At 35.9% G+C, this 72,089-nt stretch overlaps 4 protein-coding genes and 3 pseudogenes across 4 annotated transcripts; 3 read left to right on the forward strand and 4 right to left on the reverse strand.

Moving 5' to 3' along the window:
• Positions 1–236: 236 nt before the first annotated feature.
• On the forward strand, positions 237–13,262 carry LOC132602732 (aspartic proteinase nepenthesin-1-like). Its single transcript, XM_060315511.1, has 2 exons — positions 237–435; positions 12,694–13,262. The coding sequence occupies exons 1-2, from the start codon at positions 237–239 to the stop codon at positions 13,260–13,262; spliced, it is 768 nt and encodes a 255-aa protein (XP_060171494.1).
• A 1,214-nt stretch (positions 13,263–14,476) lies between these two features.
• Positions 14,477–17,612, forward strand: LOC132602036 (probably inactive leucine-rich repeat receptor-like protein kinase At5g48380; annotated as a pseudogene).
• Positions 17,613–17,842: 230 nt separating this feature from the next.
• On the reverse strand, positions 17,843–20,305 carry LOC132602037 (probably inactive leucine-rich repeat receptor-like protein kinase At5g48380; annotated as a pseudogene).
• A 17,583-nt stretch (positions 20,306–37,888) lies between these two features.
• On the forward strand, positions 37,889–40,372 carry LOC132602733 (probably inactive leucine-rich repeat receptor-like protein kinase At5g48380; annotated as a pseudogene).
• A 10,098-nt stretch (positions 40,373–50,470) lies between these two features.
• LOC132602734 (aspartic proteinase nepenthesin-1-like) lies at positions 50,471–51,937 on the reverse strand. Its single transcript, XM_060315512.1, has one exon. The coding sequence runs from the start codon at positions 51,935–51,937 to the stop codon at positions 50,471–50,473; it is 1,467 nt and encodes a 488-aa protein (XP_060171495.1).
• A 9,494-nt stretch (positions 51,938–61,431) lies between these two features.
• On the reverse strand, positions 61,432–62,886 carry LOC132602736 (protein ASPARTIC PROTEASE IN GUARD CELL 1-like). The gene has a single exon (XM_060315513.1). The coding sequence runs from the start codon at positions 62,884–62,886 to the stop codon at positions 61,432–61,434; it is 1,455 nt and encodes a 484-aa protein (XP_060171496.1).
• Positions 62,887–66,913: 4,027 nt separating this feature from the next.
• On the reverse strand, positions 66,914–68,218 carry LOC132602737 (protein ASPARTIC PROTEASE IN GUARD CELL 1-like). Its single transcript, XM_060315514.1, has one exon. The coding sequence runs from the start codon at positions 68,216–68,218 to the stop codon at positions 66,914–66,916; it is 1,305 nt and encodes a 434-aa protein (XP_060171497.1).
• Between the last annotated feature and the right edge of the window lie 3,871 nt (positions 68,219–72,089).

Here is a 72,089-nt window from a genome sequence, read left to right on the forward strand (position 1 = left end):
CCATGGTTCGGGGCGTGACAAAGCTTGGTATCAGAGCCTAGGTTCAAGATCTTTAGGGAGTCTATGAAACCGTGTCCAGTGGGGTCTCTTTTATATGTGTGAGGGCCCCACACATATAAACAGTTGACCACCAAGATATTCAGGATTGTCTCATTTCTTTCATAATCTAGATCGTGCAGTTAGAGCTGTATTTTTAGGATGACTTCCTAATTCGTGTGTGTACGTGTTTTCAGAAAATGCCTTACAAAAGAACTTACAAGAAGAAACACACAGCCACCAGGCAAAGGGCTGCCGCCGAAGTAGCTCACGAAGATACTGTTCCGACTCAGGCAACAGCTCCAACCGCCTCTACTGTTACACCTCCTAATGCTTCAGATAGGGATGTTAGGAGTGCTATCAACATGCTCACCCAGCTGGTAGAAGCTCAGGCCCAACGTCAGGAATATGGGTCAAGTTCAGGAGGTAATGGAGAGTCTTCTAAGGCGAAGGATTTTCTCAGAATGAATCCCTCAGTATTCACGGGGACGAAGAAAGATGAAGACCCTCAGGACTACATTGATGCTCTCCAAAAGATCTTCAGGATTATGACAGTTACCGAAACCGAAGCAGCTACTTTTGGAGCTCATCAGCTACAGAGTATTGCTAACACGTGGTATGAATCTTGGGAATTGTCCCGAGGTGAGAATGCGCCTGATGCTACTTGGGATGAAGTTGCTAGTGCATTCCTAGACCACTTTATGCCAGTAGAGCTCAGAGAGGCTAAGGCTGAACAGTTCCTAAAGCTCAAGCAAAATGGCAGGCCAGTTCAAGAATACTATTTGGAGTTCGTTAGCCTGGCGAAGCATGCCCCACACATGGTACCTGATATGAGGGCAAGAGTGAGAAGATTCGTTGGAGGCCTTGATTCCCATTTGTATGATGGAGCCAATATTGTTGCACAAAATGGGACCATGACTATTTCCAAGATGGTTGCTTTTGTGCAGGGCATGGAAACAAGGCTAAAGGAGGAAGAAACCTTACAAAAAGAGAAAGACAAGGAGTTCAACAAAAGGGTCAAGTCTACCGGACAGTTCAGCGGGAATCGAAACAGGAAATTCTTTAAGAACAGGTCAGCAGTACCTGCTCTGTCCACAGCAAGTGCCCCACTTCCTAAGTTCCGCAATGATAAGAAGCCGAATTTCAGGCCATCAACCTCGTACTCTCAAGCTAGTGGGGGTCAGTCGACTTATACTTATCCGATATGCGGCAAGTGTAATAAGAGACACTCAGGTGAGTGTCGCATGGGCATGAATATATGTTATGGTTGTGGCCAGAGAGGCCATTTTCAGAAAGATTGTCCGTCAGCTAAGCAAGGTACCGGAGGTAACGTGGCGCAGCCCACAAATCCAGCAGTCCCTCGTAATATTCAGGCCCAGCGGGGGGACAATGCAGCTAGGTCTGGAAACACTAGCGGTGGGCGAAACCGCATGTATGCATTGACAGGCCGCCAGGATACAGAAGCTCGAGCAGATGTTGTTACAGGTACTTTAACAGTTTTCACTTTCGATGTATATGCCCTTATTGACCCAGGATCCACCCTATCTTATGTAACCCCTTTTGTTGCTAAGAAATTTGGTGTTGAACTTGAAAAATTGTATGAACCCTTTGAGGTGTCCACCCCCGTTGGGGAATCACTCACAGTTAGACATATGTATAGGGGTTGCCCAGTTTTAGTCTACCACCGCAGAACCATAGTTGATTTAGCAGAATTGGAAATGGTAGATTTCGATGTGATCATGGGTATGGATTGGTTAGCTTCATGTTATGCCACAGTATGTTGTAGAACTAAAGTGGTAAGATTCGAGTTTCCTAATGAGCCAGTCATAGAATGGAAGGGTAATTCAGTAGTACCCAGGGGTAGGTTCATTTCTTACTTAAAGGCCAGAAAAATGATTTCCAAAGGTTATATCTACCACCTAGTTCGAGTCAAAGATTCAGATGCTCAGACTCCAACTCTTCAATCAGTACCAGTTGTAAACGAATTTCCGGAATTTTTCCCAGAAGATCTTCCAGGAGTCCCTCCTGACAGGGAGATTGAGTTTGGAATTGATTTACTTCCCGATACTCAGCCGATATCTATTCCGCCATACAGAATGTCTCCAGCGGAGTTAAAAAAGTTAAAAGCCCAGTTGAAAGATTTGCTTGATAAGGGGTTTATTAGGCCTAGTGCCTCGCCTTGGGGTGCACCAGTCTTATTTGTCCGAAAGAAGGATGGTTCTTTACGCATGTGTATAGATTACCGTCAGCTGAACAAGGTCACCATTAAGAACAGGTATCCTCTTCCCAGAATCGATGACTTATTTGATCAACTGCAAGGCGCCCAATGTTATTCCAAGATTGACCTTAGAACCGGCTATCATCAGTTGAAGGTTAAGGAAGCTGATATTCCAAAGACAGCTTTCAGGACCCGTTATGGCCATTTTGAATTTCTTGTTATGTCATTTGGGTTGACAAATGCGCCAGCTGCTTTCATGGATCTTATGAACAGGGTCTTCAAGCCTTATCTCGATTTATTCGTCATTGTCTTCATTGACGATATTTTGGTGTATTCCCGTAATGAGGCTGTTACACCTCGGAAAAATTTTCGTTCATGCACAGTGAATTGACTTACGAAGGGCATGATGCATACGATGTTTTGATAAGTAAGAAATAATATTGAATGATTCTAAATGAGATTTCAAAGACATTGGAGGTAGGAGACGAAAGTTGTTAAGGAAAGCAAGGTATATGTTGTGTATCGGGAAATAATTTCGAGTATCGAATTAATGATAGCTTAATGAAATTTTGGAGAAGGGTTATAATGTCCCTTATAATGGTAATGACGTGTTAAGTAAGTGTCAAGAAGGACCCATAAGCCAAATATGGGCATAAGCCATCCAAAAGGGCGAGTTAAGGAAAACATTTTCGGATGATCTGGTTTGGAGGGGCCAAAACGCTATTATAAAGTTGGAATGTGGGAAAAACACCACAGGCATAAAGTTGTAGATAATGGAAAGAGCTTTCCAACCATAGATCGTGGGACCTCACAGCATATCGGGATCAAAGGTTATGGGCATTCTACGACAGACTGTCTGAGCAGAGAAGTTCTACGGACCATTTGACGGCCCGTAGAAATATTTGACGAACCGTAAAACATTTTTACGGTCCGTAAAATGGACCCAGACCAGCGTAAAACGGTCACAGAAACTCATATTTTGCTGGGCATTTTTACGGTCCGTCAAACAGTTTGACGGTCCGTAAAAATGGGCGTAGAATTGCCCGAAGGATCAGATTTCAAGCCATTAAAAAGAGGACCCAAGTTCATAAATTCATTTCATTTTCCACACCACTTCTCTCTAAGAACCCTCTAGAACCCACTACAATATTCATCCACAAGAAAAATCAAAGGGAAATCAAGATCAACAACACAAAATTCATGGAACAAGGGGTATAAAACTTGATTGAAAGTTCATCTCTTTCAAGAAATCCCAAGGAAGGTGAAGAAGGGTTTTGGTGCAAAAGGAGGAATTCTACTCAAGGCTTGTTCATACACCATCTAAGGTAAGTTTTATGACTTTCTCATGATGATTAAAGTATTTATACGTTGAAACACTTGGATTATAGGAGAGTGTAGAAAATGGGTTACAAATATGGGAATAGTAACGTTTTTGAGTTGTAGCTTAATATGAATCATGATTCTTCGTATGTTACGAGTATAGCTATGTTATAAATGATATCAAGAACATAGGAGAAACATTATATGGGGATGAAGGTAAGGTTGTAGTATGATTATGACTATGGATGACCATGAGAGTAAATTGTTGGAATTGAATAATGACGATGATATTATGAATGCTATTATTGATGTTTGGGAGTTGAAATATGGCATGGGGAGAGTAGTATAAACAAAGGAAATGCTGCCCAAATTTTCCTAGAAATAGTAAGCACGTTTAAGTAATCGATTGACTAATGTTAATACGACTTCTCTTGAAGGTAGAAACGTGAGCATCAAAGGAGAACAAGCAAGCGATAGAATAGTTAAATATAAAAGGTATGTGAGGCTAGTCCTTTCTTTCTATGGCATGAATCCGATGGTGTGATTCTCCTTTCTCTACATGAATTCTCTATATATACCCCAGAAAGTCAAGAGTCTATGATCATGAATAGCTATATGAGATAAGAGATATGTTATGAGTACAATGATGATAAGCTTGAGTCTAAAGACTCTAGAGTTCGTGTTATGACGTTCCTATAATGATAATGATGTCGTATGTAGTATACACTCACCTCATAATTGTTACCTCCGAGGTGAGGCAGAATACCATTAAGTTAAGTATGTCATGTATTGTATACACTCACCTTATGTATTGTCCCTTCAAGGTGAGGTAAAACATTATTAAGTTACAGATATCTGTTATGGCATACACTCACCTTATACACTACTTCCTTCATGGTGAGGCAGAATACTTGTAGATGTCCATAATAAAGTCGGGGGATCACGCCCCTACGTCACCCCGACAAAGTATAGTTGTCCATGAGTTCTTACGCATGTATTATGATGAGTATATAATGATGATCATATTATGAAGATGATATTACACCACTCCTATATGGACGGGCAGACATACACACCACTATAGTGGGCTGCTTATACCCCGGACGCGGGAGTCCTGGACGCAGGCTATGATTATCACACCGATCCGATATGGACTGGCAGCTTATACATTATCACACCGTACCTATATGGACGGGCAGCTTATACATTATTGCATATATGAGATGATGATGATTATGAGTAAGTCAGCATGTGCTATTTCTTCTATAAGTTACAGTCATATATAGTTGCTCCGTATTGATGCTTCATTTATCTCATTGACGTATTTTCATTGTTATGCCTTACATACTCAGTACAATATTCGTACTGATGTCCGTTTTCTTTGGACGCTGTGTTCATGCCCACAGGTAGACAAGGAGGTGAGCTCGATCCAGACTCATAGGAGCTAGCAGCTGATTTGAGAGCACTCCATTATTCGGAGGTGGTTATGATTACCCTTTTGTGTACATGTATATTTTGGGCATGACGGGGTCTTGTCCCATCCTTATGTCTAGCACTCCAGTAGAGGCTCGTAGATACGCAGTGTGGGTTAGATGGTCTCACGAGATGCTATTTAGTATAAATGTTATTTTGATGGCCAAGAGGTATATATATAAGTATTTATGTTTCATATGGAATATGATTTTCCTACGATTTGAGTATAAAAGTGATAAAAGAGCATTAAATGAGTATGATGAGACATAGAACGATTGGTGCTCGGTAGTTAGCCCCGGGTACCTGTCGCGGCCCCTAGTCGGGTCGTGACAGAGGCCGAACATCTCAGAATAGTGTTGCAGACTCTTAAGGATCGTGAGCTTTTTGCAAAATTCTCAAAGTGTGAGTTTTGTCTTAAATCAGTAGCATTCTTAGGCCATGTGATCTCGGGTGAAGGAGTTAAAGTTGATTCTCAAAAGATTGACGCCGTAAAGAGTTGTCCCAGACCCATCTCAGTTTCTGATATAAGAAGTTTCTTGGGTCTGGCAGGCTATTATCGACGCTTTGTAGAAGAATTTTCTTCTATCTCTGCTCCATTGACTAAGTTGACATGGAAGAAAGTTAAGTTCCAATGGTCAGATGCTTGTGAGAGAAGCTTTGAAGAGTTGAAGAAAAAATTGACTTTTGCTCCAGTTTTGACCTTGCCAGAGGAAACTGAAGGATTCGTGGTTTATTGTGATGCTTCGGGAGTTGGTCTCGGATGTGTCTTAATGCAGCATGGTAAGGTTGTAGCTTATGCATCTCGTCAGCTCAAGGTTCACGAAAAGAATTATCCGACTCATGACTTAGAGTTGGTAGCTGTAGTTTTTGCACTTAAGATATGGCGTCATTATTTGTATGGAGTGCATGTTGATATTTTCACAGATCATAAAAGTCTGCAGTATATCTTCAAGCAAAGGGAGCTAAATCTTAGACAGAGGAGATGGCTCGAATTGCTTAAGGATTATGATGTGGATATTCTTTATCATCTGGGAAAAGTGAATGTTGTAGCTGATGCTCTTAGTCGGCATTCCATGGGGAGTTTAGCCCACGTGGACGTGGATAAGAGAATTATGACAAAGAAAGTTCACCGTTTGGCCAATCTTGGAGTTCGACTTTTGGAATCTGAGGATGGTGGTGTGGTTGTTCAGAATAGTGCTCTTTCCTCTTTAGTCGTAGAAGTCAAGGAGAAGCAATTTAGTGATCCCTATTTATTGCAGCTGAAGGAGTGGATTCACAAGCATAAGACAACGACTTTTGAACAAGGGAGAGATGATGGTACCTCAAGGTACCAAGGCAGATTATGTGTCCCAGATGTAGATGGGCTCAGAGAGAGAATCATGTCAGAAGCTCACAATTCCAGGTATTCCATTCACCCAGGTTCCACTAAGATGTATCATGATCTCAAGGAGATTTACTGGTGGAACGATATGAAGAAGAATGTGGCAGATTTTGTGGCTAAGTGCCTGAACTGTCAGCAGGTGAAAGCCGAACACCAAAGGCCTGGTGGCTTGGCTCAGAATATTGATATTCCTGTCTGGAAATGGGAAATGATCAATATGGATTTTGTATCAGGTTTACCTCGTTCAGCTAAGAGACATGACTCTATTTGGGTGATCGTTGACTGGCTTACTAAGTCAGCACACTTTTTGCCAGTCAAGACCACATATTCAGCAGAAGATTATGCCAAACTGTATGTTAAGGAGATTGTCAAATTGCATGGGACACCAGTGTACATTATTTCAGATCGTGGTGTTCAGTTTACAGCAAATTTCTGGAAATCCTTTCAGAAAGGATTGGGTACCAAGGTGAACCTCAACACAGCTTTTCATCCACAAACGGATGGCCAGGCAGAGCGTACTATTCAGACTCTGGAGGATATGTTGAGAGCATGCGTCTTGGATTTCAAAGGTAATTGGGATGATCACTTGCCTCTCATTGAGTTTTCTTATAATAACAGTTATCATACTAGTATTGGGATGGCACCATTTGAAGTTCTGTATGGGCGAAGGTGTAGATCACCAATTGGTTGGTTCGAAGTTGGTGAAGCAGGGTTGTTAGGACCAGATTTGGTTTATCAGGCTATGGAGAAAGTCAAGTTAATACAGGAGCGTTTGAAAACAGCTCAGAGTCGCCAGAAGTCTTATACATATGTGAGACGAAGGGATTTAGAATTTTCAGTTGATGATTGGGTGTTCCTTAAAGTCTCACCCATGAAAGGTGTTATGAGATTTGGCAAGAAAGGGAAGCTTAGTCCCAGATATATTGGACCTTACAGAATTCTACGAAAGGTTGGTCTAGTAGCTTATGAACTTGAGTTGCCACAAGATTTGGCTGCTGTTCACCCAGTGTTTCATGTATCCATGTTGATAAAGTGTGTAGGAGACCCATCGTTGGTTATTCCTGCTAATACTATAACAGTTAAGGATGGCCTCACCTATGAGGAGATTCCCGTAGCCATTCTTGAGCATCAAGTTTGCAAGTTGAGAACTAAGGAAGTAGCCTCAGTGAAAGTCCTGTTGAGGAGCCAGAAAGTTGAGGAAGCTACATGGGAAGCCGAGGAGGATATGAAATCCAGGTACCCACATTTGTTTCAGCCCGCAGAAGAGATTTATGATGAAGCGCCAAGATTTTGAGGTATGTAAGCTTTCTTTTCATGTTTTTGGTCGTGTGTGGCCAATTTAAAATGCTATTGTGATGTAGCCCTATGAGGCAATGATATTATGGGTTGTTGTGACAGGTTGGTAGTGCCTTATTACAGGGGAAACTCTGGCAAAATTTTTGTAGAATCCCGAATGGTTATCATTCGAGGACGAATGATCCCAAGGGGGAGATATTGTAACACCTCGTAACTTCGGACGAAAGTTTGACTCATAAGATGATAATATAATGGAACCAAGATGAGGGTTATAAGAAGTGTTTTGAAAACCAATTAAGTCATAAGAAATGTCTTTGGGCAAAGAAAAGTTGGAAGGCACTCTACGGGGTGTGTTTTCAAGCGAGTTTATGGAAGGTCTTACTTCCAACGACCATAACCCCTCTATTAATTTGGAATTTGGGAAAACTTCCTTGATTAAAGTTGTATCCCCTTGAAATAGATTTCCAACGGTATATTACGGGCCTCAATCGGACATCTGTGTAAAACGTTATGCCCATTATACGACAGACTGTCCGAGCAGGAGAATTTTGACGGACCATTTGACGGTCCGTAGAACACTTTGACGGTCCGTAAAACATTTATACGGTCCGTCAAATGGTCACAGAGAATCATATTTTGTTGTTCCGTTTTACGGTTCATTTTTACGGTCCGTATAACATTTTGACGGTCCGTAAAACAATTATACGGTCCGTAAAATGGTCACAGAAGACCATGTTTTGCTGGGCAGTTTTACGGTTCATTTTGACGGTCCGTAAAACAATTATACGGTCCGTCAAATTGACTCAAGACAGCGTAAAATGGTCACAGAAACTCAATTTTTGCTGGGTGGTTTTACGGACCATTTTGACTGTCCGTCAAACAGTTTGATGGTCCGTAAAAATGGGCGTAGAATTGCCCGATGAGTCAGATTTTAAGATGTTAATAAGAGACCCAAACCCATTTTTTTCATTCCCATTTCTCCTACACGACTCAAGGTTCTCTAGAGCCATCCAAACACTTCATATGCAAGAATCCAAGTGAAACAAAAGATCCACTTCATCAATCCACAAAAACTAAGTGTGAGAAACACATCAAATCCATTCAAGTCAAGAAATTCCATAGGAGGTCGAACTAGGGTTTTGTTCAAGTGAAGCATTTCAACTCAAGGCTTATTCCTACAATAACTAAGGTAAGTTTTATGATGTTTCATGATGATTAAAGTGTTGATAAGTTCTTGGGAGAATAGTAAATGGGTTTGACAAAGAGAATTATACGAACTATGCTAGGGTTTTTGGATTGTTGACTTGGGATTGTTGTATTCATATGGGTGATGAAGAATGATGTCAATTACATCTAATTGAGATTGTAGAATCAACTAGAAGTAATAGAATGGGGATTGGGGGAAGAAAACACCATTAATGAAGGTTGTGGAGCTTCATGCCCACCAAGTGTTTGATAAAATGCTTAGATGAACAAAACATGGATATTGTTGCTAATATAGAGTCCCTATGTCCTGTATTGCTATAGATTAAAGTTGAAGGGATTGAAGGACATTGTGATACGCTCAAAAGCGGAAGTTAAGGTATGTAGAACTTCCATCCACATGTGGGAATCTCTACGTTCTTCCCCATGATCCGTTTTCGTAAAATCTATGAAGTTCAAATCCTAGGGCATTAAACCCAACATATTGGTAGCCCGTAATTATGTATGTATGTACATGAATTTCGTATCTATGTTCGTTATTGTATTCCTAATCTTCCATTACGGACATTAGGATTCCTAGCTTAATCCATGAATCATGAATTCTTCCTCATGTGTTCTCATTATATTCATATGAAATTGTAAATTTTATTTTTACAAATTACAAGCATGTTTTCAAGTCAATTACAAATATATGATTATGAACTATTGTATTTCTCATGATCAAGTACATGTTTACAAGTTATTTCATGAAAACATGGTTACAAGTTATTTAGTGAAATCATGATTTTAAGACAAGCACAAGTAAATTCACGAAAGTCATGGGCTTCTTAGCCAACTATATTATTTTCATGTTCGGGAGTTGTATTAATACCGAGAAGGCTCAGATAGCCTGGAACTACGTATGCCAACGTAGGATAAGGATCGCTCCGCCCAGATAGGACGATTTCTTCATATTTTCCCCATTGAGGGATTTGGATCCATTCATGTCAGATTCATGTCTCGTGCCCCGGCAAGGTATGAGACAGCTTAGCTGATCGGGCAGAGATCAGACTCCACGTTTATCCCCGTGGTGGATCATGTCGGTATTACAGATTATCTCATGCTTACAGTACCCATGTTTATGTTCAGTTCCAGTACTCAGTTTCAGTTTAAATTTCATGTTATGTACTCATGCTCATGTTCAGGTCCAGGTTTTCAGCTTCAGTTCTTAACATGTTATTTCATGTCCCATGATATTTCATTCAGTTGTTTTACATACCAGTACATTCAATGTGCTGACGTTCCCTTTTATTGCCCGGGGGCCTGTATTTCACGATGCAGGTACGAATTTACAGGACGACGCTTCTGATCCTTAGGATTTGCTCGTACCAGCTTATTGGTGAGCCCCATCTCATTCGGGGTTTAGACATTGTATTACTTTATTTAGTCTTGCATTTAAAGGTATGTTGGGGGCCTTGTCCCAGTAAGTATGTTTTCTAGTCAAACTCATGATAGAGGTTTCATAGACTAGACTAGTCAGTTATGTCAAGTCAAACATTTGGAGTCGTATAGCCATTTTGGCTCACTCATGTTTAAACAAGTACTTTATTAAGTATTATGACTCATTATGTTTTATAAAGGCTCATCATGCATTCACGTTATAGTCCGCTTATATTATGCATCATGATGATTTAGCAAGTCATGTGGTTCGCTCGGTCACATGCAGTCAGGCACCGAGTGCCGTGTTACGTCCAGGCCATGGTTCGGGGCGTGACAGCCACATAGGATTGTTTATGCCTAGCTTTATATTATATGTAGATTAGTTAATAGTTAATTTATCCGCGCTTCGCGCAGTCATAAAGAAAAAAGTAAATTTACGATATGATCTTACTGTAAATGTAGTCACGTTTAGAAAAGACTTTTTTTTTTCCGTCCCTGGTACCCTTGGTTATATCTCATGTATTTGCATACATATAAGCATTGATCATAAAATCATGTCATTACTTGCCTAATACAGTAACTTTTTTGAAGGTTATGAATATGAAAGGCATGGAAGTTCAGAATATTAATACAAATTGAAATATGAAAAGGAACAATTCTACAAAAAAAAAAAAAATCCCTTGTAATTGAGCAATGAAATGAACGTAGGTAGTTAAAGATTTTTTGATAAAGTGACTTCATTTTTCAACAAATATTGTAAGAAAAATATGAGACGAAAGGGTCAAAAAATTAACCCAAAAAAAAGTGCTTACTAATGCTAGCCTAAAAGGTGTCACCTCACCTCCTCTTAGATCAACTTTTCGTTAAAAATATAATGCTACAGCATAATTTTAATTAAAGTCTTAAGGAAGACAGGTTCCGGAGCCTAGCTTGGTATGTGTTGTATGTAAACAATTGGATTACTATCTTTCAGTTTTCTGCCTTGTTTTTGTATAATGTGTAAAATTGAAGTGCAAACATCATTTCTTGTTTACTTGATCAAAAAAGAAAAGTCACCTCTTGTTTATATCGAAAATGATGTATGTGGAAGAAGATCACGTTGTCAAATTGACTCTCGAGAATCAAAACCTGACAACTAATTCGGGACAGAGGGAGTGATACTAAATACTCCTAAGTGATGAACATAGAAAATATGAAACAGGGGCAAGAGAATGGAAGGATATTTATATTTTAGACTCTAATTTTCAATTTTTTTTCTCATATACTTTATTAAAAAAAGGAAATACAAAAATGGAAAATGTTCAGAAAAGTTAAATGAGGCATAGAATAATTTTTTTCCGAAAGGCACAGATTCAATTTAGAGAACAGTAGAATGGGAAAAAGCAATGAAACGCAAAGTAGTGCACTGGAAAACCTGTTAACGCCCCTTCAATAGAAAAAGGGAAAAAGACCACTGTAAAAGCATCCAAAACCCTAGCCTTGCAGCACCCAAAACAGAGAACACGTGTCTTCCGCGGATTCATCGTCAAAGAAACAGAAGAATGTGCAAATGTATAAATTACCGGAGTTGAAGAAACGAAGAAACCGAAGAAAGAGTCACCGGAGTTGAAATTCGGATCAGTCAGTTGCCGGACTTTCTTCTCCTTCAAATTCTCTCTTTTGCCAACAAAGTATGCCTTGACAACATGTGTTCTTTCAGAAAGGTTGCAGTATATATGGCCTTGTTTACGGAGGATTCAGTTAGATGCTTTTGGACTTGTGGAATATAGTAAACGGTGCATTATTCTCTTTTTACCGGACCGAAGCGTTGCCTTTGTTTGGCGGGAAAATGTGTTGCCTTTGGCTTTTCTGTAAAATATTATAATTAGTGTTTATATAAAAATTTAAAAAAGGAGGAAAAAGATAATTAGGTTTCTTGGCTTTACGGAGTGCCACGTCAGCAGGCCTTTTGCCTGCTTTTATATATATATATATATATGATATGAATGAAAACATTCCAAAACGTTGATTGCCTTAAAGAAAACTCGAGTTGCATGACTGAGGAACCATATTTTGAATGTATTGAACAAATGCACTATTGTCGCTATGACATGCCATATGAAAGTGGAATTAGATCAATAGGTTTCATGGCATCTGAGGTGATTACTTTTACATTAGACCATAAATCAAAGAGGATTATGTTTGGATATGGAAAAAATCAAATAGTGCGGCATTTCGATTTAGTGGTTCGTATTTTGGGGTTGCTGGCCTTGGAAGTAGAGTAAACTGAAAAATTCCAGGTGGATATTCTTTACCATCGCAACTTAATGCGACGGTATTTTCTTTTTGCCTCCCAAGTTTGATTTAGGAACTTCGTCTACCCTGAATTTCCATAAAGCCCCATGGCCAAATGCAACAGTGGAAAAATTAGTACCAAATTACAAGTACCCTCACTTGCACTTTGTCAACCTTCACAAAAATTTTGTTAACGACAAGGAAGTCCCGGTCAAACCGTCGTGGTGGCAATTTGGTAAAAAGATGCACGGTGGAGTTGTCGTGGATACGGGGACTACCATTACACATTTCCCCGAAGATTTTTACATCATATTTCGTTACATATTTAGACCTGAAGTAGGAGATATTCCGATCGTTGAAAATCCAGTGGGAGATTTTGACACTTGCTATCAGGCTGACCTAGACGGCAGTGAGGTGTACTTTCCTGTTGTGAAGTTGTACTTTGACAGTAAAAGTCCAGGCTCGATGTTGTTTCTCGCTCAAGAACGAGTTGTAACGCTTATAGGTGATCAATATTGCCTAGCTTTTAAAGGACGGGATAAAGATTTCACAGTAATAGGAACTAATCAACTCCAAGCAGTAGGATTAACTTTTGATACTTCACAGAACACATTGTCCTTTGACTTAGATGCATGTGCATGAGTAATAAAAAAAATTCAAATTTTAACAACCTTAAAGGTTTATCAAAATTCAGTATAGAATTGAATATGTTTTATTTTATTCGATTTCCATCTCTATTCTGAATGCTAAAGAAGTTACTCCCTCCGTCTCTCAATATTTGCCGCATTATTCATTTACACGCCTAGCATTTTGACTATTTTACCCTCGTAACATATTTCATCATGCTCTCTCCTCAATAAATATTTACTCCATTAATAATTAAATCTCTTAAATGTTGGTATGTGAACTCACAAAATCAACCCATTGATGTAATTAATACAAGGGTCAAATGAGAAAAACTATTCAATTTTATCTTGGGTAAATAAAACGACAAATATTTTGAGACAAGTATTTTTATTAAGGACGACAAATATTTTGAGACGCAGGGAGTAATCATGTAGTACTCCCTCTATCCCAATTTATGTGATGGGGTTTGGAATACGAGGGTCAAAACTCTTAATTTTGCTTTATGATTGCAAGACACATAAATTATACTCGCTCCATCCCAAAAAAAAATTGTCTTCCTTTCTTCTTTAGTCTGTCCTAAAAAGATTGACACCTTTCTATATTTGGAAATAATTTAACTTTATGAGATGATTTACGGTCACACAAATATCTAAGACTTATTTTGGATCACATATTTCAAAGTCTTCCTTTGTTTCTTAAATTTTGTGTCAAATTAAATTAAGACAATCTTTTTGAGACGGAGGAAGTAATATATGTCGATATGTTTTCAACAGATCATCTACGTCTACTTTGGCACCTACCTGAAGCTAATAGTCAAAGCAATAATAGAAGATGCCGTGGCAGACTTGCTTCTTTGAGTCTTTGATGGTCCCATTTTAGGTTAACAAATGTTTTCAAGCAGCAATTTACAAAAAAAAAAAAAAAAAAATGCAACAATTTCCATGTAGGGTCGGCGATGGGCTGCACCCAAGGGGTATTGCAGACAGAATATCCTGATGTAATTCCACGGTCAGAACCCATAACTCATAAGTCACGTAGAGATAATTTTATTTGCTCCAAGGTTCACCCAGGGAAAAATATTCTTTTGCGAAGAATGATTTGTATCATATCGAAACATACCAAATAAATCATAAATCAAAATATTGCATTATAAATGCATACAAGAAAAGTAAAAAGAAGAAAAACAGTTGGCAGTTGTGGAGTTAAGACGTTGAGAAAAAAACGGGTTGGAAACATTCTACCATTGATCCAAGTCAACTGCTGACCATTTGTAGATTACACATCTTGTAAAACCAAACAACTCAATATTTCTGAAAGAAAATTTTACACTAACACAATGTGCAGCTTCAACATTTTTTACTTAGTAGTACCATTTTTCATACTTTGCAGCTTATCTCTGAGATGCAACGCGCTGCAGAGTGACATCTATTGCTTGAAATCGATAAAAGACTCATTGGCAGACCCTTTTAATATTTTGGCTTCTTGGTCGAATTTCGAAAATCAGACAGAAGGTTTCATATGCAAATTTAGAGGAATGGATTGCTGGAATGATGATGAGAACAGAGTTATAAGCATTATATCACTACAAAAAAGGGATAATTTGCAGAGGTTGAAAGTTGCAATTCGTACGGGTTTTAGCCTCCTCAAGCAATTAGTGGAGGCTAAAACCCCCGCGAATTGCAACTTTCAACCTCTGCAAATTACCTTTTTTTTGTAATGACTCTAGCAGACATGGGACTAATCGGCGAGTTTCCATGAGGCATAAAAAATTGCTCTTCTTTAGTAACTCCTGATCTTTCAAACAACAAGCTAAATGGTACCATCCCTTTCGATATATCCAAATTAATAACATTCGCTGTAACTATTGATCTATCGAGCAGCCAATTCTCAGGCGCGATCCCAGCTAATATTGCAAATTGCAATTTTCTTAATACCCTCAAATTAGATAACAATAATCTAGAAGGTCCAATTCCACCTGAAATTGGCTCGTTACAGCAACTTAAGTCATTTAGTGTTCCAAATTTTACGGATGCTGATGTTTCAGCTGCATCTTATGTAAATAATCCAGGACTTTGTGGAGGTCCTCTAGAAGCATGTGTTATAGAACGTGTATCAAACAGTCGTATTCTGTTTGTTTGTGGTTTTGTGACAGGTTGGTCGCTTTTCACTTTACTAGGTATATATCTTTTTTTCTTCGGTTTACGTGGTGTAAAGAAGATACTTCTGTTGATCAAGAAGAGAACAAAAGCAATGGTGATTGATGCAAGGGAATGGCCTGAAAGAGAACAAGTAAACAACGGCCCGAAGGTAAACATTTTGCTGTTTTACAACTGCCTTTTTTCTTTATTTTTTTATTTTAACAACACAGTACTCCGTCTGTTCTAGTTTATGTGACAGTATTTCTTCGTTAGCCCGTAAAAAAGAAAAGAATGGCGGGCAGATACTTTCTAATATGGAAACTATTTAACTTAATGCTTTCATTTTACCCTTAATGAGAAATTTTGTAGCCACACGTGTTATTCCACGTTTAAGCCACAAGTTTTAAAAAAAAACTTAGTATTAAACTCTAACCGCAGTCAAATTATGTCACATAAATTGAAACACATAGAGTACTACATAATCAAACCGTGGTTACATAGAACAAAAATAACGTGCTAATGCTATATTTCTTTTCCACAGATTTTAAAGTTGTAGAAGATTGTTACAAGAACGAGTTTTATGGAACTATCAAAAGCGACTTTGAATTTCAGCCAAGACAAAGAAATTGGGAATGGAATGCTGGGAAAAGTGTTCAAAGCACTGGTCCAAAATGGCTGGACAGTTTCCATAAAGAGGCTCCAGGTTTCAGAGGATTTGGAGGAAGAGTTTGTTTCCGAGATCACAACTCTAGGTAGTTTGAGGCATCAGAATTTAGTGCCTATAATCGGCTTTTGTTATGAGAGGGACGAGCGACTTCTAGTTTACAAATACATGCCTAATAGAAACTTACATGAGTGGTTACATTCAACCGACGACAAGGCAAGACTCTTGGACTTTCCTCTAAGGGTTAACATTGCCACTGGCGTCGCGAAAGCCCTGGCTTGGCTTCATCATGGTCATGTTGTGCATAGTAACATAAGCACACAATCTATCGTGCTCGATGCAAATCTTGATCCCAAGATATCTAATTTTTGGGATGCAACACTGGAAAAACCAAATGACAAAGGTTCTAACTTGAGTCTATCACCAATGGTCGAGTCTTTAGACTTTACAACTTACAAGAAAGACGTCTATCGATTCAGGGTTGTGCTTCTCGAGCTTTTAACAAGGAAGGAATCTTACCAATTGAGCTGTTCGAGTCTAAATTTTTCCAGCAGCTCTTTTGCAAGTCCTCTTGATGTGGATACACTACTGCTAGGCCAAGGATTTGATGCTATGATAATGCATCTACTTGAACTTGCAAGTAACTGTATGAAATTCATTCCTGATCAAAGGCCAAAGATGCAAGAAGCTTATCAGACTGTTGCTGTGATTGCTCGAGTGGATGACCAAACCGGGGACGCTGAAATACAATTGCATGTGGACTAGAAGCAAGAGCAGAGCCACCATTATTGGTACGGGTAGCTTTGGCTCGAACCCTGTATTGTTTGTCAAAGAATCATTTAATATGTATAAATAAACTATCCAGAATCTAGTAGCCGAAAATGATTGAGATAATTTGCATAGAAATATTTGTAAGCATCCTTTCATCAAATACTCACTATCAAGTTGAGGTACAACTTTAGATTGCAACATATAAATTTTGCAAAGTTACTCAATCACATGCATCTAAGTCAAAGGACAAAGTATTTGCTGAAGTATCAAAAGTTAACCCTACACCTTGGAGTTGACTAGCTCTTAAAATTGCAACGGATTGGTACCGTCCCAAAAAAGACAGACAGTAGTTCCCACTAATGTGCACCAAGACCCGATCTTGGGCCAGTAACAACAAATTATTTGGGTTTTCTCTGCCAAAGTATAACTTTACAACAGGAAATTTTGATTCAGGACCCCTCAGATCCGTTTCATAGCAAGTGTCAAAAGCTCCAAATGGAGCATCCATAAGAATATCTTGTACTTCCTGTCTGAATACGTAGCGGAATTCAGTATAAAAAAATTGAGGAAAACGGCTAGTAGTTGCTCCTGTATCTACAATACCCCCACCGGTCATGTCATTTCTAAAATTCCACACTGGGGTGTAGTGGAATTTCCTTGTCGTCTACAAAAACTTTATAAAGGTTGACGAAATAAAATACAGGGAGTGTGAAATTTGGTAATAGCTCTGCTGATGTTATTGTTTTAAAGGGCATTTTGTGGAAGCTAATTGTTGATCCTTTCACGGAAAAAAAACGCGGTAGACACATAGACATTATGTCCGCCTCAAATTGCGTTGGTAAAGAATATTCACCATTAAAATGTGGTGTTCTCTACATCTCAGAGCTGAATTTGTTAGGGAGCACTTTACCCCCAAATATGGGAGTTCCTAGTGTGAATCTGGATTAATCGAAGCCCCAATACAAATACGGGATACTGGATGTGAAACCATACAAGATTTGTTATTGCTCTGCGATCTAATTGTAGCTTCTGTATTTCCTTCAGAGGATATTTGACATGTTGTTACTATATGTTATTTTTTCTCCTTTTTACTATCTCCAATTATCTTATTCATTACTTTTTTATTCTTAACAAATTATATAAGTGTTATGGAAGCTGGTTGACTATGATAGGTGTCCTTATCTTTTCTTGTTATTCAGTTTCAATTTGCTATGATGCTATTTTATAATTCATGTGTTGTGCTAAGACATTATAGCTAGGTTTATCAGATATTGCATTATAGAAAATATCAATTTAGGAATACACCTCTTGCTAAAGGAAGAATAAACCATAGAAAACAGGATTCTAAAGTAGTAGCTTCTAACCAGAGGCCGAGCCATGATTTTTAGTTTGAGTCTGGACCACAATCCTTTCTGCCTAGTTAGATTATTTATATATGTTAAATGGTTTTTAACACAAATACAAGGGTTTGAGCCAAAGCTACTGTACCTATGACGGTGGCTCTGTCCTCGCTTCTAGTCCTCATGCAACTGTATTTCAGGGTCCCCTATTTGGTCATCCACTCGAGCAATTGCCACAAGAGTCTAATACACTTGTTGCGTTGTTGGCCTTTGATCATGAATGAATTTCATGCAGTTACTTGCAAGTTCAAGTAGCTGAATTGCCTTAGCATCAAATCCTTGGCCTAACAATAGTTTATCCACATCAAGAGGACTGGCAAAAGAGCTGCTGGAAAGGTTTAGACTCGAACAGCTCAATTGGTAAGATTCCTTCATTGTTAAAAGCTCGAGATGCACAACCCCAAATCGATAGACATCTTTCTTGTAACTTGTAAAGTCTAAAGACTCGACTATTGGCAATAGACTCAAGTTCGAATCTATGTCACTTGTTTTTGCAAGTGTTGCCTCCCAAAAATTGGATAACTTGGGATCGAAATTTTCATCGAGCAAGATGCATTGTGTGCTTATGTTACCATGTACAACATGAAATTTTCCACCATCATGAAGCCAAGCCAAGGCTTTCGCGACGTCAACAACAATTTTAACCCTTAGAGGAAAATCCTAGAGTCTTGCCTTGTCGTCGATTGAGTGCAACCACTCATGTAAGTTTCCATTTGGCATGTACTTGTAAACAAGAAGTCGCTCGTCCCTCTCAGAAAAAAAGCCGATTAGAGGGACTAAATTCGGATGCCTCAGACTACCCAGAGTTGTAATCTCGGAAACAAACTCTTCCTCCGAATTCTCGAAGCCTCTTTATGGCAACTTTCCCTAGCATTCCATTCCGATTTCATTGTCTTGGCTGAAATTCGAAGTCGCTTTTGATAGTTCCGTAAAACTCATTCTTGTAACAATCTTCTCCAGCGTTAAAATCTGAGGAAATGAACATAGCTACAATTAGCACATTATTTTTCTCCTCTACAACCACAATTTTGATTAAGCAGTACCCCGTCTGTCGCAATTTATGTGACGTAGTCTGAGAAGATTTTTAAAACTTATGGTGTTAAACGTGGCATAACACTTGTGTGGCTATAAAAGTTTGTCACTAGAGTATAATAAATGAGAAGTTAAATTGTTTCAAAATTTAGAAAGCTACCGTCTGCCATTCTTTTTTGAATGAATTAAGAAGGAAATACTGTCACATAAACTGAAACAGATGGACTACTTTATTTTTCGGGGCGTAGTTAAAGAAGGAAAAAGACGGTTGAAAGTCAGGAAAATGTTTACCTTCGGGTCGTTGTTTACTTCTCCTCCAGGCCATTCACTTCCATCAATCACCGTTACCTTTGTTCTCTTCTTGATCAATAGAAGCATCTTTTTTACGCAAAGTAAACCGTAGGAAAAAAGATACATACCAAGTAAAGTGAAAAGAGACCAGCCCGTCACAAAATCACTAATAAACATAGTATGACGGTTCTCTACGTGTTTGTGACGACATACTGGCAGAAAACCACCACAAAGTCCTGGATTATTTGCATAACTTTCAGCTGGAATGGTGGCATTAATAAATTTGGCACTGGCCCTGTCAACATGTTGTTGGCAACATTAAACGTCTTAAGTCGATCTAACAAGCCAGTTTGAGGTGGGATTGGACCTTCTAGTTTATTGTTGTCTAATTTGATGTTATTAAGAAAAGAGCAATTTGCAATGTCGGTTGGGATGTCGCCTGATAATTTGATATATCCGAAGGGATGGATCCATATAGCTTGTTGCTTGAAAGATCAAGAGAAGTTACAGAAGAGCAATTTTGAAGGCCTCGTGGAAACTTACCCTTTAGTCCCATGTCTGGAAGACTAAGGCGTAAAACTCTGGTCTCATCAATATGAAAGCATTGTACTCCTGTAAAATTGCATATGAAACCTTCTGTCTGATCGATTTCAAGCAATCGATGTCACTCTGAAGCAAGTTGCGTCTTAGAGAAAAGCTGAAAAGTATGAAAAATGGTAGTACTAAGTAAAGAATGATGCAGCTGCTCATTTTGTGAGTGAAATATTTTGTTTTAGTATGCATTGCCTTCATCAGCAGGACCATGAAATTTATTGAGTTATTTGCGTTGGCAATTGTGGTGTCATTTACAAATTTACTTATGCAAATGGACAGCAGTTGACTTGGGTCAAGCACGGTAGAATATTTCCACACTGCCAACTGTTTTTCTTCTTTTTCTTTTAACTTCTAATAATGCAATATTTAGATTTATTTAGTATGTTTGCTATGACACAAGTTTATTCTTTGCGAAAAATATTTTTTTCTGAAAATTTGGCCGGTAAGTGCTAGAAGGGGAGCCTTGGAGCAAGTTCAAGTTAATAAAAGGGAATTTCCGACAGGCGTCTTGTCGGAAATTCATTGGAATTTGGCTCATCTGTAAAAAATTCTCCTTTTACTAGTAGATTAAGTTCGAGCGATGGAATCAATCAATTGATACTTTGCGTCAGAGTAGGCTGCCTACATTACACCCGTTCAAAGTCAACGTCTAAATAAAAAATTGGGCCCTCAAACACTCATAGTACTAGTGTTGAAAAAAGTTGGTATCTTTTCTTTGTTTTTTTTTTTTGTTGGACAATGGTAATTAATCAATTTTACATATATAATGCAAAAACATGCACTATCAGGGAAATTGGTACATTAAAGATTATTAATAATATTAGCAAATGATAGCATTTGGATAGTATTGATAATAAAAGTCTAATTACTGATTGGTGTAATTGATGAATATAGTAATGAAACTAAAACTTGAGAAGATGACAACAAAAATGAATTTCGTCCACATGGAGGATAGGTCGTCTAAACCAAATTTGGGGCCATTAGAGACTCAAAGAAGCAAGTCAGACACGTCTATCGAATTAAATTTATGTTCCAATGCTTTAGCATATTTGGCTATTCCTTTTTATTTCTCATCAAACAAATGACATCTTGTGAAATTTTTTATTTCTCATCTTATCATGATATTAGAGTAAATATCTCAAAATGTCAGTCAACTACGAGAAATTATGTATCAAATTCATTTAACTTTATTTTGTATCAATAAAATCACTCAACTTAAAGTTTTTCTCTTATAAAATCATTCAGCCAAGTTTGTCATCGAATAATATGACATGACAAAACAAATTTTTTTTTGCCATGCAGACATGAACTTGACAAATAAATTAAATTTAAAAAAGACACGTATCTTATACCCGACCCACCCATCCACAAATCAAAATCATGATTTCTTTGTCTAGAGGATTAACTCCAAGGTGTAGGATTAACTTTTGATACTTCGGCAAATACTTTGTCATTTGACTTAGATGCATGTGATTGAGTATAAAATATGAATTTTTACTTGTTGCATCGTCTTTTAAGAGGTAATTATTGATAATGACTATGTTTTAATTTATTTATATTTAGTAGCTACATTGATTTTGTAAATTAACATTCGTAGCTACACCAAAATACATAAAGTTTGAGTGGCTTAAGTAGTTATTGGGCAAGGCCCTCACCTTGTCCACTCACGTTCGAACCCGGCCAACAACATTTCTTTTCTTACATATTTTCCCTAGCTTCGATGTGAGTGTATTTCGCCATACTTCTTGTCTTGACATTCAAATAAATTTCAAATACATGTGACATCAAGTACATATGAGATACAATATGAGCCAAATACATATGACGAAAATACACTCAAAATACACGCGAAATACACAACTTTTGCTTACAAGTAAGCTACGAATTATAATTTAGAAAATGGTAAGTTCTAATAGGAAGATCCTCATAGAAGGTAGTTATATCTGTAAATTTGCCAAAATATCCATCTCTTGCAATCTAATGGTGTGGCCAAATTCACTACAACTACATCTAGTGTGTCTTTTGGTCTTTAATTCCCTACAAATACTTTCTCATTTGACTTAGATACTAGTCGTTTTATTTTGTACACCCCTATTTAATTCCCTCTGTATTTTTCATCAATCATAAAGTAAAACTAAATCTGTTTTTTCTATGCTGAGAATCTTCCAGTTGTATTTCCTCAACATGTTGTTGGCAACACTAAATGACTTGAGTTGATCTAACGAGCCAATTTCAGGATCCTCTAAGTAAAGATTTCCATATATGAGTTCATTTATCTCACCCTTGAATTGAATCTAATGATGAATGCATTCTAATAGTTAGATTGTCACTTCTTCTCTTCTAAAGCCTTTTCCCCGTCATTTCTATTTCTTAATCATATTCTTGTTATCTTATCTAGCTTGTTTGATTGTGGTTCAATTTATTGTTGTTGCATCTTGAATCACATAAGTTTCGGAACACTTGGAAATTTAAACCAGAAGCTATAAAAGTACTTGGTGCGACCCCTATCGCGGTAGACCAAACACGATCACCACAAATAGAGATTTATAATTTTCCCCGATGGCAAAGACAGCCTTGTGATCATGGTATAAATATAGTCAAAGTTATGTTATAGGGATGAAAAGGTACCTACCTCAGAATATTGATAATCCTCTATAACCTTAGCTACATTAATATAGCTCCTAAATAGTACAGATTTTCTTAGCTCTAGTTATTTTGAGATCATCTTATAATTTCATGCTCCATTTTTTATTATTTCATGCATATATAAATATTTATTTGATTTGACTATATATAAGGTCCACTTCATGTGTGAGTTATATATAAACTAGGATCACATCAAACCGAACCATGTTAATTACTGTATTTTTATCTTTTCCGTGCTAACACTTTTTATTAATTTTATTGTGTTTTCTTTTTGAGAACAAGGAAATGAGTTTTTGATTCTCATATTGAAGTCCGACTATATATGGATTCATGTTGTGAAGTCCCACATTGGGCCGTAAAGTGCTTCCTGACAAAGCAATTCCATACCGAGGCCTCGAACACTACAAGAAAGTACAGAAATGGTAACAATTCTTTGGCAACAAAAATTATATTGTTGGCAAAATTCAATATTTGGCAACAACTTAGTTTTATTGTTGGCAAATGAACTTTTTTGTTGCCAAACAATTTAATTTTGTTGCCATAGTATTGATTATTATTGCAAAAAGTATTTTTGGCAACAAAAAAAAAAAGTTGTTGCATGTCGTTGCAATAACAGCTGATGGGAAAAGTTTATGCAACAATAAACAAAATTTTGTTGCGAAAAGTACTTTTTGAAATAATAGTCAATACTATGCCAACAAAAAAAATTGTTGACAAATGTCTTTTTTCTTGTAGTGGAGCCCGAGATATCTGGTTGCTTAGAAATATATATAGTAGTGGAAATTTTGAAGACTTAAACAATGCACTTGTTTCAGTCTTGCCCCATGATGCACTGCAACTAGAGTAGAGAATACGTTCACTGACAGATTAATTAACATCAAATTGCAAGCCTTGTCCACTCCATTAGTCATGCATAGTCTTTCTTGACTTTATTTTCTTTTTTTTTTTCTTTCTATTTTCTTTTGGAGACGTGTTTATACCTTTAGATGCAATAAAAATAAATTGGAGTGCTTCGAAATGTAACAGAAATTAAAGAGTCTTGCAATTATTTTTCCTATTTTTTGAATTAACAAAAAATATCAAACTTTTAAGAGCAAGTGGAATTTAAAAACAAAAACATGTTTTTAACTTTTTTAATATTTCGTGTGAATATTGTGATCTCAATATTCTTTTGTGATTAAATATAACTTTCTTAATTACTGTAGCAATTGCAACAACTCTGTAACTTGAATTATCCGAAGTGAGAAACTAAAGTATTATACCATTTTTTTAACTGTTGGGCACATTATATGTTAATCTAGACAACTTAATTGTATCCAGTAATGCAAATCCAATCAAGTATGAATTTCACAAATAGCTGACTCAAATAGTACTCATAGCTTAATTTTTGCATAGGCTCTTCATAATTTCAGTATCAGCTTTGAACTCTTTCTCTAAACATGTTTTATATGCACAGACTCTTCATATTTTATTTGTGTTCCAATAAAATAAAATTACCCTTTTTAATTTTTTTCTTTGGGGTGAATCACAAAAAAGAGAGTTTTTTTTTTTTGTTTAAAACAGTGGAAGAAGACTTGAATGGAAAACTAACTACACTTGAAAACAATTAGAGTAAAGAATACGTTCAGTTAATGAGTAGTTATAACATCACAATGAAAATTCAAAGAGAAAAGGGATTTATGTGTCTAACTTTCATCTGAAATTTCCACAGCAAGACTCATACAAGGACTTTCAACGCAATAGTATATGCATATACACCAAGACTTAGCCAGTTGGATAGCTCCTTGTCTGAATTAAATGCTACCTTATTGGATAGCTTTCTATTGATTTTTGAAGGTTTCAGTTGAATCTACTAAGTGAAAATTGTTGAGTTTTGCATTACAAGACTGGATATCAAATCTGGAGTCATTTTGAAGCAAAAATGTATAGCTGAAAACAAGTTATAATGACCGTAGATTTTTGGCTAAATCCTGACGATCACCGTAACTTCTTGTTAAGGCAATCTTGATAATTTGTCAGGATTTGTGGCCTAGATCCCTACGATCACCATAACTTGTTGTATAGGAAGTCTTGCCTAATACTACTAATAAATAAGAAATCCCATCAGAATTTTGCATCTGTTTCTAGTGAAACGATTATTTTCACTATATTTTTTTAAGGTTAAATTTTAGACATTGGTAGCGGAAGATCCTATTTGTGAATATCACCCTATGCTGACGCCAATGGACATTGCTTTATCTTCTTTGATGTGGTTGCCTCTTAAATGGTCTCGTTAATTGGAAGTCTTTTTAGTATTTCACTAGTTAGCAACAAGTTGAGGGAATCATGTTTTGATTATTTTGTTTTTGCAAATGTATAGATGTGCTTGGACAAGAAAAACAGAAGCAAAATTAAAAAAAAAAAAATCTTAGACAAAACAAAACCAACTGGCATTTCCCTGGGAAGACTAAAGACTTGAGCATTGACATGAGAAACTTGGAATTGATTGATACGAAGAAAGTTCAAAATCTATGTTCCTAAAATTGAAGAAGCATTATAAGAAGATAATTCTTTCCTTAATAATTTCTCCACATTGATCACCCTCTTTTAAATAGCAGTATCGTGATGTTCGGGCTAACTTGTGCGAAATTTGATTACTCCAATGAGTACTTGTTATCTTTCACCAGCAAATGTATTTCGGATAACACATGTACAGTGAAAAAATCACATAACATTTTTGTGTCTGATGAGATTTAGACAACTTATTAACCATTAAACCAAACTCACTCTCGGCACCCGCAGGTCTCGGAAGACTCAGTAGTCTATGAATAATTTGTGTTCCAATAAAATAAATTGAGATTATCAACTATTACTAAAGAAAATTACGTCTTTTTTTTTTCTTCTTTGGAGAGAATCACAAAAAAGAGAGGTATTTTTATAGTTTAAAACAGTGGAAGAAGACTTGAATGGAAAACTAACTACACTCCAAAACCATAAGAGTAAGGAATACGTTCCATTTTATTTTTTTTGTTGCTTTCCACCCGGCGTTCGATATTCACATTGGAGCCCGACTAAATTCGGATTCACACCGTGTAGACCTCATTCGGGGAAAACGCTCCCTACCAAGCATTTTTTCCACACCTAGGGTAAGAGAGGAGAAACCTCATCCACTTCACCGCAACCTTTGGTGGTGCAGTTAATACGTTCAGTTAATGAGTAGTCTTACCACAATGAAAGCTCAAAGAGAAAGAGATTTATGTGTTATAGTTTTCATCTGAAATGCTGGTGCAAGAGATTTTATCATTAGTTCTCCAAAGTATCTGTTGCTATAATTTTATCCTTTTATGCAAGTCGATCATTAGAGGTGGATGCAACCCAAAAGCAATGAGTTTGACTGAATTCCTAATTTTTCAGACATGGAATATATATATATATATATATATATATATATATATATATATATATATATATATATATATATATATATTCCCTCCGGATCAAAAAGATAGTCTACTTAGTCATTTGCACACCCCTTAAGAAAATACTAACTCCTAGACAAAAATATGTAATTTAACCAAAATACCCCTAATTAAATGTCACGCCCCGAACCATGGCCTGGACGTAACACGACACTCGGTGCCTGACTGCATGTGACCGAGCGAACCACATGGCTTGCTGAACTATCATGAGGCATACATGAGCGAAAATATAACGTGAATGCATGATGAGCCTTTATAAAACGTGATGAGTCATAATACTTAATAAAAATACTTGTTTAAACATGAGTGCGGAAATAACATGAATGAGCCAAAAATGGCTAGACGACTCTGAATGTCCGACATAACATAACTGACTTGTCTAGTCTATGAAACCTCTATCACGAGTCTAACTGGAAAACATACTTACTGGGACAAGGACCCCAGCATACCTTTACATGCAAAACTAAATAGAGGATACAATGCTTAAAACCCCGAATGAGATGGGGCTCACCAATAAGCTGGTACGAGTAAATCCTAATGATCAGAAGCGTCGTCCTGTAACTCCGTACCTGCATCGTGAAATACAGGCCCCCGGGCAATAAAAGGGGACGTCAGCACATTGAATGTACTGGTATGTAAAACAACCGGAAGAAACAACATGGGACATGGAAGAACATGATAAGAGCTGAAACTGAAAACTTGGACATGAACATGAACATGAGCATGAGTACATATACATATATAACATGAGTAAAACATGATAAGTAGGGAGAGCATTTCATAAACCGACATATCATATCATAACATATCACCACGCGGTTACGTGGAGTCTGGTACCTCGCCGGACCAGCAGAGCCCCTATACCTTGCCAGGGTATAAGGTAGTAATTTACCATGTGGGTACGTGGAGTCTGGTACCTCGCCGGACCAGCAGAGCCCTCATACCTTGCTTGAGGTAGTAAGGTACCTGATGGATCCATTCAGTGTAAAATTAAGGTATCGTCTTATCCGGGCGGAGCGATCCTTGTCCTACGGTGGCTCCGTAGTTTCAGGCTATCTGAGCCTTCTCGGTAATTTGTGCAACTCCCAAAAACATGAACATAATATAGTTGGCTAAGAAGCCCATGATTTTCGTGAATTAACTTGTACTTGTCTTGAAATCATGATTTCACGAAATGACTTGTAAATATGGTTTCATGCAATAATCTTGTAAACATGGTTTTCATGAAATAACTTGTAAAATAGTTTCATAAGATAACTTGTCATAGTCTTGCAAACATGTTCTTGATTCATGAGTAATAAGAATATTTTGAAATCATATATATAATTGACTTGAAAACATGCTTGTAACTTGCTATATAAAATCATAAAATTGCATGTAAACATATTGAGAACACATGAGGAAGAATTCATGATTCATGGATTAAGCTGGGGTTCCTAATAACCGTAATGGAAGATTAGGAATACAATAACGAATATAGGTACAAGATTCATGTACATAAATATGTAAATACGGGCTACCAATATGTTGGGTTTAATGCCCTAGGATTTGAACTTCATGGTTATCAAGGAAACAAAGCATGGGGAAGAACATAGAGATTCCCACATGTGGATGGAAGTTCTACATACCTTAATTGTTCCAAAACTTGAATTAAAGACTTGGATTTTGAAGAAGATTTCCTAAATCTTGATTCTTGAATCTTGAGATGGGTTTTCTTGAAAACCCTAGATTAGGAATGATTATTTCTTGTTTAGATTACAAGGATATATGTTAGAATTGAGTTGGAATAATTGGAATGGACTTACCTTGGTGTTCTTGATGTTGGAGGAGAGTAGGAGGTCGTTCTAGGGTTTGAGGGAGTGAAAAATAATGAGTTGAACTGATATGGACGGATATATAGTGTTCTGGAACATTGCAGTTTACGTCCAGCAAAATACTGGCCGTATTTTGAAATACGGGCCGTATTTTGAAATACGGACAACACTGCCTCTCTTCAGTAAAATGGTCATAACTCTTTGCACAGATGTCCGTTTGACCCCCGTAAGATACCGTTGGAAAGGTATTTCAATTCTCTACAACTTTCATCAAGGAAGGTTTCCCAAATTCCAAACACGTTTTGAAATACGGGCCGTAAAGTGAAATACGGTCTGTATTTAACCATATGACCTCAAAATGTCAAATTCCAGAATGTTCAGAAATTCTTGGTTTCAGTTTACGGGCACTGTTCATGGTCGTAAATTGGAATACGACCACTGTTCATGGGCGTAAACCACCATATCACAACTGAACGGAAAAATTTCAATTCCAACATTCTTTATCTGATGTTCTAAGTCTAGGATCGTGGTCAAAACCTTCATTAAAGGTACGGGGTGTTACAATATCTCCCCCTTAGGATCATTCGTCCTCGAATGATGGGTCATGGTTAAGGATATGGATGGACATGGCTTGAATACATGGACTTGAAGAAACATCACATGGAACATGGAAAACTGACATAACATAGTTTCATGAAAACATGAGTGCTAAAACGTGAGACATGAATAGAGAATACATGAACTTGAACGTGAAACGTGAGGCATGAATACATAAGGGACATTATAACTCTTCTCCAAAATGTCCTTAATCCATCATTAATTCGATACTCGTAATTCTTGCCCGACATACAACATATACCTTGCTTTCCTTAACAACTTTCGTCTCCTACCTCCAATGTTCATTTCGAATCATTTAATATTACTTCTTACTCGTCAACATGTCATATACGTAATACCCTTCGTGGGCCTATTCGTGGTACGCTAACGGAGAAATTTCCAAGGTGTAACATTCTCCCCTTATTTTGGAACATTCATCCTCGAATGTTAACATTCGGGATTCTACAAAAATTTCGCCAGAGTTTCCCCTGTAATATGGCACTACCAACCTGTCACAACAGCCCATAATATCATTGCCTCACAGGGCTACATCACAATAGCACTATAAATTGGCCACACACGACCAAAAACATGAAAAGAAAGCTTACATACCTCAAAATCTTGGTGTTTCATCATAAATCTCTTCTGCGGGCTGAAACAAGTGTGGGTACATGGATTTCATATCTCCTCGGCTTCCAATGTAGCCTCCTCAACTTTCTGACTCCCCCACAGGACTTTCACTGATGCTATTTCCTTAGTTCTCAACTTGTGAACTTGACGGTCAAGAATGGCTATGGGGATCTCCTCATAGGTGAGGTCATACTTAACTGTTATAGCATTAGCAAGAACAACCAATGATGGGTCTCCTATACACTTCCTAAACATGGATACATAAAACACTGTACAACAGCCAAATCTTGTGGCAACTCAAGTTCATAAGCTACTAGTCCGACCTTTCGTAGAATTCTGTAAGGTCCAATATATCTGGGACTGAGCTTCCCTTTCTTGCCAAATCTCATAACACCCTTCATAGGTAAGACTTTAAGTAACACCTAATCATCAACTGAAAATTCTAAGTTCCCTTCGCCTCACATCTGTATATGACTTCTGGTGACTCTAAGTCGTTTCAACGCTCCTATATTAACTTGACTTTCTCCATATCCTGCTAAACTAAAATCTGGTTCTAGCAACTCTGCCTCACCAACTTTGAACCAACCAATTGGTAATCTATACCTTCGCTCAAAAAGGGTTTCAAATAGTGCCATACCAATACTAGAATGGTAATCCCTTTTTTTTTTTTTTTTTTTTGTAGGTAAACTCAATAAGAGACAGGTGGTCATCCCAATTACCATTGAAATCAAGGACACATGGTTACTGAACTGAATGAATACAAGATTACTAAACTGCTGAGATACTAAACTGAATGTCTATTGTACTGACTGAAGACTGGGCTGACTGAATACTGAGCTAATTGAATACTGGATTAGCTGTATACTGAGCTGACTAAATACTGGATTAGCTGAATACTGAGCTGACTGAATATTGGATTAGCTGAATACTGAACTGGCATGAATACGTGAGTACTAGACTGATATCTGAGTATTGAACTAACATGAATATTATAACAGAGATCTGAATAACGTATCTGTCTGACCATTTGTCTGAGGATGAAAAGCTGTGCTAAGGTTCACCTCTGTACCAAATCCTTTCTGAAAGGATTTTCAGAAGTTCGCTGTGAACTGAGCACCAACTCTGGAATAATAGACACTGTGATCCCATACAATCCGGCAATTTCATTAACAAATGACTTGGCATAATCTTCTGTTCAATCTGGGGTCTTAACTGGCAATAAGTGCGCTGACTTCGTAAGTCTGTCCACAATCACCCAAATTAAATCATGCCTCATAGCTGAACGAGGTAGACCTGATACAAAGTCCATATTGATCATTTCCCCTTTCCAGACAGGAATATCAATATTCTGAGCCAAGCCACCGGGCCTCTGGTGTTCGGCTTTCACCTGCTGACAGTTCAGGCACTTAGCTACAAAATCTGCCACATTCTTCTTCATGTCGTTCCACCAATGAATCTCCTTGAGATCATGATACATCTTCGTAGAACCTGGGTGAATGGAATACCTAGAGTTGTGGGACTCTAACATGATTCTCTCTCTGAACCCATCAACATCTGGAATGCATAATCTGCCTCGATATCTCAATGTACCATTATCTTCCTCCTGCTCAAAAGCTAAGGTTTTCTATTCGTGAATCCCCTCTTTCATCTGCAGCAAGTAGGAATCACCAAACTGCTTCTCTCTAACTTCGATGACTAAAGAGGAATAAGCCATGTTCTGGGAAATAACTCCACCCATTTCGGAGTCTGAAAGTCGAATTCCTAGTTTGGATAAGCAATGAACTTATTTCATCTTAGTTCTCTTGTCTACCTAAATCATGAACCATACTTCCCATACTTGATTTTTGATACTTCCTAAAATACTCATAGTACTGTTGTGCGCTAAGTCTATGACTAGCACCCTAAAGATTAGAGTCTCATGCAATGACACTACCTTTGTGACACATAACTGGGCATGATCTTATATCTTTTCTGTGATCGCCTAATTGATAGTAATTGAACTTGACACGATTCGTTTGACGATCATTCTACTCATTTCGGGTTAGGAATATTCCCTATGGAGGCTATCTCATTATGCCAACCTAACTGAATTAAGGTTCTTCATATCTCATACTAACCCTTCGGGTCTTCAATTATCTCACTGGACTTACTGGAGATTTATGCATCTCCCCCTTAGACCAAGGCTAACATCTTATACTTACAAATTCTTCTCTTTTGATGGGATCCAATTAACATTCCTTACCTTCTGCAATTCCTTCGTACTCTACAACACTTACTTTGTTTTTTTTGACTCACATCTGAGCAATTCCTCATGGGGAAAAAGAACTAAATTTACTTACATGAACGGGTTGCTACTGTATTCATAACTGGCATACTCCATCTTAACGACTTAACTCTGCTCACACTGTAAATCTTAGGTCAACCCCTTTTGACAACTCTTAAAGGCTATTCGTTTATAGTTTGCTCTCTTACGGTTTAACTGGTTTCTTCTTCCACTAATCACTCTACTCCATGCTTAACGTAAGCCCTTGGTTTCTAACACACATTCGTATGTATCCGAACTGTCACCTACTCAAGGTGTTCATCTGAATAGGAAATCAAATCATATTTCTCAAAGTCAGTTGTACTCATAACTTAGTCAAATTTTATCATTACTGTTGACATGGATTTTCCAGACATATTACGAACTTATATCTTATTCTCCTTCTATTTCTAGGAAAACATTTGGCAGAGTTTCCTCTGTATTTCTTACTATCCCAAAACCTGCACGCAGGAAATACCAACAATGCCTCACAAGGCCAACATATATACATATATCATATCATATCGTAGCCACACAGGGCTCCCAATTTCGACAACGGTATAAAAATGATGAACTTACCTCATATGTCCAACTCAAACTGTACCTGTTACACTTTCCTGTTTATTTTCTCTTTCAATCTTTAACTGCAGATGGAGTGGGTCCTGATGACCTCCGGTAGAAAACTGCCTACCACCACTTCCTTGAGATCCTCCATGATTTACCTTTCCTGTAGACTTAGCTCCTTTTCTAATTTCTCTAATATCCTCTCCCTGTGGTATCCCATTCTCCTTTCTTAAGAACATCATTATCATTCAACATACCATTCATTCTACTACACCCCTTCTCGGGCAGCTTACATTTTATTTCAATTTCAATAGCACTTGAAGTCTCATTCGTTACCAGCAAATACTGCACAATTGTACTCCCTATGGGTAAACATCCTTACTTGGACCTTGAATTACCTGTTCATCTCCTGCGCATTCGAAACGTACGTAATTCGAAAGGAAGAGAAGTTACTTATCGCTCTAAGCTTCATGGCACGATCTAGAGTAGAAAGAAATGAGACAATCCTGAATGTCTTGGTGGTCAACTGTTTATATGTATAGGGCCCTCACACATATAAAAGTGACCCCACTGGACACGGTTTCATAGACTCTCTAAAGACACTTGAACCTAGGCTCTGATACCAAGTTTTGTCACGCCCCGAACCATGGCCTGGACGTAACACGGCACTCGGTGCCTGACTGCATGTGACTGAGCAAACCACATGGCTTGCTGAACTATCATGAGGTATACATGAGCGGAAATATAACGTGAATGCATGATGAGCCTTTATAAAACGTGATGAGTCATAATACTTAATAAAAATACTTGTTTAAACATGAGTGCGGAAATAACATGAATGAGCCAAAAATGGCTAGACGACTCTGAATGTCCGACATAACATAACTGACTTGTCTAGTCTATGAAACCTCTATCACGAGTCTAACTGGAAAACATACTTACTGGGACAAGGCTGTAACACCCCGCATCTTGGAACTAAGTTTAAGCTCATATCATTTAAGTTCTAGTGGGTTGACAGGCCTATTTCGGGCAGCGATAACTCCTTGATCCGTTGTGAATCTGGAAGAACTTCCTTGGTGAAAGTTGTAGCCCTATTAACAAGCCTTCCAACGGTATATTATGGGGATTAAAAGGATATATGTGCAAAGATTTATGCCCATTTGACTGAAGCCTGTTCGCTGGAAAATCGTCTGCGTTACGGTGAAGAGTTACGGACCGTAACTCGTGTTACGGGCCGTAACAGTGAACCGTAACACAGACGAAATTTCCAGAACCTCACTGGAAATTTTGTTCAAGATACGGTCCGTCCCTTCGTGTTACGGACCGTACCTTGTGTTACGGACCGTAACATTGGACCGTAACACAGGGAAAATTTCCAGAAAATTTCTGGAAATTTTCATCAGGATACGACGAGACGTTACGGTCCGTACCCTGTGTTACGGTAACGTAACGTGGGCGCGTTTTGGTCCGCATTTGAGATTCGGGTCAACTGACTTCGGGAGGCCATAACCCCATCGTAAGTTGAGAATTTGGGAAAACTCAAAGAATGAAAGTTGTAGATTATTGAAATATCTTTCCAACCATAGGTTGTGGGTTCACAGGCGACGTCGGGATTGGGTGATATGGTCGTTTTAAGACAGAACAGTCCCGACCCGTTTTCAAGTTGGGTCAACCCATTTTCCCTTGGTATTTAAGGAAAATGAAACCCTAGAAGCCTCATTTTCCCCTCATTTCAGATTTTAGAGAGAGGAAGTGAGAGAGAAGGGAATCTAGAGAGAAGAAGGAGGAAATCAACCAATTTTAAGGCCCCAAATCCCAAAGTTCGTGAAGGATAATTTGTAGTACAAGTTGTGGTCGTCATTTTAAGCTAAAGATCGGACTTGGGAGTGTTGATTTCGTGGTGACTACCCAAAAGGTAATATTTCTACTCCCTAATAATTTATAATTGTGAATTGATGATTTATTGGGAGAATAATGATTGGGTTGTTGAAGATAATTATATGAACTTTGTTAGAATTGTTGGGTTGTTGACTTGGGATTGTTGTATTCATATGGATTATGAAGAATGATGTTAATTGCATCTAAATGGGATTGTAGGAATGACTAGAAGTAAAAGAATGGGGATTTGGTGAAGAAAACACCATTAATGAAGGTTATAGAGCTTCATGCCCACTAAGTGTTTGATAAAATGCTTAGATGAACAAACATGGATATTGTTGCTAATATAGAATCCCTATGACTTGTATGCTATAGATTGAAGTTGAAGGGGTTGAAGGACATTGTGATACGCTCAAAAGCGGAAGGTTAAGGTATGTAGAACTTCCATCCACATGTGGGAACTTCTATGTTCTTCCCCATGATCCGTTTAGTAAATTATATGAAGTTCAACTCCTAGGGCATTAAACCCAATGTATTGGTAGCCCGTAATTATGTATGTATGTATGTACATGAATTCCGTATATATGTTCGTTATTGTGTTCCTAAACCTCCATTTCGGACATTAGGAATCCTAGCTTAATCCATGAATCATGAATTCTTTCTCATGTGTTCTCATTATGTTCATATGAAACTGCATGAGTTATTTTTACAAGTTATTTCATGAAAATATGTTTACTAGTCCTTTCGTGAAAATCATGATTTCAAGACAAGTACAAGTTAATTCACGAAAGTCATGGGCTTCTTAGCCAACTATGTTATTTTCATGTTCGGGAGTTGTAATAATACCGAGAAGGCTCAGATAGCCTGAAACTACGTATGCCAACGTAGGATAAGAATCGCTCCGCCCAGTAGGACGATTCCTTCATATGTTCCCCATTGAGGGATTTGGATCCATTCATGTTATGTTCATGTCTCGTGCCCCGGCAAGGTACGAGATGGCTTAGCTGATCGGGCAGAGATCAGACTCCACGCTTCTCCCCGTGGTGGTTTATGTCGGTATTACAGATCATTTCAGATTATCTCATGCTTACAGTACTCTCGTTGTATGTTCAGTTTCAGCACTCAGTTTCAGTTTCAATTCTATGTTATGTACTCATGCTCATGCTCATGCTCATGTTCATGTCTCAGTTTTCAGTTTTCAGTTCTTATCATGTTATTCTATGTCCCATGTTGTTCTTCCGGTTGCTTTACATACCAGTACATTCAATGTGCTGACGTCCCCTTTTATTGCCCGGGGGCCTGTATTTCACGATGCAGGTACGGAGTTACAGGACGACGCTTCTGATCATTAGGATTTGCTCGTACCAGCTTATTGGTGAGCCCCATTTCATTCGGGGTTTTAAGCATTGTATTCTCTATGTAGTTTTGCATGTAAAGGTATGCTGGGGGCCTTGTCCCAGTAAATTATGATTTCCAGTCAGACTCATAATAGAGGTTTCATAGACTAGACAAGTCAGTTATGTCATGATAGACATTTGAAGTCATATGGCCATTTGGGCACACTCATGTTTAAACAAGTACTTTATTATGTAATATGACTTATTATGTTTTACAAAGGCTCATCATGCATTCACGTCATATTCCGCTTATAATATGAAATCATATTAGTTCAGCAAGTCATGTGGTTCGCTCGGTCACATGTAGTCAGGCACCGAGTGCCGTGTTACGTCCAGGCCATAGTTCAGGGCGTGACAAAGGCCCCCAGCATATCTTTACATGCAAAACTAAATAGAGGATACAATGCTTAAAACCCCGAATGAGATGGGGCTCACCAATAAGCTGGTACGAGTAAATCCTAATGATCAGAAGCGTCGTCCTGTAACTCCGTACCTGCATCGTGAAATACAGGCCCCCGGGCAATAAAAGGGGACGTCAGCACATTGAATGTACTGGTATGTAAAACAACCGGAAGAAACAACATGGGACATGGAAGAACATGATAAGAGCTGAAACTGAAAACTTGGACATGAACATGAACATGAGCATGAGTACATATACATATATAACATGAGTAAAACATGATAAGTATGGAGAGCATTTCATAAACCGACATATCATATCATAACATATCACCACGCGGTTACGTGGAGTCTGGTACCTCGCCGGACCAGCAGAGCCCCTATACCTTGCCAGGGTATAAGGTAGTAATTTACCACGTGGGTACGTGGAGTCTGGTACCTCGCCGGACCAGCAGAGCCCTCATACCTTGCTTGAGGTTGTAAGGTACCTGATGGATCCATTCAGTGTAAAATTAAGGTATCGTCTTATCCGGGCGGAGCGATCCTTGTCCTACGGTGGCTCCGTAGTTTCAGGCTATCTGAGCCTTCTCGGTAATTTGTGCAACTCCCAAAAACATGAACATAATATAGTTGGCTAAGAAGCCCATTATTTTCGTGAATTAACTTGTACTTGTCTTGAAATCATGATTTCACGAAATGACTTGTAAATATGGTTTCATGCAATAATCTTGTAAACATGGTTTTCATGAAATAACTTGTAAAATAGTTTCATAAGATAACTTGTCATAGTCTTGCAAACATGTTCTTGATTCATGAGTAATAAGAATATTTTGAAATCATATATATAATTGACTTGAAAGCATGCTTGTAACTTGCTATATAAAATCATAAAATTGCATGTAAACATATTGAGAACACATGAGGAAGAATTCATGATTCATGGATTAAGCTGGGGTTCCTAATAACCGTAATGGAAGATTAGGAATACAATAACGAATATAGGTACAAGATTCATGTACATAAATATGTAAATACGGGCTACTAATATGTTGGGTTTAATGCCCTAGGATTTGAACTTCATGGTTATCAAGGAAACAAAGCATGGGGAAGAACATAGAGATTCCCACATGTGGATGGAAGTTCTACATACCTTAATTGTTCCAAAACATGAATTAAAGACTTGGATTTTGAAGAAGATTTCCTAAATCTTGATTCTTGAATCTTGAGATGGGTTTTCTTGAAAACCCTAGATTAGGAATGATTATTTCTTGTTTAGATTACAAGGATATATGTTAGAATTGAGTTGGAATAATTGGAATGGACTTACCTTGGTGTTCTTGATGTTGGAGGAGAGTAGGAGGTCGTTCTAGGGTTTGAGGGAGTGAAAAATAATGAGTTGAACTGATATGGACGGATATATAGTGTTCTGGAACATTGCAGTTTACGTCCAGCAAAATACTGGCCGTATTTTGAAATACGGGCCGTATTTTGAAATACTGGCCGTATTTTGAAATACGGACAGCACTGCCTCTCTTCAGTAAAATGGTCATAACTCTTTGCACAGATGTCCGTTTGACCCCCGTAAGATACCGTTGGAAAGGTATTTCAATTCTCTACAACTTTCATCAAGGAAGTTTTCCCAAATTCCAAACACGTTTTGAAATACGGGCCGTAAAGTGAAATACGGTCTGTATTTAACCATATGACCTCAAAATGTCAAATTCCAGAATGTTCAGAAATTCTTGGTTTCAGTTTACGGGCACTGTTCATGGTCGTAAATTGGAATACGACCACTGTTCATGGGCGTAAACCACCATATCACAACTGAACGGAAAAATTTCAATTCCAACATTCTTTATCTGATGTTCTAAGTCTAGGATCGTGGTCAAAACCTTCATTAAAGGTACGGGGTGTTACATTAAATAGCATTGGGATTTGGTCATATAACACTTAATAGGGGCAAATATGGAAAAATAAGATTAATTCTTTCTTAATCTGCTAAGTGGACTCTTTTTTTAATCCAGAGGGAGTATTAAAATTTGGACCCGCAAATTCATAATACAATGTGTTTAGTGGTAAAAAATTAATGTTTGAACTCATCAAGTTTAAGTCTTGGACGCATCTCTAATTGTGACGAGTTGCCATTCAAAAATATATCTTCAATACCTATTAAGGTAATCATCAGTTGATCTTCCATGATCGATAAGTTTCCGATTTAAAAAAAAACACTTTGAGAAACTTTTAAGTCCATGTTCATTTTGTGTATTTGATTTAATTATGTTTGTGCACAAATATTTTTCTCCCAGGTTCTTTTAATTATGTGTGCGCGTAAATGTTTTCACTTTTACTTGATCACTTTAGCATATCAAGGAAAGATAAGTTTTTTTTTCTTCTTGTTTTATCCTTAACACTAGTTAATTTGTCCGCGCTTATCTCTGAGATGCAACGTGCTACAAAGTGACATCAATTGCTTGAAATCGATAAAAAAAATTCATTGGCAGACCCTTTTAATATGTTGGCTTCTTGGTCGAATTTCGACAATCAGGCAGAAGGTTTCATATGCAAATTTAGAGGAATAGATTGCTGGAATGATGATGAGAACAGAGTTATAAGCATTACTCTAGCAAACATGGGACTAATCGGCGAGTTTCCACGAGGCATAAAGAATTGCTCTTCTTTAAGTACTCTAGTACCATCCCTTCCGATATATCCAAATGAATCACATTCGCTGCAACTATTGATCTATCGAGCAGCCAATTTTCAGGCGCGATCCCAGCTAATATTGCATATTGCAATTTTCTTAATACCCTCAAATTAGATAACAATAATCTAGAAGGTCCAATCCCACCCGAAATTGGCTTGTTACAACGACTTAAGACATTTAATGTTGCCAACAACATGTTGACAGGGCAAGTTCCAAATTTTGCCAATTTTTCAGCTGAAACTTATGTAAATAATTCAGGACTTTACAATTTTCTTAATACCCTCAAATTAGATAACAATAATCTAGAGGCATGTGTTTTAGAACGCATATCAAACAGTCGTATTACGTTTGTTTGTGGTTTTGTGACAGGTTCGTCGCTTTTCACTTTGAATATATCCTTTTTTCTTCGGTTTACGTGATGTAAAGAAGATACTTCTATTGATCAAGAAGAGAACAAAAGCAATGGTGATTGATGGAAGTGAATGGCCTGAAAGAGAACTAGTAACCATTGACCCGAAGGTAAACATTTTGCTGGTTTACAACTGTATTTTTTTTTTCTCCCTCTAGGAACATAGTATTCTGTCCGTTCTAGTTTATGTGATAGTATTTCCTTCTTAGCCCATAAATAAAAAAATAAAAATAAAAAAAGAACGGTGTGCAGCAACTTTCTAATGTGGAAACTATTTAACTTAAAACTTTCATTCTATCCTTATGAGAAGTTTTGTAGCCACACAAGTATTATGCCACGTTTAAGGCGGCCACAAGTTTTAAAAAACTTCTTTCTTTCTTGAACTCTAACTGCAGTCAAATTATGTCACGTAAATTGAAACGGATGGAGTACTACATAATCAAACTGCGATTACATAAAAGAAAAATAACGAGCTAATGGTAGATACTGTTTTTTTCCACAGATTTTAGAGCTGGAGAAGATTGTTCCAAGAATGAGTTTTATGGAACTATCAAAAGCAACTTTGAATTTCAGCCAAGACAATGAAATTGGGAACGGAATGCTGGGAAAAGTATACAAAGCACTGGTCGGAAATGGCTGGACAGTTGCCTTAAAGAGGCTCCAGGTTTCAGAGGATTTGGAGGAAGAGTTTGTTTCCGAGATCACAACTCTGGGTAGTTTGAGGCATCAGAATTTAGTGCCTCTAATCGGCTTTTTGTTATGAGAGGGAGGAGCGATTTCTAGTTTACAAATACATGCCTAATGGAGACTTACATGAGTGGTTACATTCAACCGACAACAAGGCAAGACTCTTGGACTTTCCTAAGGGTTAAAATTGCCATTGGCGTCGCGAAAGCCTTGGCTTGGCTTCATCATGGTCATGTTGTGCATAGTAACATAAGCACACAATGTATCTTCCTCGATGCAAATCTTGATCCCAAGATATCCAATTTTTGGGATGCAGCACTGGCAAAACCAAATGACATAGATTCTAACTTGAGTCTATCGCCAATGGTTGAGTCCTTAGACTTTACAACTTACAAGAAAGACGTCTATCGATTCGGGGTTGTGCTTCTCAAGCTTTTAACAAGGAAGGAATCTTACCAATTGAGCTGTTCGACTCTAAATTTTTCCAGCAGCTTTTTTGCAAGTCCTCTTGATGTGGATACACTACTGTTAGGCCAAGGATTTGGTGCTATCATAATGCAGCTACTTGAACTTGCAAGGAACTGCATGAAATTCATTCCTGATCAAAGGCCAACTTTGCAAGAAGTGTATCAGACTGTTGCTGCGATTGTTCGAGTGGATGACCAAACCGAGGATGCTGAAATACCATTGCATGTGGACTAGAAGCAAGAGCAGAGCCACCATTATAGGTACGGGTAGCTTTGGCTCAAACCCTGTATTTGTATTAAAAACACATTTGATATGTATAAATAATCTATCCAGAATCCACTAGGCGAAAAGGATTGAGATAAATTTGCATAGAAATATTTGTAATCATCCCTTCATCAAATCAACTAACTATCAAGTTGAGGTACAACTATAGATAGCAACATATAATTTTTACAAAGTTACTCAATCACATGCATCTAAGTCAAAGGACAAAGTATTTGCTGAGGTATCAAAAGTTAATCCTACACCTTGGAGTTGACTAGCTCCTAAAATTGCAATGGAACGGTGCCATCCCAGAAAACACAGACAGTATTTCCCATTAATGTGCACTACCCGATCTTGAGCTAGTAACGACAAATTATTCGGGTTTTTTCTGCCAAAGTATAACTTCACAACAGGAAATCTTGGTTCAGGACCCCTCGGATCCGCTTCATAGCAAGTACCGAAGGCTCCAGATGGATCAACCTCCGGAATATCTCATGCTTCCATTCTGAATACATTAAGGAATAGAGTATAAAAATCTTGAGGAAAACGGGCAATAGTTGTTCCTGTATCCACAATGACCCCACCGGTCATGTCATTTCTAAAATTCCACACTGATGCGTTCAGTAATATTTCCTTGTCGTTAATAAAAACTTTATAAAGGTTGACGAAATAAAATATAGGGAATCCGAAATTTGGTAATAGCTCTGCTGATGTTGTTTTTTTAAAGGGCGTTTTGTGGAAGCTAATTGTTGATCCTTTCTTGGAAAAAAATCTTGGCAGACACAAGGACATTATGTCCGCCTCAAATTACGTTGGTAAAGAATATCCACCACTCATGCGTCTACGTCTGATGCCAGCAATTCCAGAATATTCACCATTAAAATGTGGTGTTCCACTTACTTGATCTTTGCCACCTCCAAAAGCAATCCTTACTGGATTTCGGTCTAAAACAAAAGTAATCACGTCATCTGCTATCCAACCTTTTGTTTTTGCTTCATCCCCGTATTTCACATCATAGAGACAGTGATTACCGAACAGAGTACATACATAACTCGGGTCCGCGATAACTCATGTCTGCAACTAAACAATTTCTACTTTTTACAATGCAATCGAGTTTTCGATATGTTTTGGAATTAGTTGGAACATATAAAGGACCAAATTTTTGTTTGTAACACTTATTTGACCTACATGGTCCACATTGCCACCAAACAAAATCACTTCCGGTGTCAATTAGCAAGTAACTTTTAATTTGCTGAGTGCCGAGAGTAAAAGATGCAACATACTCGCCATACATGAAATGTGTGCTTGTCATTTTCGAAACCCTTTCACGGGCCCTACTCTCCTGTGCGTTGTGTGGCCTCGTCAGAGTTCTGTTTGCACCAATCATGTTGCCATTTTCAAGAATAGATACCAAATAATATGCTCTAGCTTGACAACGAGCAAGCCTACTTTCAAGTAACGAGTCGTTGTCTTTGAACTTTGACTTTTCAAATAAATCGCGATCATAAATGGTAATAGTATAGGATGGCATCGGAGGATCGGGAAGCTTAGTTGGATCAATCGACATAAATCTTTTTTTGGCTTCCATAATATAACTGGAGTTAAGGGGTGAAAAAGATTTTTCATTGCCAAAAACTACAAGCAAAAGTGAGAAAATAATGTAAATCAAAAGATGAATATGAAGGAAATTCCCCATTGGTATACAAGTTATTTTTCTAATTTCGTGATTTTGTGTGATATATGTCTTGCCACTTCCTACAATCATCTATATATACTAGATTACTAGTTTATATTTCTAGACCCTAGTAATGTACCTTTTCTTAAACTGGTAACCTATTCAATTATATGTCAAAATAGGAAGAAACATTAAAGTTAGATTATAGAGGTTCAATTCTCTTTGGAAAGCAATAGAGTGAACAACTACAGACTGAAGTATGTTCCCACGAAAGAGATTTCTTACCCTTTTTTCCCCTGTTTCCATAATTGCAAAAAGGATCAGATTTTGACACGTATTAATTTCTGACCAAAGTTGCACCATTGAAAGTTGTCATAAATTGAAATTGAAGGCCTTTTGTGGCGCCAATACTTTCATAATGGCAATCGCAGTTGCCACCAAAACCCGTTTTGTGGCGATTTTAGGGATCACCATGAATAGGTTTACAGCCTAAAATCAATCGATTAACTTTGCTTTTTTCCATCATATCTTTCACATCCTTTCCGGTCGGCTATTTAGAACGCCCCTTATAGGGTCTTTCATGAATGGATGGTATGCCTCACTAAAAGAGAAGGAAACCATGGGGTCGCAACGAGAAAATCCAGTTACTTGTAGTGATGATTGTCAGTACATATAACTTTAAGCTTTATTTATGTAGCTCCAAACTGCTTACATTATTTTAAGCCTCCATTGACTAGAAACAATTGCGCTTATCAATACTGGGTTCAAATTATTAAATTTACATCTCATTAATTAGTTGCAGCATCGGTGTATATTGTGCTCGATCGAGGAACCAACATTAGTGTATATAACTAGCCGTTACAAGGTATGACCTTTCTCTTCAATACCTTGTTTCATTTGTCATTATATGAGTACGATCAAACCTCTGTATAATTTATAACAACATCATTTTTCCGAATATTTGTTGGGTGCTTGCTATAGCGAAATCATGTTATAGATAACATATCATATAACATAAAACTAGAAATCGGTTCATTCCAAAGAAGACATGGCCGTCAAAATGAAATGTTGTTACAGAGGATGACTGTTATAGAGAAGTGAATTGATTTGATTTTCACGAGGTTCAAGTCAAAGAAAACATTTCAGCGCGGCCGCAAGTGATTTGCATATCTTTAGGCCATCAGGACATCAAAATTTAAAATAATTTTTCGATAGAAGAATTTGAGATAAATTACATTGAAATATTTGTAATCATCCATTCATCAAATCAATAATACCTAATTATCAAATTGAGGTATAACTTTAGATTGCAAAAAAATATTTTTTTTTCATGGATACTCAATCACATGCATCTAAGTCAGAGGATAAAGTATTTGCTTTAGTATCAAAAGTTAATCCTACTCCTTGGAGTTGATTAGCTCCAAAAAGTGCGACGGACTACTTCCATCCCTCAAAAGCCAGACAGTATTTCCCACGACCCGATCTTGTGTCCGTAACAACAAATTATTCGGGTCTTGCCTTCCAAAGTACAACTTCACAACGGGAAATTTTGCACTCGGATCTGCTTTATAGCAAGTGTCGTAATCATATGGAGGATCAACCTCTGGAATATCGTGTACTTCCTGTCTGAATACGTAACGGAATTCAGTATAAAAATCTTGAGGAAAAGAGGTAATAGTTGTTCCGGTATCCACAATAGCCCCCACCGGTCATGTCATTTCTAAAATTCAACACTGATGGATTCAATGGAATTTCCTTGTCGTTAATAAAAACTTCATAAAGGTTGACAAAATAAAATACAGGGAATCCAAAATTTGGTAATAGCTCTGCTGATGTTGTTTTTTTAAAGGGCATTTTGTGGAAGCTAATTGTTGATCCTTTCTCGGAATAAAATTGTGGTAGACACATGGAAATTATATCTGCCTCAAATTGCGTTGGTAAAGAATATCCACTACTCATTTCTCTACGTCCGATGCCAGTGATTCCAGAATATTCACCAATAAATTTTGTTCCACTCGTTTGATCTTTGCCACATCCAAAAACTATCCTTACAGGATTTTGGTCTAAAACAAAAATAATCACGTCGTCTGCTATCCAACCTTTCGTTCTTGCTCCATCCATGTATTTCACATCATAGAGACATTGATTACCGAACGGAGAACATTCAAAACCCGGGGACATGATTAAACAACTTTCACTTTGTAAAATACAATTGAGTTTTCGATATGTTTTCGAATTAGTTGAAACATATAAAGGATCAAAGTTTTGTTTGTAACACTTACTTACCTTACATGGTCCACATTTCCACCAAACTAAATCACTTCCAGTGTCTATTAGCAAGTAAATTTTAATTTGCTGCGTGCCAAGAGTAAAAGATGCAACATACTCACCACCTAAGAAATATGTACTTGTCGTTTTCAGAACCTTTTCATGGGCCCTACTCTCCTGCACGTCGTGTGGCCTCCTCAGAGTTCCGTTTGCACCAATCGCTTTGCCATTTTCAAGAATTTATGCCAAATAATTTGCTCTAGCTCGACCACGAGCGAGCCTACTTTCAAGTAACGAGTCGTAGTTCTTGATCTTTGACTTTTCAAATAAATCGCGATTGTAAATTGTAAAAGTATAGGATGGCATCGGAGGATCCGGAAGCTTAGTTGGATCAATAGGCATAAATCTTTCTTTGGCTTCCATAATATAACTGGAGTTAAGGGGTGAAAAAGATTTTTCGTTGGCCAAAACTACAAGCAAAATTGAGAAAATAATTGAAATCAATAGATGAATATGGAGGAAATTCCCCATTGGTATAGAAGTCATTTTTCTAATTTCTTCATTGTGTGAAATATGCCTTACCACTTCTTATAATCCTCTATATATACTAGTTTATATTTCATGATTCTAGTAACATAACTTTTTTTTTTTAACTAGTTACCTATTCAATTATATGTCAAAATAGGAAGAAACATCACAAGTCAAATTATAGAGATACAATTCTCTTTTCTTTTGGTAACTAACTAGATTCAAGTCTCTTTGGAAAGCAATAGCGTGAACAACTATAAACTGAATTATATTTCCAAGAAAGACACAGATTTCTTACCCTTTTTTTCCCCCCTTTTTTCATAATTGCAAAAAGGATCAGATTTTCACACCTATGTATTTTGGGTGAAAAATCATTTACACTCACTTATTTTGCTTTACAAATCAAACTTATCGAAATTGACTATTTTACCTTTACGTTAACTACCATTGTTTTTTTTTTTTTTTTTTACTTCTCTAAAATCATATTTTTTAATCTATGTAACAAATTTACCTATAGAAAAAAAATATTATTTCTAAGGTGAAAAAGCAAAGGGAGAGATACTAATGAAACATTAAATATATAAGTTAATGAAGTTCCACGATGAAATGAATGAGAAAAATAAGAAAATTTAATTTTCTTAATAATAATCAAAACTCTAATATCTATTTACACAAGTGAAAAGAGCAGAGACTGTTAACTTTATGAGCATATTTTAATGTAGGTATTATAAAAGTAATTAATTAAAACAGAGGTAGATTTTATAACAAACTCCTAAAAACTTTATCTATTTATATGTACGTAAATTTTAAATATAATTTCTAAAATATTCCATTAATGACAATCAAAATTTGTCTATCCAAGTAGACATTTGAGAATAAGAGAACTGAAACTTAAAGACGACACACATGCATACACATACATACAAACATACTTAGTACATGTAATATTAAGAAAAGTGTTAAATTTTTTAATAGATTCATAAATGTAATGAACTTAAATAATAATATTTAATAACATATAGAATTATTTAAATTATAAGTAAAATACCTAGGTTAAAAATAAATATTATTTAAAGTTGCATGTAATAGTCCCTTGTGGCCTGACTCTATTTCATTTCACAAAGTTCAAGTCAAAGAAAACATTTCAGCACATCCATAAGATTTGCATATCTTTAGGTCATCTGGGCATCAAAATTTAATACTCCCTCGGAAGTTTAAGAAATAAATAGAGACTTTTGAATCTTGTGGTCCAAAATTGACAGAATATAGGCATAAAGTACAATAGAAGCAAATAGCCAGGATCAAAACATGCACTTAATATAGACAACATATAATCAAGATTTCAATCAAACATAAAATTGATACTTATCTCTAAAGTGTGATCGCGATCGCAATTTGAACCTTCAAGCATCCACGCGATCTTTCTTCATTTTACGGTCTGCAGTCTTCTGCTATTAACCTAAGTATTCTATGAACTAGAAACCCGAGTGACGAGTATTGCAGCTAGGAAAAGTTCTTTTTTTTTTCAGGGCTGAAAAGTCTTGAATATATAGCCACATTTTTTGGGGCATAAAACTCTAGCAAAAACGTGTAGACTTTTCCCTTGCCCCCCCCCCCCCCAAGAATATTATTTTCCCTGTTCTAGAATATTCAAGCATAGCAGGGACCACAGATTTTAATAATGAGGCTTCCTATTGATAAGTTGGTATTTTACCAACTTATCTTTTCTTTAATATTAGATTTTTGCTATGTTTGATTGATAAAGTAGCATTTAATGTTGTTTACTCCTATTTTATAGGTTTATTTGATTTAGAAGTGATCGGAAAAAAACCAAATGAAAACAAGTCAAAAGGGGCCAAGTTGAAGAAAACGAAAAAAGTGGCTAAATGTGGAAAAATGGGTCAGATCCACAAATCTGAAAATGTGGGGCTGTTTTGGTCATATTTTAATGTGGGAATATTGGAAGCTATAAGAGCCTGACTTGGGAGCAATTATTTTCATCTTTGGCCATATTTTCAAGCTTGAGGAACTAGGGTTCATCAACCAACACTTTGGAAGAGAAGATTAGAGCACTTTAATCAGCAAACTCTTAGCCCTTTCTTCAATTCCTTGTTATGTATTGAATATTTAAGTGTGTGATATTTTATTCTTTCACTTGAATCTTGTTTATGAGAATACTCATTACCAAGTGTTAAATTAAATCTCTTGTTTTGCTTATGTATTGAATGATTTTTATTTCTAATGAAGTGGGTCTTTGTTTCTTTAATTAATCTTGTTCTTTAGTGTTTCTAAAGGGATTAGCTAACCCTAAGACTCGCCCATTTACTTCGATTTGAGCTCGAAAAAGGAAAATTAAGGTTGGAAAAGATTAATTAATAAGGATTTGGGGCTTTAAACCTCATCTAATAACTTGAGCTAGGAATAGAAAAGTTAACTTGAGATTCAATTGGTTGTGCTTAATATCACTCTCTAAGGCTTGGAAAAGCTTAGGGTGAAATTCCTTGATTTGGTTGGAAGACTTTCAATGAGATTTTATAAATATTTATCTATTAATATAGACTCGCTCTTAGTTGTAAAATCGTAAAATATGTTGGATCGTTACTTGAGAGTTCCTTGTATCCATGCTTGTGGCCATTGATCATTTTACTTGCTTTCTAGGTTAGTTTATATTTTCACATTATTTATAATCTCTCTAAAAATAATCAAAATATATCAAGTGTGTGATTCAGCGTAGAAAGTGAAAATTTCTTACTTGCTTGATGGCCTTTATATTGTTCTCTGTGGGATATGAACCCAACTCATAATTGGGTAATTATACTGGTTACGACCGTGTACACTTTTTCACTTGAGGAGTGGATTTAGACGTTATCCATTTTGGCGCCATTGTCGTGGAATATGGTCTAGAAATTTACCAATTAGTATAAAACTCTATTTTTAGTCTTTATTTCTCTTCTTACTTTTTTGTTGTTAATTGTGTTAATTCAGGTGAAATGACAGATACCGATTCTGATGATGACATGGTGGAGGAGACTAGGTATGCAGCCGCTATTCGCCCACCTCTGGTCCAAGGGAACACGAGTTTTCATGTAACTAACACCATGTTGCACCTGCTCAACACTAAGGGCATATTCGGAGGTCTACCTACTGATGACTAAAGGACACACATACTAGTACATGATATATTTAACTCTTTATTAAGATTGAATAAATAATTTTTCTATAATAAATACTATATCCAAACACATGATTAATGGTATATATCCCAACAATTTTCCACTTAGACTTTTAACCATGACAATTGTTAGAATATACCATATCTAAACGCATAGTTAATGACATATACCCCAACATATTTGTGTGGTTATGGATGTTATAACATGCTTTTCCATCTGATATACTAGAACACATCAAATCAGAGTTTTTCATTGATCAATTGCAAGGTACTTGGGACAAGCCTTGGTGGATGCCTACTATACAAGTAAATTTATAGTCAATAGTGCTTGGGAATTATTGAGACAGAAAGACCAGGTGCAAGAGATTTTAAGCAACTATGGATCAAGGGAATTCCAATTAAAATGTCTTTTTTATGTGGAGATTGTGGAAATTCAGGATACCTACTGATGACTTCTTAATGGGAATGAGAATTGCAGTTGCTTCTGGATGCTACTGTTGCAATACTTCTCATCAAGAAATTTTTCAACATTTGTTCTTGACAAGGAATTTTGCATCAGGTATATTGAAAGTATTTATGAATGCAGCAGGAGTACAGATAGCTTTAGTTCAACATTATCAAGTGATTAGAACATGGTGGAAAATAAAGTGTGGGGAGAAACTAAAGCCAACTCTACAAGCCGTGCCAACAATTATTATCTGGGAATTATGGAAAAGGAGAAATACTATTAGCCATAGGGGCAATGTTAGCTTCAGAAGAGTAGTCCATGAGATCAACAATAACTTGTATTATTTTGCAAAGCAAAGATATCCCTGGCTAAGGGACATTCCTTTCCTTTGGCCAGATATGATTGATTACTTGGAGAGATATCAACCAGTTATATTGACTAAGGTGGTTTACTGGAAAGCTTCTGAAGATAGATGGTTCAAATGCAATACAGATGGGGCATCTAGAGGTAACCTTGGTCCTAGTTCTTATGGATTCTATGTGAGGAATGGGCAATGTGATATGGTTTATGTTCAACGTAGGTGATTGGAGAAACAACTAATATAGTTGTTGAGGCAAGAGCAATTCTGGAGGGTTTTAGGTATTGTGTCAAGCAAGAAATCCATCCACTAATATTGGAGACTGATTCATTGCTCTTACAAAAGGTGGTGGATGGCTTATGGGAAATTCCATGGTGTACCAGCTTAGAAGTGGACAAAATTAAGAAGCTGAAATATTATTTCAATGTGATCTTTCAGCATGTGTATATGGAAGGAAATACCATGGCAAACTTTTTTAACTAACTTGGCTTTTTGATTTTGCAGGTACCAGCAATTCTACAATTTCTCTGAAGTGCCTAGTGCAGGAAGGAGAATTATCAATTTGCATAAGCAACAAATCCCAAATCTGAGAATTAGAAGTATGCAGAACACAGGAAACAACGACGAACAGGTTTGACACTGAGACTCAGGTATGAACATATCTCCAATGTGTGGTATTAGCCTTTGGCTCAACCTATTAAAGATTTTTTCATACTAGAGGACCAGTTCATACTGTCTAGTCACTAATTTAAGCTCTGTCGCGTGAAAGTTGGAGTTCTTGTTCGCTAATTTTCCTGAATATGCAAGAAACTGGAGTAAAATCTTGTCAGTGATACTTAGGTTAGTCTATAGTCTGAGATATACTCCAGATGGTAAAAACCATGTCCTTCGTGAGAGCATTGAGGGGCATATAAGTGGTGATAACCAAAGATTTTAACTACTACTTACACATGACAAATTAGATTTATGGTCTTTATATTTGGGAGCCTAGTAAGTCAGATTTTCCAACTGGTTTATCAGATCGACACAAGGAGAATCCAAACAAACAAACACAAAGAATAGAAGATGAATTTCTTCAATTTTGCAGTGAAGAGCAGTGAAGAAGTAAGCTAAGAAACAGAGGATACTCATCAAAGTTTTTTAGCTCTAAACAATTTATTAAAGGGAGATTTTGCAGAAGACTTCTTGGAGATCAAGCCACTAGCTGAGATGTTCGAAGATTCGTGGATCGGCAACCAGAGAAGATGATCGGACTTTGATCTAGATTTTTCTATTTCTTGGTATGCGTTGAGTTTTCTTTCCCCTTTTGTTTTCGTTATTTATTCAAATGTTGCTGATGAGTTTTAGTATATTGATAAAATATATGCCCACTAAGTAATACTTAGTGGTTAATTAAAAAGAATCTCGTTAAGTATAAAAGATAAAGTTTAAATTTAATTTTTTGTCAAATAAGGAGATGTTTCATTCTTTCTGAGACTGACTAAAAAGAAAAGTGTGTCATACAATTTGGGACGGAGGGAGTATAAATTTTTGATAAAAGAATTTGAGATGAACTTGTATTGAAATATTTGTAAATCCCTTCATCAAATCAATCAAAACTAATTATCAAATTGGGGTACAACTTTAGAGTCTTAGACTCCAACATAGAGAAATTTTATAGATACTCAATCACATGCATCCAAGTCAAAGGACAAAGTATTTGCTGAAGTATCAAAAGTTAATCCTACACCTTGGAGTTGATTACTTCCTAAAATTGTGACTGATCGGTGCCATCCTAGAAAAGCCAGACAATATTTCCCTCTAATGTGCAGCACAACCCGATCTTGTGCCAGCAACAATAAGTTATTCGGGCCTTGCCTGCCAAAGTACAACTTCACAACGGGAAATTTTGGTTCAGGACCACTAGGATCCACTTCATAACAAGTGTCAAAAGCTCCAAATGGAGCATCCATAGGAATATCTTGTACTTCCTGTCTGAATATGTAACGAAATTCAGTATAAAAATCTTGAGGAAAAAGGGTAAAAGTTGTTCCTGTATCAACAATGACCCCACCAGTCATGTCATATCTAAAATTCCACAATGATGGGTTTAGTGGAATTTCCTTGTCGTTTATAAAAACTTTATACAGGTTGACGAAATAAAATGAAGGGAATGCAAAATTTGGTAATAGCTCTGCGGATGTTGTTTTTTTAAATGGCGTTTTGTGGAAGCTAATTGATGATCCTTTCTCGGAAAAAAATCGCGGTAGACACATGGACATTATGCTCGCCTCAAATTGTGTTGGTAAAGAATATCCACCACTCATTCGTCTACGTCCGATGCCAGCAATCCCAGAATATTCACCACTAAAATGTGTTCCACTCGTTTGATCTTTGCCACATCCAAAAATAATCCTTACGGGATTTTGGTCTAAAACAAAAGTAATCACGTCGTCCGCCATCCAACCTTTTGTCCTTGCTCCATCCCCGTAGTTAACATCATAGAGACACTGATTACCGAACGGAGTACATTCATATTTCGAGGGCTCGATTAAACAACTTTCAATTTTTACAATGCAATCGAGTTTTCGATATGTTTTCGAATTGGTTGAAACATATAAAGGTGTTTTTTGTTCATAACACTTTTTTGCCTTACATGGACCACATTGCCACCAAATTAAATCACTTCCGGTGTCTATTAGCAAGTAACTTTTAATTTGCTGAGTGCCAAGAGTAAAAGATACAACATACCCACCATTTATGAAATGTGTACTTGTCGTTTTCGGAACCTTTTCGCGGGCCCTACTCTTTGGCACGTCGTGCGGCCTCGTCAGAGTTTCATTCGCACTAATTGCATTGCCATTTTCGGGAATCAATGCCAAATAATTTGCTCTATCTTGACAATGAGTGATCTTACTTTCCAGTAACGAGTCGTAATCCTTGAACTTTGATTTTTCAAATATATCGCTATTATAAATGGTAAAAGTATATGATGGCATCGGAGGATCGTTAAGCTTAGTTGGATCAATAGACATAAATCTTTTTTTGGCTTCTATAATATAAGTGGAGTTAAGGGGTGCATTGCCCAAAACTACCAGAAAATTTGAGAAAACAATTGAAATCAAAAAGCGAATATGGAGGAATTTCTCCATTGGTATTGAAGTGTTTTTTAATTTCTAATTGCTAGATTCGGTCTGAAATTCTGTCTAACCAGCTTACAATCATCTATATATACTAGTTTTATATCTAGGTACCTATTCAATTTAATGTCAAAATAAGAAACATTAGATCTAGTTAAATTACAGAGATTCAATTAGCATAGTGTGAACAACTATAAGAGTAATAATTAGCTCTCAGTTTAGCCAATATTAAAGATTTTCCCCCTTTTCCCCTTCTTACTATAGTTGTAAAGAGGATCAAATTTGACATCTATTTATTTTTTTGTCAAATGAATAAAATATTTCTTTTTCAGGAAAATCATTCCTGAATTAACAGCATGAAATCTCATGATGAGATCATTTGATAGCATTCACCTACTGTAATAACTTTTTACTATAACAGACAATTTTTTTTAATTTAATTTTTTGTGTTATCTATAACGACTTTTTACTTATCACCGCATCACCATTATTATTATGGTGCACCTTCAGGAAAAAAATCACCCCTCTATAATCTGTATCATTCTTCCTAAAGTATCTATACTTATAGTATTTTTATTTTGTAATAGTTAAAAAAATAATTTATTAACTATTAATTTTATTGGCCCCACATATTTAATTTTCTATTATATATAAATGTGGTAGAGGGACTAACACAGCTGTATCTGTTTGTACCAAAAGCTTTATAAATTGTACACGCAATGAATGTTTGTACCAAAAGCTATATAACTTGTACACTTTAACCAACTACTTTTTTATCTCACTTGGACATATGTGATGGTACTTAATGGTCGTTTGGTAGGTAGCCAAAATTATCCAGGGATTATAATCTCGGGACTAATTTATCCGATATCTTGAGACTATTTTATCCCATCTCCTAGATGGGATAAAATAATCCTGGGATAAGTGAGATAGGAAAGGATATCTCAGCTTATACCATGGGATGCATTTTATACTTTGTTTGGTACAAGGTATAAATTTATCTTGGGATAAATTTATACCTTCTACCAAACATGGTACAAAAAATTAATGTTGGGATATCCCAGCCTATACCATGCACCAAACAACCAACTCGTTTGGTAGGTAGTTAAAATTATCCATCCCGGGACTAATTTATCCCAAGATAAGTGGGATAAGCTGGGATATCCCAGCTTATACCATGGGATGTATTTTATATTTTATTTGGTACAAGGTATAAATGGATAAATTTATACCTTCTATCAAACATGGTACAAAAAATTAGTGCTGGGATATCCCAGCTTATACCTTGCACCAAAAGACCCCTTAATATTTATTCTGTTATATCCCGTATTTTTATACGTCGAGTTATTCGCAAGATAATCGACTTAAGTTAAAGACGGGATCATTTTCGGATACGAAATAGGAACTTTTAATTTTCAATTTTAATTAGAACACAAATTGTTTATAAATTTTATTTAGTATAGAAATATTATTAGAGATTAGGGATTAATTAATTGTGATTAGATTATTAAGTAAGAATTAGTGATTAATTAAAATTAATTAACCTAATTACTATGTGTGGGCCCCACCCGTTTTAATTAAAAAAAATAAAAAAATAACAATTCAACAAAATATTTTTGGTGAGTCATTAGAGGGGATAGACGTGTCAACATATGGAAAACCATAGATAAGCTAGTGGCAAATGAAGAAATCAACATTTGATTTCATTTCACAAAAAAATCAAGTTGGAAAAAATTAAAGCTCCCATGGCTGCTCTCGGCCAGCCATGGTGATTGAGGAGAAAATAAATTTTTGAATGTTTTGATCAAGTTTCAAGGGCATTACAAGTTCAAGGAGGTGATAGCAACATTGGATATTGAGTTGAGGAAGAAGAATTGTGAAATTGGAGCAATTAAGTGTAGAAATTCCTCCGAGAAAATTTAGGTAAGATTTTCTTATTTTGTGGTGTAATTGTATTAATAGTGTTGTAATGGAATTATTAAAATTGGATTGGATGAAATTGGAAGTAAGAAAATGCATGAAATCGTTGTTCTATGAAATTGTGGGTTGAAAAGGATTAAGAAAGGTTGTTGGATTGTTAGAATTGTTTATGGGCTGAATTGTAAGAATTTTGTATGCATATCTCTATTGTTGTTATTGTTGGTATTTTTGTGATAACAGGAGGATAATTGAAAATTCGGGTTAGGCAAATATATAGGGAAAATGCTGCCCGATTTCCGTTAAGTCCTTAACTAATGAAAAACCCTAGTCGCGAAAGTATAAGTTAAAGAATGAGTCCTATAAGTGACTGGCTTCAGGTTTACGAACTAAAAAGTATAGTTTACTAACGATAGCGTTACTTTTATATTAAATAGGCTAAAGGGGCGACGAAGCGAACGAGATTACGATTAATCTTTAACAGGTATGTAAAGCTGTCCCTTCTTTCTTTTGGCATGTCTTAGATATAAGTGACGAGTGATATGAGCTTTGGGGTAATTCTATTCATAAGTTTCGAGTGTGATTCATGATTCCTATTCACTTCTTGATGTTAGAACTCTTAAAATTATTGAGCTTCCCTCTCAAGTTTTCTATACGTTGGACAGTAGTCCATATATATAAGCTCCTATTCTTAGAGACTCCACGATAACTAATGTCCTTGACTTCTATAAGCTATTTCATATTATCTTATACATGTCTATGATTCCTAAGGCTCTTTTGATATAATCTATAATGACATTCGAGGGATACTTGATATGATTGTCGCTATTGATACTCAGGTGTTAATCTCTTCTTCTTATTTTGTTTGAGTCTTGATAATGATTTAAATTGCATATGGTTGCTTACTACTCTGCTCGTGCATGCCTCAATATGTCTTTCACCGAGTCCTAGGCCGGGTATGTTATCGTGCACAGTCTCACTGCATTGTTCACCGAGTCCCTCACTAGAGGGCCGGAATATGATATATATATATATATATATATAATGGTGTTATGCTGTGTTGGCGTGATGGTGTGATGATGTGATGGTGTTACGATGTGTTTATGGCGTTATGATATATTTATGGTGTTATGCTGTGTTATGGCGCCAAGGATGGTATGTGGCGACCATGTTCACCGAGTCCCATAATGGGCCGGGTATGATATATGATATTGACATGCATGATTTATGCTTCAAAAGGGAAAGTGTTTTAGTATTCTGGACATTATACTTGTCTTCTGTACTCCCTATTTCAGTTATGATCATTTTACTGTATTTCATGATTTATATACTCAGTACATATTCCGTACTGACCCCCTTTCTTCGGGGAGCTGTGTTTCATGCCCGCAGGTACAGACGCTCGATTTGGTGGTCCCCCAGCTTAGGATTTCCTTTCAGCTGTCTTGGAGAGCTCCGTTGTTCCGGAGCCTAGATTTTGGTACAGACCTTCTGATGTATATATATATATATATATATATATATATATATATATATATATATATATATATATGTTTGTCCAGGGGTACGACGGGGCCCTGTCCCGTCATATTTCACCGTTGATACTCTTAGAGGTCTGTAGACGTGTGTGTGGGTTGTATACAGATCATGATCAGCTGTGTCTATGTAGTTATTGTGGATGTTTCTGTTGTTGTAGCAGCCTTGTCGGCTTGCGTAGCATAATGATATATAATGGCAGCCTCGTCGGCTTGCGTATGTTATTACGTTGTGATTGATTGAGAACCTATAGTATCAGTCCGATTATGTTTAACAGGTACATATGGGTTTCCAGCTCGGGCACTAGTCATGGCCCACGGGGCTGGGTCGTGACATATTCTCTTCTCATATATAGACATATGCACTTCAATTTTAATTCTCCTACACATATTTATTCCCTCCGTGAACTTTTACTTGTTCACTTTTGACTTTTCACATTCTTGCTGAATATTTATTCTCTTCTTATATATATATAGACGTATGTAGTTCAATTTTAATTCTCTTACACAAATTTATTTCCTCTGTGCACTTTTACTTGTTCACTTTTGACTTTTCACGTTCTTTAAGAATTAATAAATTCCACGTGGACATATGTCATAGTACTGAATATTTATTCTCTTCTCATGTATACGCATATATACTTCAATTTTAATTATCCGAGACATATTTATTTTCTCCGTGCACTTTTACTTGTTCGCTTTTGATTTTTTACGTTCTTGCTGAATATTTATTCTCTTTTCATGTATACGTGTATGCACTTCAATTTTAATTCTTCGACACATATTTATTTCCTCCGTGCACTTTTACTTGTTCACTTTTGACTTTTCACATTCTTTGAGAATTAATAAATGAAGTACTCCCTCCGTCTCATATTACTTGACTTTTCACGTTCTTTGATAATTAATAAATGCAGTACTCCCTTCGTCCCATATTACTTGGTCACATTATTATATTTGACTTTTCACATTCTTTAAAAATTAATAAATGAAGTACTTCATTCGTCCCATATTACTTGACCACATTACTAAAAATATATGTCTATATTTCTATTCTATATTTTTCTTATTATATATAAACGCCCAAGGTGTAGACACGTAATTTTTGACCCTCCCGAGATGTTTTCATTGTCTTATTGATTAATTTTTCTTTTTAGTCTAATCGTGGATTTTAACTATTATTTCATTTTTAGTAGGTGTGTTTGTGAAAATGAAAAAGGACAAAAAATATTCGCTATTTTCAAGGCATAAGTTTTGTGTTTAAAAGAAAGAAAAATTACAAAAAAATAGTTTTCTTTTAATCTAGTTTTTCTAAGTTAATTCTATCTTTTGGTTTTTCCTTAGTCTATTTATGTAATTTTTTCTTAGTTTTGGTTTAAAAATAGTTGATTAATATATTTATTTTGGTATTTTATATATTCTTTTAATGGAAAAGAAAAATAAAAAATGAAACCATTGATGGCCCGCCACTTGGCAAAATTTCACCTTATCCACACAAAAAAGCACAATCCATTTTGGGAAGGGAATATTCCTTTCATCCTTCAAGATATTTTTATTCATGTGGGCATTTTGGGAAAAGAAAAAAAGAAATAATACACTCAAAACCTTAGCCTAAACACCTTATAAATATCTAATTATAGAAACCTAGAGGGTGGAGCCGACACCTAAATCATCAACCGCAAATCTACGTCATAAAAAATCAGCCGCAGCTTGCAAAGGAAAAGAAAAAACTTAGCAACTAAGATCTGATAGATTTTTTTTATTGACATTTTTCTTACCTCCTCCGTCCTTTTTTTTTTTTAATTTTGAAGCTAGCATGATCCTTTCATAGTCTTTCACCGTGTAAAAAGTGAATCACCTCACCATTTTGTTTCTAGTCTAGCTACTAATCTCACTGTGAAACAGCCCAAAAAAAAAAAAAAAAACAGCCATGAAAACACCACCTGTTTCAGCTTCATCAGTGAAATAACAACTTAAAAATTCAGCCTTTAAACACCATTATGGTTCAGCCTTTAAACACCATTTTCAACCATATTTTCATCTCTGTTTGGGTTTATTTTTGGTCGAGGTTGAGGTCCATCGATTAAAGCTCTCGTCGGCGTCGAGTTTCTAGCCGCAGTCCATTTTTGTACGTGAGCTTGGGGTTTTCTTTTGTCTTGGTGTAATGATGGAAATTTTCAGCAATTAAAGGTCCAATATTTCTCTCTTTCAAGTATTATTGCATCAAATTTTTGTTTGTTTCTTTTCCTGATAAGTATTTTTATTTTGTTTGATTTTATCACTGTTACTTGTCGGGTTGTTAGTTGAAGTTCATGATTGGTTAAGATGTTGTAGTTTAAGCTAATGAATTAACAATCATTGTGTCATTTAAGTTAGGCAAATATAGTATTTTGATCCCTCTCATTTACTGTTTGATTTCACGTTGGGTTTAATAAACAGAGGTACTAATTTTGATAAGTTAATTGAGTGTGTGTGGAATCTAATTGATGGTTTAAAATGAGCTATTAAGGTGGAGGCGTCGTTAGTAGATTCTGTTACCTTTAGTGTAATTAGATCCATGTTTTAATGGTAATTAGTTGAGGTGAAATTGTTTGCTTTTTAAATTCATCTTTTAGATTGATATATGGGATGTTGTTCGGATGTGTTAACGTGGAATTAGAATTGAAGTTTTGACAAACCCTGATAACGTGCGAAAATGTTTTGGGCCTGAGAAACGTTTAAGGCCCAATTAATTAATTTTTAGTGCGAGATGAGCGAGACGAGATGCGAATTTATTTCAAATCCCGTTGTCAAGTATAAAAGAAAAGAGTGACAAAATCAATTGTAAGGGAACGAGATGGGTTGCGAATTTATTCAAAACCCGTTGTCGAAGAGTGAAAAATGACTAAAAAAAAACGAAAAATAATAACCAAATAATAATAAGTCTCGGATTTTAGAGACAAATAATTGCCTTTAACGCTAGATGAGCTTTAGGCACGTTTCAAGACGTTTGTTTCGATTAAGAATGCGGTTACGCATCTTATTTCGAGACGTTTTTTTTTTTTTTATATAACTCAAGGATGCGTTTACGCACCTTGGCTGAATTCATTTTAATAATTAATTTTGTTTCGAATAAGAATGCAGTTATGCATCTTACTTTGAGACGCTTAAAAGATTCGGAATGCGGTTACGCATCCGGGTTAAGACCAATAAAATGTTCAACAATAAAAGCACGAGCAAATCAAGGCTCGGGAACATAATTTATCCAAAATAGTTTAAGCTAAGTATAAGTCGATAAAGCGACCGTGCTAGAATCACGGGACTCGGGGAATGCCTAACACCTTCTCCCCGGTCAACAGAATTCCTTACCCGGTCTTCTGTTTTCGCGGACCATAATAAAAAAGTCATTTCCTTTTGATTAGGGATTATAAGGTGGCTTGGAACACCAAAACTCAATTCCAAGTGGCGACTCTGTAAATAAAATAATCCCTTTTCAAAACCGTCACTTCAAATGGAAAAACCTTTTAATAATAAAAACTTGCGCGTTCTGCGCGTGGGGCGCCACAAAAGGAGTGTGACACAAGGTTGACGACACAACAACTAATGTACAAAAAGCAATTGAAATTGCACTCTAAGCGGGGATTAATATGTGTACATTTTAGAAGTTGAACATTAATTCTACCTCTTATGTGTTAACTTTTTAAGTCCCCACGGGTCCGTAGTGTATTAATTATCCTTTCATTTTCTTCATTTGGCATATACCCTCTCTGTCTCAATTTACGTGTCTACGTTTGACTAGACACGACGTTTAAGAAATAAAGATAGACTTTCGAATCTTGTGGTCCTAAATTAAAAATGTATATAATATATAAAAATATCCTTTAAATCTTGTGATTATAAACTTGACATGTAGGATATTTGAACTATCAACTTATTAAATATAAAAAGAGGCGGACATAACCAAAATAAGACAATTGTTTTTTATTTAACAACAAACGCCCAAGGTGAACGAACACAGCAACAATAAGTTTTACAAAAAGCGACTGAAATTGAACTCTGAGCCGGAACTAACATGTGTATATTTTAGAAGTTTTACGTTAATACTACCTCTTGTGTGTTTACTTTTTAAGTCCACACGTGTCCGCGGTATCTCAATTGTCCTTTCATTTCCTTCATTTGACATATATTCCCCCCGTCTCAATTTAAGTGTCTACGTTTGACTAGACATGGAGTCTAAGAAATAAAGATAGACTTTTGAATCTTGTGGTTCTAAATTAAAAATGTGTATAATATAATAAAATATCTTTGAATCTTGCGATTATAAATTTGACATGTAGGATATTTGAATTGTTAACTTACTAAATATAAAAAGAGGCGGACATAACCAAAATAAGACAAATTTTAACAACAATTGAGAAATTAAGGGGAAAAATAAGAGGAAAGGAAAAGAAATATAGAGACTCATTAAAGAGAATCGCAGTATTCTTTGCAAAATATATAAATCATAAAGACTAACTAAAGTGAGTAACTAAATTAATCATGTTGGATCCCGTGCATCGCACTGGCATAGTTTGCTAGTATATTTATAAGTCCCAACGAAGAATCTGGAACCAAAAACTCTTGTGAATTTTAGTATCTTTTGAGATTTCAAGTTGAAATGTTTTTTTTTTTTTTTTTTGCTTTTATAACATAAAAATTTGAAAAAGCAATTGTTAGCGTAATTCTTTGTCTCTGATAGTCAAGTAATATCTAAGTGTCAAATGTTATTATAAGTCTGTAACATGCGATCGCTATAACAGGCAAAAATATTTCGGACATATGAGAATATTATAGAGATATTTGAATGTATTCACATTTTTAAAAGAATCAATTGACTAGGTAAGGTGCGTTGCGTGTTAACACACCGTTCAGTTTATTCAAAAATAAGATACCCAACTTTCTACACATATATGATTGTTATGATATTGTCTTTAAATATAAATACTAAATATATATATATAGATCCATGGGGAATAGAGACAGATTTTCAAATAATTTTCCCAGTAATAGCAGCATTGGTCTATATTGTGCAATTGTGCTCGATGAGGAACCAACACTGGTGTATATAACTAGTGGTACAAAATATGACCTTTCTCCCCTATACCGTGTTTCATTTGGCATTATATGAGTACTGTTAAACCTATCTATAACGACGTCGTTTGTCCGGATATTGGTTGGGTGCTATAGTAAAATAATGCCGTTATGAATAACATATAATATAACATAAAGTTAAAAATCGGATACAAATAAAACTTGTCCTCTATAGAGAAATAGAGAGATTTGACTATGTATTGATTTGATTCGTCACAAGGTTCAAGTCAAAGTAAATATATCGGCGCGTGCATATCTTTGGGCCATCAGTGATCAAAATTTGAAATAATTATTAGATAGAAGAATTAGATGAATTTGTATTGAAATATCTATAATCATCCCTTCATCAAATCAAAACTAATTATCAAATTGGGGTACAACTTTAGATTGCAACATCTAAGAAATTTTATAGTCAAACCTCTCAATAACAACATGGTTGGGTCCGAAATTTTTCAGCTGTTTTAGAGAATGACTGTTATACACCTATAACAGCATTGACATTTAAATAATATTTCGCTGTTATTGGCAAAAAAGATGTATAAAATCTAATTTTCATTTTTAATTGTCAAATTCTAAGCTTAATCAACTTTGTATAACGAAGGAAAATCGTTTAATGATGAAAATATATATATATTCATATGATATTTTTTGTCATAAATAGTGTATTAAATGATCAAATATTTGGTCAAAATTTCTACTCTTATTATTGGTAATCATAGATATTCTATTTTTATAAAGATGGTTAATTATTATATTACTAAAAAAAGAAGATAACTGTTATATGGGGGGTAATTTTACAAAGAGCGTACTGCTATAAAGTTGGTAGTTGCTGTTATAGGTGAAATGCTGTTATAGAAAAAGTAAAATATAACATAAAAAATCAGTTCCGAAAAATCTTAGTTGTTATAGAGAGGTGTTATTATATGCGGGTGCCGTTATAGAGAGTCTGACTCAATCACATGCATCTAAGTCAAAGGACAAAGTATTTGCTGAAGTATCAAAAGTTAATCCTACACCTTGGAGTTGATTACTTCCTAAAATTGCGAGCGATCGGTGCCATCCCAAAAAAGCCAAACAATATTTCCCTCGAATGTGCACCACGACCCGATCTTGTGCCAGTAACAACAAGTTATTCGGATCTTGCCTGCCAAAGTACAACTTCACAACAGGAAATTCTGCACTCGGATCAGCTCTGTAGCAAGTGTCGAAAGCTCCAGCCGGAGCATCCATAGGAATATCTCGTACTTCCTGTTTGAATATGTAACGAAATTCAGTATAAAAATCTTGAGGAAAACGGCTATATGTTGTTCCTGTATCCACAATGATCCCACCCATCATGTCATTTTTAAAATTCCACAACGATGGGTACAGTGGAATTTCCTTGTCGTTAATAAAAACTTTATAAAGGTTGACGAAATAAAAATTGGGGTATCCGAAATTTGGTAATAGCTCTGCTGATGTTTTTTTAAAGGGTGTTGTGTGGAAGCTAATTGTTGATCCTTTTTCAGAAAAAAATCGCGGTAGACACATGGACATTATGTCCGCCTCAAATTGTGATGATAAAGAATATCCACCACTCATTCGTCTACGTCCAATGCCAGCAATTCCAGAATATTCACCACTAAAATGTGTTCCACTCGTTTGATCTTTGCCACATCCAAAAACTATCCTTACTGGATTTTGGTCTAAAACAAAACTAATCACGTCGTCTGCTATGCAACCTTTTGTTCTTTCTCCATCCCCGTAGTTCACATCATAGAGACACTGATTACCGAACGGAGTACATTCATAATTCGGCAATTCGATTGAACAACTTTCACTTTTTACAATGCAATCGAGTTTTCGATATGTTTTCGAATTCGTTGAAACATATAAAGGAGTTTTTTGTTTGTAACACTTATTTGCCTTACATGGTCCACATTGCCACCAAACTAAATCACTTCCGGTGTCTAATAGCAAGTAATTTTTAATTTGCTCAGTGCCAAGAGTAAAAGATATAACATACCCACCATTTATGAAATGTGTACTTGTCGTTTTCGGAACCTTTTCGCGGGCCCTACTTTCCTGTACATCTTGTGGCCTCGTCAGAGTTTCATTCGCACCAATCGCACTGCCATTTTTTAAAATTGATGCCAAATAATTTGCTCTAGCTTGACAACGAGCAGTCCTGCTTTCAAGTAATGAGTCATAGTCCTTAAACTTTGACTTTTCAAATAAATCGCGATTGTAAATTGTAAAAGTATAGGATGGCATCGGAGGATCCGGAAGTTTAGTTGGATCAATAGACATAAATCTTTTTTTGGCTTCCATAATATAAGTGGAGTTAAGGGGTTCATTGCCCAAAACTACAAGCAAAATTGAGAAAACAATTGAAATCGAAAGGAAAGTATGGAGGAATTTCTCCATTGGTATAGAAGTATTTTTTTTTTCTAATTGCTTGATTTGGTCTGAAATGTGTCTACCCTGCTTACAATCATCTATATATACTAGTTTTATATTTAGTTACCTATTCAATTTTATGTCAAAATAGGAAGATACATCAGATCTCGTTAGATTATAGAGATCCAATTAGGATACTGTGAACAACTATAAAAGTAATAATTAGTTCCAGTTTAGCTAATGTTAAAGATTTTTTAGCCAATATTAAAGATTGCCCCCATTTTCCCCTTCTTACTATAGTTGTAAAGAGGATAAAATTTTGACATCTGTATTTTTGTCAAATGAATAAAATATTTCTTTTTCAGGAACATCAATTCTAAATTGACAATATGGAAATCTCACGATAAGATCATTTGATGGTAGTCACTTGCTACAAAAACATTTTACTATAACGGACAAGTCCTTTTTTATGCGATTTTTTGTGTTATCTAAGACAACTTTTTGCTGATCACAGCATCACCTTTATTATTAGGGTATACCTTTGAAAAAACACCCCTCAATAACATTCTTGCTCTAGTATCTATTTAAACTATTTATTATTTTGTAATACTTAAAAAGTAATTTATTAATTATATATTTTTTAGTGGAGACATATATTTTATATGTCAACTCCGCCTGTGTGAGCTCGCTCACATTGCCGGTCCCAAGCCCGGATAAAGGAGGAGGGTTGCCGAGGGTCAATCGGAAACAGCCTCCCTACCCGGGTAGGGGTAAGGCTGCGTACATCTTACCCTCCCCAGACCCCACTATTGTGGGATTACACTGGGTAGTGACCAAGACATATATTTTATATGTCCCAACGAACAATCTGGAACCAAAAACTCTTGTGAATTTGAGTATCTGTAAGATGTCAGGTTTAAATGAGTTTTTTTCTTTTCTAGCATAAAATTTGAAGGAAAAACAAGAAAAAAAAAAAAGGATTGTTAGCGTAATTCTTGTCTTTCATGGTCAAATATTATTATAAGTCTATAATATTCAATCACTATAACAAGCAGAAATATTTCGGACATATGAGTTTGCTATCGAGAGATCTGAATGTACAGTCAGACCTCTCTATAACGACATCCTCATATAACTGTACATATCTATAACAATCAAGTTTTTTCGGAACCGATTTTGATGTTATATTTACTTTTTTATAATTATTTTTTGTCTATAACAGTAACAATCACCTTTGTAATAATATGCTCTTTGTAAAATTACCCCTTTATAAAAGTTCTTTTTTTTTTGTGACATAATAATTAATTTTCACTATAGAAATAGAATCTCTAAGATTGCCAATAATATGACTAGAGTTTTTGACAAATATTTTGATACTTTAATACACTATTTGTGACAAAGAATAATATATAAATATATATTTTCATCATTAAAAAAAAATCTTCATTATACAAAGTGTGATTAAGCTTAGTATTAGATAACTAAACATGAAAAATTAGATTTTATGTATCTTTTTTACCTATAACAGCGATACATTATTTAAATGTCAATGTTGTTATAGGTGTATAACAGTGATTCCCTAAACAAAAATATTTCGGACCCAATAATACGACTATAAAGAGGTTTGACTGTATTTAGGGGTGTACATGGACCGGGTTGGTTCGGATTTTTTAAACACCAAACCAAACCAATTGCGTCGGGTTTTAAAATTTATACACCAAACCAAACTAATAAAATTCGGGTTTTTCAACCTCGGGTTTTCTCGGGTTGTTCGGATTGTTTGGTTTTCTCGGATTTTTCGGGTTTTTTTTCGAAATAGTCTTGATACAAAACATATAACTTTTACTTTAACTATTTCTTTAGTCCTAGTAAGATATAATTATATAATTAAGGTGTTTCTTAAGAAAATAACACAAAATGTGAGAAGAGTGATGACATTGTATTAAAATATTCAACAAAAGCTAATATAATCGGTTAAAATAAATATTGCTAATTAACAAGCCATAAAAGAAAATGATCATAATCTAAAAATATTAAGTCATGCTAAAATAAGTATTAATTATATGACAAAGGAAAAAACTTAAGTTATGTATTTTTACTCTCTAAATCAATTATGCAAAACTAAAGAATAGATATCCAACATTATTATCATTCTTAGTAGTAAATTGAATTTCTTTTGTTAGCATTAGTGTTGCGTTAGTTTTGGTTTGGACTTTATTTGAGTTACTAACATCTATAGGATATAAAACTTATTGATATTCAAAATTCTAAGTTCAAGCTTGAATAATATGATAATAGATAAAAAAAATTACGAAAAAATTTGAGAAATATTTATAAATTACTTTACAAATAAATATTTTTATGTATAAAATATTTTAAAAATTGAATACATGTAATGTCGGGTTGGTTTGATTTGGTTTGACTTTTTTTAGTTAAAACCAAACCAATTATGGTCGGGTTTTTTTTTTCCAACACCAAACCAAGTCAAACCAAACCACTAGTCGAATTTTTTTCTCGGTTTGACTCGATTTATCGATTTGGTGCGATTTGTCGATTTACTTTGTACACCCCTAACTGTATTCACATTATTATAAGAATCAATTGACTAGGTACAGTGTCTTATTAAGACATTGTTATTTAATGAATAAGATACCAACTTTCTGTACATATATGATTGTTAAGATTTGTCTTTAAATATAAATACTAAATAGCCATGTAACTTGCTTTCTCAACATCTAAATATGTATTATGATATATATTTTTTTTAATTTGAAAATTAATCAATCTGAATTCCAAATAATGTTATAATTAGATTTTATCTTCAAAGTCTGTCACTGGTACGGTCAAACTTAACTTTGATGGAAGTGCTCCATCCAACCCAAGCCCTATTGGGGCAGGGCTCGGGCCAGGGCCGGACCCACATAGTCCACAATGGGTGCTCGAGCACCCATTACTTTCAACGCGGAATCTATATATTTACAAAGAAAATTTGTAAATGCATTAAAATAAGATTCCGATCCTTTTTCTTCTATAATTAGAGTTCTTTCTTTTGTGATAATATTGTAGCAATATCTTTCCTTATTTCACTAACTTGTTTAGTTACTCTAGGTAATTCACTCTTCCCTTTTTGTTGTGTTGTATGATTCTTGGGACTTTAGAGCCTAGAGGTCAATTGAATATAATTTTAGATCCACTCTTTGTAAATTGTTTTCTTATTAATTTGTGTACATAAATCAAAACATACAATTTATGTTCAATCTAACTCGGATCCTGCACTGGGTGGTTATTTTGAACAGAACTTTAGTGTAAGTACTAAGTAATGACGCTTTTATTCATCATTCTCAAAATATGAATACACCAAGAACAATTGTGAATAAAATGGTCTTCTCTTTAGTATGATAGTATCTATTATAATTTACATGTTAGATATTTTATCATCAGCTTTAAATAGTTATGCTGTATATTTAATTATTTGTAGCAATTGTGCGATAGCAGAGGGGGTTTAGGAGTTAAATTTGATGTTTTCTAATTTTTAGGTTCTTTGTACCACTGAACCAATTACAGTTTTAAAATAATGAATTTAAAATTTAATATATATTTTTTAAATTTGGGGTGAATATTATATTTACATCTCATTAATTAATAGCAGCATTGGTGTATACTGTATATTGTGCAATGTGCTCAATGAGGAACCAACATTGTTTTATATAAATAGGCATTACAAAGTATGACCTTTCTCCCCAAATAAAATTGAAAACCGGCAACAAATAAAGTTATCCGCTATAGTGAAATATTGTTATAAATGATGACTATTATAGAGAGATTGAATCGTCACGAGGTTCAAGTCAAACAAAACATTTCAGAGCGGCTGCAAGTGATTTGCATATCTTTAGGCCATCAGGGCATTAAAATTTAAACTAATTTTTGGATTGAAGAATTTGAGATGAATTTACACTGAATTATTTGTAATCATCCCTTCATCAAATCAATCAAAGCCAACTATCAAAATTGAGGTACAACCTTAGATTGCAACATATAATTTTTTCATTGACACTCAATCACATGCATCTAAGTCAAAGGACAAAGTATTTGCTGAAGTATCAAAAGTTAATCCAACACCTTGGAGTTGATTACTTCCTAAAATTATGACGGATGAGTTCCATCCCTGAAAAGCCAGGCATAATTTCCCACTAATGTGCACCAAGACCCGATCTTGTGCCAGTAACAATAAGTTACTCAGGTCTTGCCTGCCAAAGTACAACTTCACAACAGGAAATTTTGCACTCGGACCGGCTTTATAACAAGTGTCGAAAGGTCCAGAAGGAGCAACCATAGGAATATCTCGTACTTCTTGTCTGAAGATGTAACGGAATTCCGTATAAAAATCTTGAGGAAAAAGGGTAAAAGTTGATCCTGTATCCACAATGACACCCGCGATCATATCATTTCTAAAATTCCACAATGATGGGTTTAGTGGAATTTCCTTGTCGTTAATAAAAACTTTATAAAGGTTGACGAAATAAAATGTAGGTAATTTGGAACTTGGTAATAGTTGTGCTGATGTTGTTTTTTTGAAGGGCGTTGTGTGAAAGCTAATTGTTGATCCTTTTTCAGAAAAAAATCGCGGTAGACACATGGACATGATGTCCGCCTCAAATTGTGTTGGTAAAGAATATCCATCACTCATTTGTCTACGTCCAATGCCAGCAATTCCAGAATATTCACCACTAAAATGTGTTCCGCTCATTTGATCTTTGCCACATCCAAAAATAATCCTTACCGGATTTTGGTCTAAAACAAAAGTAATCACGTCGTCTGCTATCCAACCTTTTGTTCTTGCTCCATCCCCGTATTTCACATCATAGAGACACTGATTACCGAATAGAGTACATACATAACTCGGGTCCGCGACTAAACAATTTCTACTTTTTACGATGCAATCGAGTTTTCGATATGTTTTGGAATTAGTTGGAACATATAAAGGACCAAATTTTTGTTTGTAACACTTATTTGACCTACATGGTCCACATTGCCACCAAACTAAATCACTTCCGGTGTCAATTAGCAAGTAACTTTTAATTTGCTGAGTGCCGAGAGTAAAAGATGCAACATACTCGCCATACATGAAATGTGTGCTTGTCGTTTTCGGAACCTTTTCGCGGGACCTCTCTTGCACGTCATGTGGCCTTGTCAGAGTTTCATTCGCACCAATCACATTACCATTTTTGAAAATTGATGCCAAATAATTAGCTCTAGCTTGGGAACGAGCAATCCTACTTTCAAGTAACGAGTCGTAGTTCTCGAACTTTGACTTTTCAAATAAATCGCGATTGTAAACGGCAAAAGTATATGATGGCATCGGAGGATCCGGAAGCTTAGTTGGATCAATAGCATAAATCTTTTTTTGGCTTCCATAATATAAGTGGAGTTAAGGGGTGCATTGCCCAAAACTACAAACAAAATTGAGAAAACAATTGAAATCAAAAGGAGAACATGGAGGAATTTCTCCATTGGTATAGAAGTATTTTTTTTCTAATTGCTTGATTTGGTCTGAAATGTGTCTACCCTGCTTACAATCATCTATATAGATTAGTTTTATATCTAGTTACCTTTTCAATTTTATGTCAAAATAGGAAGAAACATCAGATCTAGTTAAATTATAGAGATTCAATTAGCATAGTGTGAATAACTATACAAGAAATAATATTAAAGATTTGCCCTTTTTCCCTCCTTGCTATACATACTTGTAAAGAGGATCAAATTTTGACGTCTATTATTTTTGTCAAATGAATAAAATATTTCTTTTTCAGGAACACCATTCCTAAATTGACAGCATGAAATCTCATGATGAGATCATTGATAGCAGTCACCTACTGTAATAACATCTTACTATAAATAATAATAGACAAGTCTTTTTCTATATAATACTAACTTTTTACTTATCACAATATCACCGCTATTATTAATGGCACATCATTAGAAAAATCACCTCGCTACTATTCTTACTCAAGTATATCTACTTATACAATATTTATTATTTTATATAACAGTTGAGAAATAATTTATTAATTATGTATTTTATTGGAGACAACTTTAATCATCATATCATATTATACAAAAGTAGGAAACTCTAAAGTTAAAAGTTGAAACACTAAAATATCCCTATAAAAATTGAGTGACTATAATACCCTTCAAAATTAAATATATTACATCCTTCATGAAATGGCACATTAACCAACATTCTCTTTATGGCTATAGAAAATCTAAAGAAAATGAGCAGTTACATTGCATAGCTAATTCACTAAATTCAATTAACTAATTCAATGCATGAAACCTTATTCCATCTACTAAATTCCATACAACGATTCGGAGGACCCTTTAAAAAAAAAAAAAAAAAAAAAAAAAAACTCATTTAATTTCTTTCATTCAATTCCCTTAAGTCCATACATAAATTTAAAGTTACACTTCTCCAACTTAATTTTCTTTATTTTATTTTATTTTATTTTATTTTATTAATGTATCAATCTCTTAAATTTTTTTAGCATAAACCTTCAATTAGATGTATGCAAGTTCTCTATATCTCTTTTTCCCCCATTCACTATAATTTGTAATTATTTATTTTTTACTCTGTTTTTATTTTATTAGTAGATCTATAAATGAAAGAGTAGTAAGTTATCTATCATGTAGTCGTTTTTCTTTCATAATATTTATTGGTTTCTTTGTCTATAATATCTTACGAATTTTAATGCTTTTGGTGTATCTCCAATAGGCTGCTATTTGTTTCAACAAGATTATGTCAGTGATGGACATCACTGCTGATATTGATCTACAAAAAAAATAGTCGGCACATTCGTGAATAGCCAACCATCGTATTTGGATAGGTTTGATTTATATAGTCGTTAAGGTCTCATGAACTGATCCACTTAATTTATCGAGTTATTTCTGTCGACCTTAATCATTCAATATTTCTTTCTTAAAAAAATAAAATTTAGCTTTTGTGAGGCCCAGTCCCCCATCCCATATTTTAAGGAAGGAAGATTTTTCTTCCTTTGACAAAATCACATTAGTAGCAATTGTGGAAATGATCAACAAGCCAATTCTTTTGTTCACATTTTCGTGATGTAAGCGCTTACCTCATCATAGTCGTGATGTAAGCGTTTACCTCATCATAGTCGTGATGTAAGCGCTTACCTCATCATAGGAAATTCATTCCTATAAATAGGCAGCTTATGGTTCATTTGTAACACACCAAAAATCTCAGACAATACATCTGAGTGAGAGCAAAGTGAGGTATACCATAGACTGTGTAAGAAAATAGTCTGTGAAGAAAAATAGAGTGTGAGTGATATTGTAGTGAGGTGCGAAAAATCAAAAGATTGTTTTTCTTTTTTAGTGTGTAGTGGTTTTTGGAGTATTTATACTCGTGACTACACAATGTAAAATTCCTTACTATAGTGATATCAACTGCTCCTCTTGGCCGTGGTTTTTCCCTTATTCAGAAGGGTTTCCACGTAAAATTTTGGTGTCATTATTGCTACATTTTATTCTTGTTGATTTAACTATAACTTAGTGTTCCGCGTTTATCACTAATACCATGAATATTATTTTTGCGGGTCTATTTTATTCCCAATAAGTGGTATCAGAGCCAAGGTTCTGTCTGAGTCTGCTCTGTGGTTACAGCACAGTCTGAACCTCCACATCAGAAAAGAATTACTTTGGTCTTCAAATAAAATAGTATTTGTATTTGTGATAAACGATGGAAGCCAATACTAGTAGAATGATTACTTTGAGTGGCGTAAATTATGCCATTTGGAAGGGCAAAATGGAAGATTTGCTCTATGTCAAGAATTTTCATCAACCTGTCTTTGCCAATAAAAAGCCTGATAATAAATCAGATGAAGGGTGGAATTTGTTGCATCGGCAGGTTTGCGGCTTTATTAGACAATGGGTTGACGATAATGTGTTGAACCATATTTCTGGGGAGACACATGCTCGGACCCTATGGGAGCATCTTGGAAGTTTGTATGCTCGGAAAACTGGTAACAACAAGATGTTTTTGATAAAGCAAATGTTGAGTTTAAAATACCACGATGGTTCCGCAATGACAGGCCATCTGAATATTTTTCAGGGGATCATGAACCAGTTATCTGCTATGGGCATTAATTTTGATGAAGAAATTCAAGGCTTGTTTCTATTTGGTTCCCTACCAGATTCTTGGGAAATTATTAGAACTCCATTATCAAATTCTGCTCTGGATGGTGTGATCTCTATGGATCTTGCCAAAAGCAGTCTTTTATATGAAGAGATGAGAAGAAAATCTCAAGGTTCCTCCTCATCAGATGTCTTGGTGACTAACACTAGGGGGAGAGGCAAGAATCATGGTTCTCAAAATAGAGAACATCATAGAAGAAAATCTAGAAGCAGACTTAAAGATATTGAGTGTTATCATTGCGGGAAGAAAGGGCACACAAAGAAGTTCTGCCGGATTTTGAAAAAAGAGAATAGAGAAAAGGAGGAAAAGAAAGAAGATGGCAATCGTGTTGCCGCTGTCACTACAGAAGATCTTGTTACTGTCCTTGATGCGGATCTGATAAATATTGCTTGTGATGAGTCAATCTGGGTTGTGGACAGTGGTGCCGCATCTCATGTGACATCAAGGAAGGAATTTTTCTCATCCTATACTCCGGGTGACTTTGGAACTTTGAGTATGGGTAATGAGACTGTATCCAGGGTGGCTGGTGTTGGAACGATTTGTTTGAAAACTAGCATTGGAACTAAACTAGTTTTAAACAATGTAAAGCATGCACCTGATGTTCGTTTGCACTTGATCTCTGTTGGTGTTTTGGATGATGAAGGATATGTCAGTACCAATGGTGCTAGAAAGTGGAAGCTTACTAAAGGTTCCATGATTGTGGCTCATGGAGAAAAGCGTCCTGGTCTATACTGGACTACGGCCTCTACCTGTGTTGATATGGTGAATGCAGTTGAGAGCAATAGCTCTTCAATGTTATGGCATAAGAGGCTTAGCCACATTAGCAAGAAAGGACTAAATGTTCTGGCAAAAAAGAAATTATTGTCAAATTTCGAAAGTGCTAAATTAGAAAAGTGTGAACACTGCTTGGCTGGAAAACAAAATAGAGTTTCTTTCAAGTCTCATCCTCCTTCAAGAAAGACAGAGTTGCTTGAGTTGGTGCATTCAGATTTATGTGGTCCAATGAAGACAAGGACCT

Source organism: Lycium barbarum, chromosome 7 (genome assembly GCF_019175385.1).
Source record: "Lycium barbarum isolate Lr01 chromosome 7, ASM1917538v2, whole genome shotgun sequence".
In the NCBI taxonomy this organism is placed as follows: Eukaryota; Viridiplantae; Streptophyta; class Magnoliopsida; order Solanales; family Solanaceae; genus Lycium; species Lycium barbarum.

Bases quoted from the DNA above. Each gene is read 5' to 3' on its own strand.
- LOC132602734 (XM_060315512.1), bottom strand. From the start codon at position 51,937: ATGGAGAAATTCCTCCATATTCGCTTTTTGATTTCAATTGTTTTCTCA.
- LOC132602732 (XM_060315511.1), top strand. From the start codon at position 237: ATGCCTTACAAAAGAACTTACAAGAAGAAACACACAGCCACCAGGCAA. The intron at 436-12,693 runs GTCAGGAATATG...AGTTTGATTTAG, and splicing joins GGTAGAAGCTCAGGCCCAAC to GAACTTCGTCTACCCTGAAT.
- LOC132602737 (XM_060315514.1), bottom strand. From the start codon at position 68,218: ATGCCATCATATACTTTTGCCGTTTACAATCGCGATTTATTTGAAAAG.
- LOC132602736 (XM_060315513.1), bottom strand. From the start codon at position 62,886: ATGGAGAAATTCCTCCATACTTTCCTTTCGATTTCAATTGTTTTCTCA.